Below are 71,925 nucleotides of genomic sequence, written 5' to 3'. Positions count from 1 at the left end.
GCCTCCAGTAACACTGTGAGGAACCTTGGAGTCATTTTTGACCAGGACATGTCCTTCAACGCACATATTAAACAAATATGTAAGACTGCTTACTTCCATTTGTGCAACATCTCTAAAATTAGAAATATCCTGTCTCAGAGTGACGCTGAAAAACTAGTTCATGCATTTATTGACTTATGACTTCCGCAGGCACAAACATCCTCCACTGCAACCACTGAACATCCAAGGTATGGACATTGAGGCTGTGGACAGCTACAGGTATCTTGGTGTTCATCTGAACAGCAAACTGGACTGGACTCATAATTCAGACGCCCTCTACAGGAAAGGGCAGAGCAGGCTGTACCTGCTGCGGAGACTCAGGTCGTTTGGAGTGGAGGGCCCATTCCTGAAGACCTTCTATGACTCTGTGGTGGCCTCAGCCATCTTCTATGGTGTGGTCTGCTGGGGCGGCAGCATCTCTGCTGGAGACAGGAAGAGACTGAACAGGCTGATTAGAAGGGCCAGCTCTGTTCTAGGATGCCCTCTGGACCCAGTGGAGGTGGTGAGTGACAGGAGAATGGTGGCTAAGCTGTCATCCCTGTTGGACAACATCTCCCACCCCATGCAGGAGACTCTGACAGCACTGAGCAGCTCCTTCAGTGGCTGCGGCACCCACGGTGTGGGACGGAGAGATTTCACAGGTCTTTCCTCCCCACTGCTGTCAGACTCCACAACAAAGACTTTAACTGATCAAACACACACATCCACACAGGTGCAATAAGACTGCTATATGTGCAATTCTTCTTCTGACGAAGTTGTATTTTTGTATTTTCCTACTCAGTTTTATATAGTATTTGTACTTCTATTTTATTCTATTGTATTTTATTGCATTCCAGTGTTTTCTAATTTCTGTTACATAACTTTGCACTTTTGCTCTAACAAAACAAATTTCCCACCTGTGGGACTAATAAAGGTCATTTTATCTTATTACTTCCAGGCTGGACTACTGTAATTCTTTATTATCAGGATGTCCTAAAAACTCCCTGAAAAGCCTTCAGCTGATCCAAAATGCTGCAGCAAGAGTCCTGACAGGGACTAGAAAGAGAGAGCAGATTTCTCTTGTTTTGGCTTCCCTTCATTGGCTTCCTGTTAGATCCAGAATTCAAAATCCTGTTCCTCACATACAAGGTCTTAAATAATCAGGCCCCATCTTATCTTAATGACCTTGTAGTACCATATCACCCTATTAGAGCACTTCGCTCTCACACTGCAGGCCTACTTGCTGTTCCTAGAGTATTTAAAAGTAGAATGGGAGGCAGAGCCTTCAGTTTTCAGGCCCCTCTTCTGTGGAACCAGCTTCCAGTTTGGATTCGGGAGACAGACACTATCTCTACTTTTAAGATTAGGCTTCAAACTTTCCTTTTTGCTAAAGCATATAGTTAGGGGTGGACCAGGTGACCCTGAATCCTCCCTTAGTTATGCTGCAATAGACGTAGGCTGCCGGGGATTCCCATGATGCAGACCTCTCTGCACTGAATCATCCTTGTTATTAACCTCTGTCTCTCTTCCACAGCATGTCTTTATCCTGTCTTCCTTCTCTCACCCCAACTGGTCGCAGCAGATGGCTCCGCCCCTCCCTGAGCCTGGTTCTGCCGGAGGTTTCTTCGTGTTAAAAGGGAGTTTTTCCTTCCCACTGTCGCCAAAGTGCTTGCTCATAGGGGGTCATATGATTGTTGGGGTTTTTTTCTGTACCTATAAAGCGCCTTGAGGCAACTTTTGTTGTGATTTGGCGCTATATAAATAAAATTGAATTGAATTGAATTGAATCAAAGCAAAGCGTTAATAAACACATTCAGTAGGTAATTGTTTTTAAGAAAAAATTCAGAAAAAATATATAGCAAAAGTGATTAAATCAACTGATACTGTGGAACACCCCATGAAGTAAAAAAACAAACAAAAAATCAGAAAGATAATTCCAAGATAAATGGAAGGTGCTTCACAGGAACTTTCATAATGAATCATCTGATTGAGGCTGTCATCAAAAGGAGAACTACTGCAGGGCATGGCAGAAAGGACAGCTGAAATTCTTTTCTAGTAGAATACAAATATTAAGGGTCAGCAGGGCACGGGGAAAGGAAAGACACCAGCTAAGCCTCTATAGGTAAACGAACACAGGTGAACAGCCCTGGAACGATGTCCATGACAAACTGTAAAACGAAGAAGTAACTGTGGGAAAAAAAACATATGAACAAACAGTCATCTTTTAAAAAAAGTAAAAACTACATTTACATGTGTATGAATATTGAATATTATTAATGACACCATTTCTGAGAAAAATGAGAACACAACTCATGTAATCAATAAAACTGGATGGTCTGGTGGTAAGAGTTGCATGTTTTATTTATTTTACAGTTTTATAGTTTCACTTGTTCTGGTGAAGAAAACTGATCAACAAGTGTTATTTGGAAAATACTTTTGTGTTTTTTTTTACTGGAAAATGTCAAAGTCAGTTACAAGCAGATGAACTGAAGAGACACAAAGAAGCTGAGATATATAGTCTATAAGGAGGGGCATTACAGCTGTACAGGTTCACTTTGTTGCCTGTTCGGTTCCTGTAATTGTTCCCTTTGTGCCCTGACCTTCCAAGATTTTTGTCATTAATGATTCATGTCAGAAAATACAATGATGATGATAACATTTTAGGACAATTAACTTTAAACAAATTGACATCAAAACATCTGCTGTTTCATGTCATGATTTTCAAAGGAGAGGATATAACAGGATTCTTCATGAATTTCATTTAACATGATTTTACAAATGCTAACATAAGAAGGACAAGCCAGTAACCAAAAAAATCTACTTCAAACAATGACAGCATAGATGGTACATGAGGACAGGTCTGATGGTCTGATCTCTTAGCCCATAGACAAGAGAAGTCAGAAATCTGGGTAATACAACCAAACACACATAAAAAACATTCTGGATCCATGAGAATGCTGTCATTGTTACTGTTGTTGAAAGTGCTGTGAGCAATGGGCGATAAATGGTTGCGCAGAGACTGAGGCACAGCTGCACCAGATTCAGCAGCAGTGTGTTACGGGCTTTACGAGCTAGACCCTTGTCTGCAGAGGCCGACCTGGCTGCTGCTACAACCCCAATGTAAGAGAAAATGATTGCCAGAGCAGCTGATACAAAAATAACACAAGTGAAGGCTTTGTCATAATAATCAGTGTTTAAGCCAAGCAGTATATCAATTTTATAACAATGGTCTTTCACATTTACATTTTCCAACTTTAGTAAAACTTTCACCACCAAAAGGCCTCGAATGAGGATGTTTACTGAGCTGACAGCCCAAGTCACAATGACACCCACCACTGTGTTTCTGATGGTGATGATGGTCGGATGCCTCAGTGGGTAGCACACAGCTACATATCTCTCCAGAGGCATCACCACCAGCGTGAGAGGGGAGATCACAGTTGTGAGACTTGTGAAAAAAAGGAGAAATCCACAAACAGGATAAAACAATTTTACTTGACTAACAGAGAGCAGGAAAAGAACCTGAGTCTGTGCCAGCTGCACCGTTTCAGCAAAAAGAAGGTTATAAAGAAGAATATAACGTGGGGTCTCATGAAACACAGGCTTACTCCTCAGTGTGAACAGCATGGTCCCATTAATGAAGAGAAAAATAAAAGATGGAAATGTAGTTAATGTGGAAATAATCATTATCCTCAGGAAGTCCGGATACTGGAATACATCAGTGATGTTAGATCGAGATACAGTCAACATTGAGGAAAAAAGATAATAGTACAGGATCAGTTTAAATTTGTCATTTCATTTCTGACAAACATAAACACAGTGTATTCAGTAAGCAATATAGCAATATAATATATATGATGAAATATTCTGTGCCGATAGGAAAAATTCTGAATCATACTGAGTACACAACCTTTAGAGACAGTTTCAGATTAGATTTGGTGCTTGTCTTCATGTGGGCAGAGCTCGTCTGCGGGGTTTGCTTGGTCTCGCATGTGATATATGAGCACTGTGTTCACGTGAGACACCACATCATTGTAGTTACCAGATTTCTAACTAATAACACAACCTCACTCTCATTCGGTGTCTGTTAATCAGAATATTAGCTTGTATTTAACAATTAATTGGCTGTGGCATCTGCAAGGAATTCTGGCATTTTAGTACTTTTAGAGCTCAGGGCTGCCTTTGGTAATGTGGATTGTTGTATCCTTATCTGTTGGTTAGAGGACCTTATTGTAATTAAAGCAGTTTCTCTGGTTGGTCTCTGGTTGCAGCAGATGGCCCCGCCCCTCCCTGAGCCTGGTTCTGCCGGAGGTTTCTTCCTGTTAAAATCGAGTTTTTCCTTCCCACTGTTGCCAAAGTGCTTGCTCATAGGGGGTCATTTGATTGTTGGGTTTTTCTCTGTATGTATTATTGTAGGGTCTACCTTAAAATATAAAGCGCCTTTAGGCAACTGTTGTTGTGATTTGGCGCTATATAAATAAAATTGAATTGAATTGGTTACTATCCCCTTACTGTCCATATGATTGTGCTATGCTGCATTCCAGTCACCCTGCTCGCTATGCTCATCTCTGAAGTTTTTACTGCCAGGTCATAAATATATTTGAGACGACTGTGTCGCCTCAAATAGGGATAACACCACACTGAAATTCACGGACGAGACTGCAGTGATTGGTCACATCACTGGAGGGACGCAGCTTCATATACGAGATAGGTCTGGTGTCATGGTGTGAGGACAACAACCTCACCCTCAACACTGATAAGACAAAAGAGATGATAGTGGACACGAGGAAGAAGAGGAGACCTCACCAGCCGCTGTTTATCCAGGGGCTTGAAGTGGAGAGGGTGAGCAGCTTTAGAAAGGTCCTCAGTGATGGGCAGTGATGGGCATCTACATCACTGAGGACCTCACCTGGACACTAAACACCACACAGCTGGTCAAGAAGGCTCAGCAGCGGTATTTCCTGAGGAGGCTGAGGAAATTTGGTTTGTCTGCCAAGATCCTCAGCAGCTTCTAGCAGAGCAGCACTACTGCTGTGGATTGGCAGAGACGGCAGCGGGGCCTTGATAATCTTCTCCGCAGTTGTTATAACCCTCTGCAGGTCTTTGCAAAGGTTGAGGTTGCCAAATGCCATTGACCTTTTATGTTCCGCTATCAGGACATCGCTGACAATGTGGACTCAGCTTAAATCCATCCCAGTGCAAGCATGGAGAATCACAAATTACGACTGACAATAGGGTTTTGGGTGGAAGGGGTGGACCAGCCATCTTAAACCCTGTAGGCTGAACACTTCGATTTCACTGAGGTTCTCTTTTTGAGCAGGTTCAAATGCTATTGGCCTGACTATTATTGACCAGCTGTCTTCCACTGAGTCTCAGGTTGAGGTTGACAAGTTAAGCCTTCTATTATTTATTTGAAGTTACTAAGGTCCATGAGGACTTACATGTTCTACATTTCCTAGCTTAAACCCAAATCCTCAATTCAGGTCTTGCTCACTGATTCCTCTCCAGCTACTCTCCATCTCTTTTTAGACTCATCATTTTTACATGTAATAAACTGTTAACTTGATTCCCAGTGCTTTGTCCTATATTCGAGTTGTCCAATCTTTTCTAATGATAATAATTCCTAATTATCCTACTTTTTTATTAAAGAAAATTCTGCCTCAGAAAGAGAATAGCTCCAATAAATAATTGAAAGTCTGATATGGCCTTCATAGTCACATCCATGATGACTGCATATTAATTGTAACTTTTCACCACAACTGTACTTTTTAGTGTCAGTACTGTACTTCCTAGTGATCTGCCTGTGAAGGTGCTCAGTCATCCAGGTCATCGTAGTCTAAGGAGCTTAGAAAGAAAAGCGTCTGGACTTCTTTAAGTTGCTGAAAGACGTTTCACCTCTCATTCGAGAAGCTTCTTCAGTTCTAGGGTCAAATGGTGGAGAGTCCCACATTTAAGCCCTGTGGGAGTATCCCCCCAAGAGGGATAAATGATCCCCTACATCACTGGGTAGAAAATGTTCCCTCTAAGCCTGAAGGGAAAAAAGAAGGAACACACACATGTAAAGGAAGCACTTAAAACATGCGGTTATCCTAATTGGGCTTTCATCAAGTCAGCAAAGATGCACAGAAAAGAAAATCAGACACCAGCTAGGGAGGATAAGAAAGACAAATGCAAAAGCATCGTCATCCCCTATCTAGCCAGTGTATCAGAGAAACTCAGGAGAGTTTTCTCCAAGCACGACGTCTCAGTGTATTTCAGGGGGTTCAGGCCTATGCAGAACAGCAGTGGGGACAGAGCACCTCCTTGGTAGATCCCGCACTTGATGGTGACTTGAGCTATGGGCTTGGAGTTGGCCTCTAGTATTGTCAATCACATCCCCATTGAGTTCCTGATGAAGGCTCTTAGGGTCCTGTTGATCTTGTATAGTTCTAGGCATTCCAGGATCCAGGTGTGGGGCATTGAGTCATAGGCTTTCTATCAATCCAGGCAGTGCACAGGTTGGTCAGCCTAGTCTTGCAGTCTCAGCTGACTGCTCGGTCTACCAGTAGCTGGTGTTTTGCGCCTCTGGTATTCTTGCCCCACTCATGTATTGACCAATGTGCCTGTTCATCTTAGCCGCTATGATGCGTGACAGGAGCTTCCACATGGTGCTGATGCAGGTTATTGGTCGGTGAAGGGGACCGGTCCCTTCTGAGGGTCCTTGAGGATCAGGACTGTCTGGCCTTCGGTTAGCCATTCAGGGTGTCTCTCGTCATCTAGCAGCTGGTTCATTTGTGCTGCCAGGTGCCCGTAGAGTGCAGTCAGCTTCTTTAGCCAGTAGGCGTGAACCATGTCAGGGCCTGGTGCTGTCCAACTCTTCATACTGGAGACCCTTTCTTGGATGTCTGCCACTGTGATGGTTACTGGACCCTGTTCAGGGAGGTTGCTGTGGTCTGCCCTCAGATCCACTAGCCACTGAGCATTGCCGTTATGGGTTGCGTCCTTCTCCCATATGCTATATGGGAGAAGGACGCAATATATGTCAGCATCTGGTGGTGAGTTCGATCACGTGGTGGAGGAGGATGCTGGGCACATCTAGTTCACCTAAATATATAGTGAGGGTGCGCTGGGAATGCCTGGCAGAGGTAGAGGGAGCTGATAGGTACTAACAGGGCAAGCGGGTTGCAGCTTGGGCAGTGGCCGAAGCAAAAACACAAGTATGGGAAGAGTTCAGAGAGGCAATGGAAAAAGACTTTTGGACTGCCTCAAAGAGATTCTGGCAAACCTTCAGGCAACTCAAGAGGGGAAAGCAGTGCTCTACATGCATTGTGCATAGTGCAGGTGGACTGACTTCAAATGAGAACATTGTCGGGTGGTGGAAGGAATACTTCGAGGACCTCCTTAATTAGGGTCTTGTTCACGAGTGTTGGGAGAAGAAGAGAGTGACATTGACAGATAGATTTGGGGTGCGACTGCAGTGATGCAGAAACTGTACTTGTCCATCGTGGTGAAGAGAGAGCTGAGTGTAAAAGCAAAGCTCTCAATTTACATCCCTACATTCATACAGTTCTTTTAATGGCCAAGAGTGTCTCAGAGTGACTCTGAAAAACTAGTTCATGCATTTATTACTTCTAAGCTGGACTACTGTAAATCATTGTTCAAATCAAATCAAATCAAAATTTATTTATATAGCACATATTAAAAACAACAAAGTTGACCATAGTGCTTCACAGTCGGTAAAAGCATGAGACAATTAAGACAAAACAACAAAACAGGACAACAAACAATAGGTAACAACACAACAAGCTAGATAACAGCCGGCTAGTTAGAACCAAAAGCCAAAGTAAAAAGATAGGTTTTAAGATGTGATTTAAAAGACTGAATAGACTCGGCGGTATGAATATGAACAGGGAGGTTATTCCAGAGTCTAGGTGCCACGGTTGCAAAGGCCTGGTCACCTCTCGACTTCAGTCGAGACCTAGGTTGTGCTAGGAGCCTGTGATTGAACGATCTAAGTGCTCTATTGGGATTGTATAAGTGGAGGAGTTCGGAAAGATAGCTGGGCGCTAAATTATTTAGAATTTTAAAAGTGAACAAAAGAATTTTAAAATCTATACGATGTTTAACAGGGAGCCAATGTAATTTGGCTAAAATTGGAGTTATGGTAAAAGCTGTTTTTTACCCCAGTGGAGATCTGTTTCTCAATTTTAAAAGAGCCATCCAGGAACACTCTGAGGTTTCTTACAGTGAGCAAGAGATGGCTAGCAAGAGGGCCAAGGGCATCAGCTAACTGGTCTGGCGGAGTGTGACTACCAAAGACTACGATTTCGGTCTTATTCTCGTTCAGTGTAAGAAAATTATGTGATAACCAAATTTTAACTTCATGCAAACAGTTGAACAGAGGTTGCAAAGAAGCAGACACATCGGATTTCAAGGGTGAATAAATCTGGATATCATCGGCATAACAGTGAAAGGAGATGTTATATTTTTTAAAAATTAATCCCAACGGCAACATGTACAAAGAGAAAAAAGCAGGACCGAGCACGGACCCTTGAGGCACACCACAATAAATAGGGGCAGAAGCCGAGGAGTGTTGCCCCATAGCAACGAACAACCTCTCTGAGAGGTAGGATTTAAACCAAGTTAAATCCGTACCTTTGAGACCAACATGTTCTAATCTTGACAGAAGAATGTTGTGGTTAACCGTGTCAAAAGCAGCAGTCAAGTCAAGTAAAACTAAAACCATGGAATAGCCAGAGTCAACGGTTCAAAGAAGATCATTAAAAACTCTAAGTAAGGCTGTCTCTGTGCTGTGGCAAGGTTTCAAACCAGACTGAAACTTTTCATTAATACCATTTGCATCTAATAAGGCCTGAAGTTGTTTTAGAACTACCTTTTCCAATATTTTGGAAATAAAAGGGAGTTTGGAGATCGACCTGTAGTTAGTGAGAGCATTAGGGTCAAGATTTTTCTTTTTTATAATAGGTTGCACAACAGCATGCTTAAAGGCAGGCGATACACAACCTGATGACAATGATGCATTCAGCAGAAGTAAGATACAACGACCAATAATATGTAAAGCTTCCTTAAAGAAATGAGAAGGAAGAATATCGTGCAGGGAACCAGAGATTTTGAGATGATCAATTATGTCTTTTAAAGCAGAATAAGACACTGGCTCAAACTGTTGAAAGACAGTCAAGCATTCAGAGGCTGGAACTGTGTCTAAAACTGATGATGAATGAGATGGATGAGAAGCCCTTAGAACTGAGATTTTTTCAGAGAAATACTTTAAGAATTTATCACAAAGAGCAGGGGAGGCATCCCTATAAGTGGTAGTGCAAGGGTTTATCACAGAGTTAAAAGTATTAAAAAGGGCTCGGGGGTTGTGGCTATTAGTCATAATAATGCTAGACAAAAAGGCAGATTTGGCAGCTTTAACAGACTTTTGATACTTAGATAAACAATTATGAAGGGTGTCCAGAGAGACGTGGAGTTTGTCTTTCCTCCATTTTCTCTCAGCGCGACGACATTCACGCCTAAGGGTGCGAGTAGTATCATTTAGCCAGGGTTGTGAGGATTTGGCACATTTAATCCTCAGAGGTGCCACAGAGTTAAGAATGTCAGTGCATGTAGTATAAAAGAGGTTAGCAAGCTCAACGGCTGATAAGACCCCATTACAGTTAGCATCAGAGAGAGGAGAGTCAAGGAAAGCATCAGTGAAGTGGGCGATTGACTGGGAGTTAATCGTGCGCGTTTGCCGCACAGGACCATCAATGTTCAAATCCACATCGCTCAATACAGTATTAAACAAAACCGGGAAGTGATCAGAAATTCCAGAGTCCTTTATGTCCGAGATGCAAATGTCCAGACCATAAGACAGTACCAAATCAAGTATATGACCTTTAGTATGAGTTGGTTCACTTACCCACTGGGTGAGATTGAGGGTGTTAATAAGGGCGAGGAAATCCTTAGCTAGCGAACTGTCCTCATAGCAAACATGAATGTTAAAGTCACCAACAATTAGTATACAGTCATAGCGTAAAACAAGACTCCCCAGTAGATCAGCAAATTCTGGAAGAAAATCCTTGATAAGTTTTGGGGGGCGATACAGCACAGCGCAGAGGATGGAGGGGACTCAGTTCACTTCCAATAACTGCACCTCAAAACTGGGATACAGAACAGGGGGCAGCTGCCGACATCGAAGTTTGTTTTTAAAAACTGAAGCTAGCCCTCCACCTCTTCCAGTGGTCTGAGGTGAGCTAATAAAAGCGTAGTCAGGTGGGAGCAGTTCCAAGAAGGGAAAAAGCTCACCGGGGCAAAGCCAAGTTTCAGTCAGGAATAAGAAATCCAGCCCGGACGATAGAATAAGATTGTTTAAAACGAAAGTCTTATTCGCCAGTGACCTTGTATTTAGCAAGGCCATACAGAGAGTGGTCACACTGTTACTAGTAGGAGAACACCGCAGCAGGCGAAGGTTGCCGTGATTCACCCCTCCTCTGGAGGACCACACCCAGCACCGAGCCGGTGGAAGATCAGCTGGGAGGTCCAGGTAACCATAAGGTACAACAGAGCGAATCCAGCGATGACAGAACAGTCTGAAGTTAGCATGGTCCCGGAGGGCAGGAATAGATGATAAGACGTTTGTAGAATAGCGATCATTTGTCACAACATGGGACTTTAAAAAGGCCTTGATACAAACATGGATGCCGCCACGTTTACCCCGTCTCCGTGAAAGTTTCCATTGAGGGAAGGTAGAACGTAAGCGGCGGAGGTAATAAGGAAAGTCCTTGGAGAGCGGAGGAGGATTCTCAGATCTCCATTTAAAATCTTGTGTCTGGTAGTCCAAGGGCCAGAGAGTTCAAAAGAGTTTGGCGATCATATGCAAGTAACGTGAAGACATCAGGGCAGCACATAGAGAGAAGGACGACAAACAACAAACAACAGCAGAGGAGACAGCTTGCCGCGAACACTGGCGCCATCTTGGAAAGCAGCAAGCAAAAACTAAGAGTCCAATTGTTATCAGGAAGTCCTAAAAACTCCCTGAAAAACCTTCAAATAATCCAAAATGCTGCAGCAAGAGTCCTGACAGGGACTAGAAAGAGAGAGCAGATTTCTCTTGTTTTGCTTCCCTTCATTGGCTTCCTGTTAAATCCAGAATTGAATTCAAAATCCTGCTCCTCACATAAAAAGTCTTAAATAATCAGGCCCCATCTTATCTTAATGACCTTGTAGTACCATATCACCCTATTAGAGCACTTCGCTCTCACACTGCAGGCCTATTTGTTGTTCCTAGAGTATTTAAAAGTAGAATGGGAGGCAGAGCCTTCAGTTTTCAGGCCCCTCTTCTGTGGAACCAGCTTCCAGTTTGGATTCAGGAGACAGACACTATCTCTACTTTCAAGATTAGGCTTCAAACTTTCCTTTTTGCTAAAGCATATAGCTAGGGCTGGACCAGGTGACCCTGAATCCTCCCTTAGTTATGCTGCAATAGACGTAGGCTGCCAGGGATTCCCATGATGCATTGAGTTTTTCCTTTCCAGTCACCTTTCTCACTCACTATGTGTTAATAGACCTCTCTGCATCGAATCATATCTGTTATTAATCTCTGTCTCTCTTCCACAGCATGTCTTTATCCTGTCTTTCTTCTCTCACCCCAACCGGTCGCAGCAGATGGCCCCGCCCCTCCCTGATCCTTCTTCCTGTTAAAAGGGAGTTTTTCCTTCCCACTGTCACCAAAGTGCTTGCTCATAAGGGGTCATTTGGTTGCTGGGTTTTTCTCCGTTTGTGTTATTGTAGGGTCTACCTTACAATATAAAGCACCTTGAGGCGACTGATGTTGTGATTTGGTGCTGTATAAATAAAATTGAATTGAACAGAATTGAAAGACATGAACAATGTGCCTTGGTGAGTCAGTATTTCTTTCAGAATGCCATTGTGGGAGAAGACCTGAAACTGTACCTGCCGAACTCTCTTTCCTAAGTGGTGCACAGCAGCGCTCGTGATATAATTCACCAGAACTAATACAAATGGATATCCAAGTGCACTCTGGTGAAATGGTCCGATGAGGTCTATGCTAATGCTCTCAAACTGGACCTCCAATAATGCTACGGGGCACAAAGGCGCTTTTGGAATGGCTGGCTGGTTAACCAGCTGACACTCCAGGGAGGACACGCACCATCGGCGCACATCTGCCTCGATGCCCAGCTAATATAATTGAGCCATTATTCACTCCAGAGTTTTATCATATCCCATATGCCTTGCCATGGGGTTATAATGAGCTGCCTGGAAAATCAATTCCTGGGGCTCTTAGGCACCAACAGCTGGGTGTGTTCTTCATGTGTGCTAGTGTCACGACTCGCTCGATAAAGCCTATCTTTGCGCAATATCAAATGCGGGTAGGTCCACGCTCCTTCAGGGTGCACCATCTGACCATCAAATTTTTATGACTTCGTCAAAGGCTCAACATCACAAGAGTACTCTAGTAGGTAATTGCTGGAGTGAGCAGAGCCTTACGAAAAGGCCCTGCCTTTTCTCCTCCCCGGAGTCAGTGCCGGATGACCCTGCGGCACCTCTGAGTCCAACGCAGACACTATACATCAATACAGGTTTTGAACACATCCCGGCACACTGCCCCAAGCGGTTATTTTACCGGGGCAAATCTCTCCCCAGAATTAAGGAATGCGTCAGGCGCAAGCTAGCCGCAGCCTTCACACTATGATTCTTGCCCTTATATTTGATTTCCAGTAACACTAGTAAATATATAAGTACATTGCAATGCACGCACCTAACTTTCATCCACTCTGCCTCCAGAGAAGCCTGGACCAAAACAGGGTTTTGCGGACCAGGGTCTTCATACTGCCAGAGTCCCCTATAGCTTGGCGTGTACCCTTTTAGAACTTTAGCAGTATGCTGTATGTCCATATCAGAATGAGGGTGCTGGAGGGCAGACATCAACAAACGCCTGTCCCACCTCTATATGTGAGCACTACCAGGGGACATGTCACACCAGGTCCACCATTTGTGTGGCTCCTGGTGAGTGGGGTGCAGGAACTGTAGTCACTGGGACCCGCAGAGAGAAAGTAGAGGAAATAGTCACTGTTGGTGGGTGGCAACGGCCTGTGGTGGTGGTGCGGGGGATCCAACCCAGGCCCCTTTTAACCTGACTCCCAGTGTGATGTCCTGCATTAAAGTACTCCACTCTTGGTTAAACATTAAGAATTCTGACATTTTTACATTTAAAATACATGTTCCACAATAATTCTGCCTTAGTTAAAGATGGAGATATGACCTTCACATTCACATCTACAGTTGGTGTATGTACATAACATTTTGAATGCAACACTGAGCTTCTTAGAGAAGTGCATTCTCTACATTCAACCCATCCTAAGTATCAGGAGCAGCAAGCAGCCACTGTGTGGCACTGAGGGCCCTGTTCACATGTGGAGAGACTGTGTGAACCAATCAGTCGGCGAAATAAATGTTTGTTGCCAGTAAGAATGTTCAGTAATAATGAAATCAGATTACATCATCTGTTTCTGGCCTGCTAACCATGCTGACAAATAACTGTGTCACATGAGCTCTGTGCTGTAAAAGAAATGATATATGACACACAGATGCAGGCAAACCTGGCAGACCAGCCCTTCATAGGACCAAGCACAGACTCAAGCCTGATAATTACCTGTACAGGTAAACAACTGGAGTTTTAAACCAGAATATAAAAATAATAGAAACTTATTGCATTCTTCTTGTCTAATGATATCAATGGGTTAATATCTAATTTCTTATATGGTTTATTTTTTGATATGCCTGATATATCTCAGTCTCAGACCAACATCTCTGTTGGACTGCATGACCTAGAAAGGGTTTGCTCTCCTCCCTGACTACATTACCATGCTGTGTTTTCTTCTGCATTAATGTGATCATGTTATTCACCTTGAGGAGCAAATCAGTGTTTCGTGAAACCTGCCGTTACATTCTCCTGTATAACCTCATTCTTGCAGACACTCTACAGATGGCAGTGAGCCAGATACTATACATGATGTCTATTTGTAGAATAACGTTACCTTATCCTGTCTGTGGTATTCTTGTCATGTTTGCTAATCTCACCAATGAAATCTCTCCTCTCACTCTGGTGCTGATGTCTCTGGAGCGATATGTAGCTGTGTGTTACCCACTGAGGCATGCTACTATCATCACCATCAGAAACACAGAGGTGGCCATCATTATGATTTGGATCTTTTGTTCACTCAATATTCTCATTCGAGTTCTGCTGCTGTTAGAGTTTCCATTTGAAGAGCTGCAGAGTCTGCAGATGAAAGACTTCTGTAGTACATTTCTCATGTTTCTCACACCTGTATCTCATGAGTATGACAAAGCTTACAGTTGCTTTCTGTTTGTGTCGGCTTTTGTTGGAGTCACTTGCTCCTATATAGGTGTTATGTTGGCAGCCAGATTGGCCTCCACAGACAAAGCTTCAGCCCTGAAGGCTCGTAACACCCTGCTGCTGCATCTGGTGCAGCTTGGCTTCAGCCTCTCTTCAACTGTGAACAATGCATTACTTTTAGTCATCTCAAAAACTGTTTCAAGAAGGGTGCTTGTGGTTGTGCAAAATGTTTTTTATGTGTTTCTTATTATTCTCCCCAGATGTTTGAGTGCACTTATTTATGGTCTCAGAGACCAGACCATCAGACCCATCCTCGTTTATAATCTATGTTGTCAACTGAAACTCACAGTTGTGACACGGAAGGCTAAGGTCTCCCCTTAGCAAACATGGAAAGCATTAATCAGTCTGTCTTTGTGTTTGCTAGGCTCTGTCATACTGTAATCTGTTTTTTAAAAATCAGCAACAGAACCGAAAGATTAATTTTCTGAAGTTAAATGGTCATTGTTGGTGTTTTTTTTCCTTTTGAGAAAAATCATGTTCGGCTGTAACTGTTTTTCAGTATTCATTAAGATCCTGGCATACAAATGTCTGTCATTTGAAAGGTCCTTAAACAAGCCATTATTCATTAGTTGTACCAACACTATAAGTTTCCTTCATATCACTCTGAAGAAAATATGTTTGGAGTTATTGCAACAACTTAAATAAATTTTATTCTTGAGCATTTTCCTCAGTTCTTTCAAATCTTTCAAGGGTGACAGGGAAAAGCACACACAATAAATGTGTTATTTATTGACGAAAAGTTATAGTCGCATTATTACATATCACATCGACACAGTGAGCTGTGTGTATGTTTGTTTGTTTTTGTTTTTTTTTAAAAACAAGGTGGCTTTCACACAAAATTAATTCAAATCACATTTATCTTGTTCCTTTTTTAAAGATTTGCTTTTTGACTTGAACAATAACACAAAACCAAAAATGTCTCCACATGAGAAGAGGCAGCACGGACACAGTTCAGGGGTCCGGCTGTGTAGGAAAGCTTTGTCTGGAGGATGGCCACGTGGAGGATGGTGGCAGCGAGGCAGGCAAAGCAGGTCCAAAGACCAGCCACGCAAAAAGTGGTGGAGGTGCAGGTCTGGGCACCGGCCACGTGGAAGTTCCATGGTCAGTGGCCTGGAAAGTGGTCAGTGTTGGTCTGATTTAGTAGGTGAATCTGGAGCCCTCAGCGGAGACAGGCGCAGAGCCAGCATGTGCAGAGACCTCTGGCTGAGGCAACGCAGACTGGAGATGCACAGTGTACCCAGCTAGCTCAGGATGCCTCTCGGGCTGTGGCAAAAACAAAGTCCATTGCAAGCTGGGTCGGCTGGGTCATCAACATGATTTTCATCAACTTAATCACATAGGAATACTTTTTCTCAACTTTTCTCTCTAACTCTGTGTTTTTCCATCACAGCATATAACATTAATTCTTTTTTTAGATTAGTGGCTCCTCAGTGTCTCACTGACTTCCTATCCTATCCTTCTCACATATAGCTTCCAAGGCCATTTCCTAACAGATTCTAAGTGAGGGGCCTGTTATTAGAATCATTATTATATTTCCTTATTTGTTATATTGCTTCAACATTCAAGAGCTTGTCAATACAAGAGTATACACAGTATATAGTGTACTGAAATTCTGTTTCTCGGAAAGGAGTAACAGAATTGGTGCATTTACAAGTATATAAAAGATATATCTCCAAGAGATATCAAACTAGAAATTACAAATAAATAACGTGCGAAATTTCAGTAAAATTAAGGGATAAAAAGTACTAATTACTAACTATACAATACTATAATGATAACTATACAATACTAACTGTACGATAAACAAAGACAGGACAGAGACAATACAAAGTGGAATGTGCAGTGGTATTGAATACCAGGTTCAAGTTATTGTCAGGATATTATTGACGAGACATGACAAAGACATGTGACAATGTGACTGAGTGTGCAAATAAGCATCTTGTTCCCAGGTGGATTTGTGTAAGTTTTTGTTGTTTTTGAGTCTTTTGATGAGTATTGTAGGTGTTTGTTAAGGTGTATGTGTATATCAGTTCTTTGGTGGTAGTGAGTTGAGGGCTCTGACTGCTTGGGGGAAGAAGCTCTTGCAGTGTCTGGTTGTTATGGTTTTAATGCTGCGAAACCGTCTGCCAGATGGAAGAAGGGAGAACAGTGCATGTGAGGGGTGGAAAGTGTCCTTCACTTTGCTGTTCGCACATCGGATGATGTGTCTGTCATAGAGTTGAGAGATGGGTGGGAGAGTGCCTCCAATGATTGTCTCTGTTGTCCTCACTATCCGCTGCAGAGACTTCTTTTCAGCAAGGGTGCAGTTCCCGTACCAGATAGTGATGTAGCAGCAGAGGTCGCTCTCAATGGTTCCCCGGTAAAATGATGTGAGGATAGGAGGAGGGAGACTGGCCTTCTTCTGTTTCCTAAGAAAGTCAAGATGTTGTTGGGCTTTCTTCATGGTGGTGGTGTTCAGGTTCCAGGAGAGGTTCCAGGTCTCCTGGACCCCAGTCCGTCTTCATAGGAAATAAAACCTACTCAGTCCTCAGACTGAGTACAGGATCGCCATAGGGCTGTGTGCTTAGCCCACTACTCTTCACCCTGCTAACACATGACTGTACTGCACAGTACAGCTCAAATAACATTATCAAGTTTGCAGATGACACAACAGTGGTGGGTCTCATCACCAACAACGATGAGTCTGAATACAGAGAGGAGGTGTCACGGCCTGGAGGTTCTGCTGGTCGCTGATCAGCTGTCTCTCTCTCTCTCTCTCTCTCTCTCTCTCGCCAGGGCTGAACTCATTATGGGTTCACGCCCTTGGCCCACGCCCTTGGAGGAAGAAACACCTGTGCCTCATCAGTGTGGAGGATATTTAAGCCAGGAAGCAACGGCTGTTCTTCGCTGGATCGTTGTGAGAATCGCGTCAGTGAAAGTCAAGCGTCTGAGCAAGTATCTTCCCCTGTGTGTGTGTTTGGAATCTAACGAGTGTCTCTTTATGTACAGACTCCCTGGACTGTTTCCCTGGTGTTCGAGTGGATTTGTGTTTGGACTGTGTGGAGAGAGACGAGCGTGTTCCCCTGGATTTTCCCCCGGAGCCCTGCCCCCCTCACCTTTTGTATATAGCACTGCCCCGCACCTTTGTAGATAGCACTGCCCCGCATCTGTGTATATACACTCACTGGACTTTGTTCTTCAATAAATTCTCTTGTGTGCATCATCCCGGAGTCCTGCGCGTGAGTCCACCTTATACTCCGTGACAATAACGATCCAGCCAAATCATGGACTCAGCGGACTCAGCCCCCTCCCAGCAGCCGGTCATCTCCACGGAAGCTATCTTGGACCGCCACGAACAAATGTTAATGCACATTAATCAGCAGCTGACAGCACTAACTCAAGTCATCGCTCAACGGATACCGCTGGTAAGCCCGCCCACTCCTTCTCCATCTGTCGCTCCACAGTTACCGGCCCATGAGCCTTCTGTGCCCGGTCCCTCCGCTCCTCCGCCGCCGGCCCATGCGGAGCCTCCGGAACGGTCGCTGCCGGTACCGGAGCCATTCTCGGGTGAGTTCCGTAAGACTGCGGGTTTTTTAACTCAAGTGACTTTACAGTTCAAACAGCTACGGAGGACTTATGAGACCAATGAAGCTAAGATCGCTTTTTTCGTTCAGTTGTTACGTGGTCAAGCATTAAATTGGGCGCAGGCTGTATTAAGAACGGACCCTGAAATAACCTATGCTGATTTTCTCGCTAAGTTTAAAGATGTCTTTGAGAGGGGCACCGGGGCCGAAGCAGCGGCCCACCGACTGCTTAATCTGAAGCAGGGAAGACGGAGCATGGCCGACTACTCGATTGAGTTTTGGACTCTGGCAGAGGAGACTGGGTGGGGGCAGTCGGCGCTAATAAGTACACTGCTGAATAATCTGTGTGACGAGCTAAAGAGGGAGCTAGTTATGAGGGAATTACCTGTGACACTTTCTGATGTTATGACCCTGTGTGTGAAGGTGGATGAAAACATGCGAGCACGGCGCGGCGCTAGGGACTACAACCCCCAGAAGCCTCTAGGACGGGAGGAGGGGGCCTCCGGCGGAGGTACGGCAAGTGGAATGGGAGGACGGGACAGGAACTATGAAGACGAGGGTGAGCAACCCATGCAGATAGGGCGCTCCAGATTAACGCCGGAAGAGCGACAACGGCGTTGGAGAGCCGGTGAGTGCTTCTACTGCGGCCGTAAGGGCCATATGGCCGTTTCCTGTCCTTACCAGCCAAAAGACCGCGCCCGCCAGTAGAGGGGAGAGTACGGGTGGGCGAGGTTTCCTGTTCACAATCTCCTCCTCGCTTGATGCTTGCGGCTAAGCTAACGGTTCGTTCGGTTTCTCATCCACTCCACGCACTAATTGATTCAGGCGCAGAACAGAATTTCATTGACGAGTCTCTTGCTCTAGAATTAAAGTTAAGCACTAAACCGCTGCCTCACTCACTCCAAGTTACTGCCCTCAGTGGGCAGCGTCTCCCGGATATCACCCATATTACGGAGCCTATATCATTAACCCTCTCTGGTAATCATTCTGAAATGTTGCAGTTGTTTGTGTTTAAGGCTCCTCTTACACCACTAGTCTTAGGGTTCCCCTGGTTACGTCTACACAACCCAGTCCTGGATTGGAGGAAGGAAAGCATTCTGGGGTGGGGAGAGGAATGTCATATGTCTTGTCTAAAAGCCGCAACTCCACCCGCAAACCCTCTGAGTAACCCCCCACCCTCTGAGTCAACCGATCTCTCGTCTGTTCCCTCAGTCTATCACGATCTTAAGCAGGTTTTTTGTAAAGATAGAGCACGTTCTCTTCCCCCTCACCGGCCGTACGACTGCGGAATTGATCTCCTCCCAGGCGCCCCACTTCCTACCAGCCGCTTATACAGTCTCTCACAGCCTGAACGGGACAGCATGGAGAAGTACATTAATGAGTCGCTCGCCGCAGGTCTGATTCGCCCGTCATCATCCCCTGTTGCGGCAGGGTTCTTTTTTGTTGCTAAGAAGGACAAGAGTTTACGGCCGTGCATTGATTATCGAGGTCTCAACAATATCACCATCAAAAATAAATACCCACTACCACTACTAACGTCAGCTTATGAACTGCTCCAAGGGGCCACAGTTTTCACTAAGCTGGATCTGCGTAACGCGTACCACCTAGTTAGGATACGGGAAGGGGACGAATGGAAGACTGCCTTTAACACACCCTTAGGCCATTTCGAATACCTCGTTATGCCGTTTGGTCTAACAAATGCCCCAGCCGTGTTCCAGGCCTTTGTCAACGACGTGCTCCGAGACTTCCTTAACCATTTTGTGTTCGTCTACCTTGACGACATTCTCATCTTTTCACGCTCCGCCTCTGAACACGAACGCCACGTCCGGCTGGTTTTGCAACGCGTCTTCTCGAGAACCGTCTCTTCGTGAAGGGTGAGAAGTGTGAATTTCATGTGACCACCGTTTCTTTTTTGGGCTTCGTCATTGAACAGGGTGACCTCAAGCCTGACCCAGCTAAGGTCCAAGCGGTCATCGATTGGCCCGTCCCGACAAACCGTAAGCAACTCCAAAGTTTCCTGGGCTTTGCTAATTTCTACAGACGTTTCATCCGTGACTACAGTAAGCTTGCTCTCCCACTAACTCGTCTCACATCTCCTAAGGTTCCCTTTTTCTGGGAGGAGTCAGCGCAAAGGCTTTCAGTCTCCTGAAGGAGCGGTTCTCCTCCGCACCCATCCTGGTTCAACCTGACCTCGGCCTGCAGTTTGTTGTGGAGGTGGATGCCTCGGACACAGGGGTGGGGCCATTCTATCCCAGGAACAGAAGGGCAAGCTCCATCCCTGTGCCTTCTTCTCCCGCCGTCTCTCATCTGCTGAACAAAATTATGACGTTGGGGACAGGGAACTGTTAGCTATTAAGCTCGCCCTAGAAGAATGGCGTCACTGGCTGGGGGCGCTGCCCAGCCGTTTGTAGTTTGGACAGACCATAAAAATTTAGAATATATCCGGTCAGCAAAGCGGCTTAATGCCCGCCAGGCTAGGTGGGCCCTGTTTTCACAAGGTTTCAGTTTACCATAACCTACAGGCCAGGTTCCCGCAACACCAAACCCGACGCCTCTCTCGTCAGTTCACTGCCTCCGAGGAGACTGCTCGAGACTCTCCCATCATTCCCCCCTCGTGTGTCATTGGGGTCCTGACGTGGGAGGTTGAATCAGCGATCAGGGAGGCCCAACGAACAGAACCAGACCCAGGAACGGGTCCTCCTGGACTACTCTTTGTGCCCTACTCTGTCCGGTCACAGGTGATACATTGGGCACACACAGCAAAGTTCACCTGCCACCCGGGGGTCCACCGCACTGTCTCACTCCTTCAGCGCTTCGCTTGGTGGCCCTCCCTCATCAAGGATGTCCGTGAGTACATAGCAGCGTGTCCAGTCTGTGCTCAGAATAAAGGTGTTAATCAGCCATCCTCTGGTCTCCTTCAGCCCCTGCCTACGCCTAGCCGCCCCTGGTCCCACATTGCTGTCGATTTCGTCACGGGCTTGCCACGCTGGAGACATTTTCCTTGGCTGAACAATGACGCAGCCATAATATACCTTATGCATCTCTCTTTTTTATTTGATATATTTTGTGTGAATTATCTGGTTTTACGCATCCTATTCATTCAGCTTGGTTGTCTTCCCAATTTTGTTTCATTGTTAATACCAGTTTACAGGTTGTTAACCTTCCTATTATCTCCTATTATCACGCTTGTCACCAGATAAGCTCTGCTTTAATTTAAGTTAACCCTAATTGCAGTTAATCCTAATTTATTCCATTTCATTCCTCTTTCCATGCTTTAAAATATTACAACTCTTGTGTACGCTTTGTTTTCTTTTTAGCTTCCTTTTCAGTATTTATTTCTGCTTGGAGGGTTTCTTATAATTTAGTTAATGCATTTTCCCTCCCACGTGGGACATTTAGGTTTTCTTTGGATTTCTCCATCTATATGCACTAATTTGTCCGGCACCTGGACATTTCTTTTCTAACCACTGCTCGTCAGCAGTGAGTTTTGAAGCTTCATTACCCATTTTAATCCTTTTAATTTTAATACTTTACAGCTACACAACTGCGGCACCTTCTCTGGCACGAGAATCGAGAGAGGTAGTTGACACGGCCTTCTACTTTCAAGCTATTCTTGAAAGCGGTGTCAACACGACCTGTTTCTCTCTTTTCACCAGTACTTGGGTGGCCAACAGCAAACAAAACAGTGGAATAGTTCAGCCTCCTTATTGTGCTGTAAAATCAACTTATTCCACCAACAAAAATAAAACAACACAAAACAAAACAGTACTTTTATACGCGCGCTACCTTTACCCACTACGGGGGAGCTGCCAGTCCCAGACGAGCTCTATTTTATTTTAAAACGTTTTACGCGAGGTGTCTCAGAGTGTTAATATTCACCTGGTTGCTGCCGGTCTCTCAGGTCTACCTCATCGACCCCCACCGCCGTGGACCACTTATAAGAACGCTGGCCAGAACCCGAATATCACGTCTCTGGACTTTATATCCTCTACCTAGAGAGGAGCTGTCGACAGACTTCAGCGTGGGCTTCTCATGACGTCAGGACTCGATGAGGTTTTCCTGTGGGGTCACACAAAAATGCTGTGTCTCATCCGGCTCGAAGGACCAAGAAATGTCAGGAGTTTTCCTGTATTGCAACTCAGGTCGGAATAAAAACACTCAGACAGGTTTACGTGTACACGGGTGAGACTCAGGGAGACTCGCCCCCCTGCAGTAAAAAGAAAGAGTCTTTATTCAGAGAGCACATACAGGAAGAAAGAAAATAGAACTGCAGGCTTCCTGTGTAACTTCCCCATTTAGGAATCGAGCAGAACAGAGATGGAAAAAGGATAAACTGCATGTATAATTTTAAATTCTCAAAGACTGCTGGCATCGCTACCAGAACACTGTTAAATAGGCAAAAAGGCAATATGTTGCAAATATTATCTCTTCAAACTGTCATAACCCACGTGTGCTATTTAGGACCACTGACACTGTTCTTAATACGCCACTGAATGTCTGTTTGGAAGTTTCTCCTGAGATTTGAAATAATTTTCTGAACTTTTTTATTGAAAAGGTTGTCACCACCAGGGCTCTTATCACAGCTCCCGACTCTGACCCCTCTGTCTCTGTCCCTTGCACTGCTGTTTTTACTCAGTTTGATTTTGTGACCCTCTCCACTTTAGAGGATGTGGTCCGCCATATAAGGCCCACAGGTTCCCCTCGGGATCCTTTCCCTCCACAATTCTTTAAAGAAATGTTTCCTAGTATAGGACAGTATGTCCTTGACATTATTAACAGGAGTCTGTCTTCTGGTGTGGTTCCTGCAAATTTCAAACATGCAGTAGTGCAGCCACTGCTTAAGAAACCTGGCCTTGATCACACAGTTTTAGCTAATTATAGGTCTATTTTCGAGCTGCCTTTACTTTCCAAGGTTTAAGAGAAAATTGTTTTCAGGGACGAGATCCTGCCCCAAGTGGAGGAGTTTAAGTATCTCGGGGTCTTATTCACGAGTGATGGGAGAAGGGAGAAGGAGAACTACAGACAGATTGGTGCAGCGGCTGCAGTGATGCGGACGCTGCACCAGTCTGTTGTGGTGAAGAGAGAGCTGAGTGTAAAAGGGAAGCTCTCAATTTACCGGTCGATCTACGCCCCTACCCTCATCTATGGTCACAAGCTGTGGGTAGTGACCGAAAGAACGAGATCGCGAATACAAGCAGCGGAAATGGGCTTCCTCCGAAGGGTGCCCGGCCTCTCCCTTAGAGATAGGGTGAGAAGGGGCTCAGAGTAGAGCCGCTGCTCCTCCACATCGAAAGGAGCCAGTTGAGGTGGTTCGGGCATCTGACAAGGATGCCTCCTGGGCGCCTCCAGGGTGAGGTGTTCCGGGCATGTCCCACCGGGAGGAGGCCTCAGGGCAGACCCAGGATATGCTGGAGAGACTATATCTCTCGGCTGGGCTGGGAAAGCCTTGGTGTTCCCCCAGACAAGCTAGAGGAGGTGGCTGGGGAGAGGGAGGTCTGGGCTTCTCTGCTTGGGCTGCTGCCCCCGCGACCAAGCCCAGGATAAGCGGAAGAAAATGGATGGATGGATGTTTTTAGTCAACTGAAATATTTTCTAGATGATAATGGCATCCTTGAGGTTTTTCAATCAGGTTTTAAAACCCTTCATAGCACAGAATCTGCATTATTAAGGGTTTTTAATGACATTCTTCTGGCATGTGATTCTGGTAACCATGTTGTTCTTGTCTTGCTTGACCTCACTTCTGCCTTTAACACAGTAGACCACAATATTCTAATGTCTTGATTAAATGATGTAGAGGGTATTGGTGGCACTGCACTTAATTGGTTTAGGTCTTATTTGTCAGATAGAACTTTCTCTGTCAGCCTTCTCGGTTCCGAATCATCTTCTGCTCCTCTGTCTTGCGACGTCCCACAAGGCTCAATTTTAGGGCCACTGCTCTTTTTACTGTATTTATTGCCTTATCCTTAGAAGGCATGGGATCTCATTTCATTGTTATGCCGATGACTGCCAAATTTATTTTCCACTAAAGCAGAAGGATGGCATCTCCATTAAACCTCTCTTGACATGTCTCGATGACATTAAAGCTTGGTTGGCTCTAAACATTTTAAATTTTAATGAAAACAGAAGTGTTGGTGTTTGGACCTAGTGGTCCCTGTGAGTCCTCCTCTGTTGATTTGGGATCCCTGAAAGTCTATTTTAAACCTGTTGTTACTGTGTTACGCCCCTAGTCTAGGCGTGTGGGGACGCACATACAGGTTGGAGGAGAGAGAGACAGATACCCGCCCTGGTTCCCAAGCCAAACATCCAAAACCAGTTGTGAGTAAAAAAAAGGTGATTTTATTAAAGGTAATGAAGCATAGCTCCAGGGTGAACCCAGGCCAAAATAATAAACAAAACCAACTAAGTCCCACCAGAGAAAACTAACTAAACCCTAGGAAAGAAACAAAACAAACAAATGACAATACTAACCCTCGCTCCCTAACCCGGAAAACAGGAGAAAACTGTTCCAAAGAAAAAGGCGGCTCACCCCTTCCGCTTCAGCCTATGGGTGCCTAAGCACTAAGTTAATACACTAGGAGCTGCTCTCACGGAACACGCTCACACAAACACACAGCAAAGGTATAGGCTGGAAACCAGGGCCAGGACCGCGTCGGCTGTCAAACTGCTTGCTCGCTTGCTTCTCTCTCTCTCTCTCGGGAGCTGTCAGAGGGGCTTTATGAACGTGGGCACGTGTTCCACGGACCAATCATCTGCTCGCTACTCTTCATTAGGGGATGGACCTGCAAAGAGTCTTAAGCACAGTAGAGAGACAGAACAAGACAGCACACAGTGTTCATATGGCCGCAGCCGTAACAACTGACCTTGGTTTTAAGTTGGACAGTGATTTTAAATTGGACAACCAAATCAGAGCAGTGGTGAAGTCCAGTTTTTATCATTTAAGGCGACTGACAAGAATAAAATCTTTTCTTTCGAGGCAGCACTTTGAAACAGTGATCCATGCTTTTATTTCTTCCCGCCTGGACTACTGTAACTCACTTTATACGGGGGTCAGTCAGTCATTGCTCTCACGTCTGCAGCTGGTTCAAAATAGAATAGAATAGAATAGAATTCAACTTTATTGTCATTGCACATGTCACAGGTACAAGGCAACGAAATGCAGTTTGCATCCATCCAGAAGTGCTTTAGCCATGATATAGATATATTACAATATATATTAGCAATAATATAGATATGTAAGTATATTACAGAAATGGGTCTATTATGGTATGTTATAATGTACACGGTATGAAGTATGTTATGAATATTCTATAACTATAAGTATGTACAGGCTATGAACAGGATATAAATATGAAATTTAAAAAAAAAACTATACAGAAATATGAGATATACAGCTATACAGAAATGTGAACTATGCAAGTTATAAACAGTTGTAGGATTAAAAATTATCGTATGTACAGAATTATTATTTACACAGAACTATACAGTAGTGCAGTTAAGATAAGTGAGATATGTGGATAAAGTGCTAGTGGTTGTGAGTGGTGGTTCAGTCCATGTTATTATTGTGTGTTTGAGGGTACGGTTATCCATTGTGTGTGTGTGTAGGTGCTTGTGGGTGTGTGTATGTTCAGTCCATGAGTTTAACGTGGGTCAGATGTCAGGAGGCAGAGTTCAGGAGTCTGACAGTTGTAGGAAAGAAGCTGTTCCGGTACCTGGTGGTCTTAGTCCGGAGGCTCCTGTAGCGCCTCCCAGAGGGCAGGAGGGTGAAGAGTCCATGTGATGGGTGACTGGGGTCTTTGATGATTTTCCCAGCCCTTTTCAGACACCGCTTCCTGTAGATGTCCTTTATGGCAGGAAGTGGTGCTCCGGCGATGCGCTGGGCAGTTTTCACGACCCTCTGCAACGCCTTCCGGTCCGAGGCAGAGCAGTTCCCGTACCAGACTGTTATACAGTTGGTCAGGATGCTCTCGATGGTGCAGCGGTAGAAGTTCACCAGGATGTCTGAGGACAGGTGGTTCTTCCTCAGAGTCCTCAAGAAGAAGAGGCGCTGGTGAGCCTTCTTGACCAGCTTGGAGCAGTTGGTCATCCAGATGAGATCCTCAGAGATGTGGACACCCAGGAACTTGAAGCTGCTCACACGCTCCACAGCCGTCCCCTTAATGTGGATGGGTGGATGTGGGTCAGCATTCCTCCTGTAGTCTACAATGAGCTCCTTGGTCTTCTCAGTGTTAAGCAGCAGGTTGTTTCTGTTGCACCACTCAGCCAGACGATCCACCTCCTCCCTGTAGGCAGTCTCATCGTTGTCACTGATGAGGCCAATCACCGTGGTGTCATCTGCAAACTTAATGATGGTGTTGGAACCATCAGCAGGTCTGCAGTCATGGGTGAAGAGGGAGCAGAGGAAAGGGCTCATCACACAGCCTTGTGGTACACCGGTGTTCATTGTGATTGTTGATGAGCAGCGGTTATCCAGCCGGACATGCTGGGGGCGGTTGGTCAGGAAGTCCAGTAACCATTTGCAGATGAGGGAACTGATGCCCAGGTCTGTCAGTTTCCTGATGAGTTGTGAGGGGTGGATTGTATTGAACGCTGAACTGAAGTCTATAAACAGCATTCTGGCGTAGGTGTTGTTGTTGTTCAGGTGTGAGAGGACAGAGTTCAGTGCGATGGAGACTGCATCCTCTGTGCTCCTGTTCTGGCGGTATGCAAATTGGTGGGGATCCAGGGTGGGGGGAGACAGGATTTGAAGTGTGCTAAGACCAGCTGCTCTAAGCACTTAGTGATGATGGGGGTGAGTGCTACTGGGTGGTAGTCATTGAGGCTAGATGGGTTGGAGTTTTTGGGTATCGGGACGATGGAGGTGGATTTGAAGCAGGCTGGTACCACAGCGTGGGCCAAGGACAGGTTGAATATGTCTGTCAGGACTCCTGCAAGCTCCCCAGAACACGCTCTGAGAACACGCCCGGGGATGCCATCAGGACCTGCAGCCTTGTGGACATTGATCCTGCTCAGCACCGCTCCTACATCGGTGGGGGAGAGAGTCAGAGGTTGGTGGTCTGGCGTCATGTCTGGTTTGGTTGTGGTTGTGGGGTTCCCTCGCTCAAAACGAGCATAAAAGTTGTTGAGCTCGTTGAGGAAGGAGACATCAGAGGATGCGGGGGAGGGTTTGGTGGTCCTGTAGTCTGTAATGGTCTGGAGTCCTTGCCACATGCGTTGGGGGTTGGAGTTGGAGAAGTGTTCTTCTACCTTCTTTTTGTAATGGTGTTTGGCTTTTTTGATGCCCTTCTTTAGATTAGCCCTGGCTGTACTGTAGGCGTGTGCATCTCCTGACCTAAAGGCAGTGTTGCGGGCCTTCAGGAGGAGACGAACATCCCGGTTCATCCAAGGCTTCTGGTTGGGGTACATGGTGATCCGTTTCTGGGTGGTGACACTGTCTGTGGTTTCGGAGATGTAATCCAGTACAGATGAGGCGTACTGGTCCAGGTCTGTGTGGGTGAACATATTCCAGGCTGTGTTTTTAAATCTGTCCTGGAGCACTGCGTCTGTCCCCTCTGGCCACACTTTAATTGTCCTCACAGCAGGTTTCACATTTTCACAAAATGCGGCTGCACAACTCCTAACAGGAACTCGTAAAAGAGACCACATAACCCCTGTGCTGGCCTCACTGCACTGGCTGCCTGTGTCTTTTAGAGTTCATTTTAAAATTTTCATGTTTGTTTTTAAATGCCTTCACAGTCTTGCCCCGCCTTACCTCTCTGAGCTTCTTCATCATCACACACCCTGTTGGTCTCTCAGGTCAGCTGACCAGCTGCTCCTCGAGGTACCGAGATCCAGGAGGAAGCTCAGAGGGGACAGGACCTTGTCTATCGTGGCTCCTAAGTGATGGAATAATCTACCCTTGCACGTTAGAGAGGCCCCATCACTGTCCACTTTTAAATCACATCTTAAAACCCATTTTCATTCTTTGGCTTTTAACCTCAGTGAGACTTAGTTTCTCTTTTAATTGAAGTAGTTATTATGTGTGCCTATGCCAAGAGGCACACATATTACTATTCGTCGGATTTATTATTCTTCTTCTTATTATTATTATTATTATTATTCTCCATCTTCCGCCTAAATTTCGGCACGTATCACGCCCCGCAGTTTTGAGAAAAGCTTCTTATTATGTGTGCCTATGCCAAGAGGCACACATATTACTATTCGTCGGATTTATTATTATGTGTGCCTATGCCAAGAGGCACACATATTACTATTCGTCGGATTTATTATGTGTGCCTATGCCAAGAGGCACACATATTACTATTCGTCGGATTTATTATTCTTATTATTATTATGTGTGCCTATGCCAAGAGGCACACATATTACTATTCGTCGGATTTATTATTATGTGTGCCTATGCCAAGAGGCACACATATTACTATTCGTCGGATTTATTATTCTTATTATTATTATTATGTGTGCCTATGCCAAGAGGCACACATATTACTATTCGTCGGATTTATTCTTCTTCTTCTTATTATTATTATTATTATTATTATTATTATGTGTGCCTATGCCAAGAGGCACACATATTACTATTCGTCGGATTTATTATTCTTATTATTATTATTATTATGTGTGCCTATGACAAGAGGCACACATATTACTATTCGTCGGATTTATTATTATGTGTGCCTATGCCAAGAGGCACACATATTACTATTCGTCGGATTTATTATTCTTATTATTATTATTCTCCATCTTCCGCCTAAATTTCGGCACGTATCACGCCCGCAGTTTTGAGACAAGCTTCATATATGTTACCTCATTTTGTGCGGCGGATCTGGAATGGTGTGCTATGACTTTTGGTGTTTATGAATTTTATAGTTTTTAAATATTAATATTTTAGTGAAAATTTTCCAGCTCCTCTGCCAAACAGTTTTGACATTAGGATTACATATGTTAGATCATTTTGTGCGGCTGGAGCTGGACTATTATGTTGTGACTTTTGGTGTTTATGACTTTTATAGTTTTTAATATTAATATTTTGGTACAAATTTAGGCCAATTCATCTTTTGGCGCCAAATAAACAGACTTCATTTGTGGTGTCTTGGCTCTCTCTAGTGGTATACCGGGAGTAGTACAGCCGAAAAGATTTATCCTTGTGTTGAAAACTCCATATCCCACAATTCATAGCACGCCTCTACAGAGTGAACAATGGCGGCCACCACTTCGCTTTATATATGTCTTTTATTCGTGTTTCTAGGTCACAAAATAAACTTTTAAGATATTTTCAGGCGAGAATGTAGGTGTGTAAACTTCAAATATCTGCTTGTTTTATCAAGACATCCCATATTTAGCGACAGTGCTCTGACGACGTTGGTCCTGCCTGACAGCTAGCCGGCTACCTAGCTAGCTGCCGCGCTTGGCTGCAAATGGATAGCGAGGACTCTCTCTGTCGTTTCACCTCCCGGTCTCTCGCAAATGCTGGCACAGAATCGGAGTTACAGCTGGATGTGGAAAAAATAACTGAGTTGTTTGGTGGTGCTATAACGCGGAGCTACAACAGTGGGCAGCTATCCACCAGTGTGTGACAGAAAGGACATGCCGCGAACGAGACATAAAAGGCGGTGAGGCTACCGCCGATCGACCGGTGTTTGCTAACGCGGAGGTCAATCGTGGATCAGGGAAAGCGAAGGCAGGAGCGTGAGGTGAACTGAATTTCAGGTAAGAAGTTATGACCTGCACTCTATTTGGGTCAGATATAAACCGAGTTTAGGTGTAGTTTATTTAGCAGCAGTTCTCTTATGTGTTGCTGATAGCCGGCTAGCTAGCTAGCGCGCCGCTAAGCATAGTTAGCTAGCACCGCTAGCGACCCTTCGTGAAAAAGCACCCAGGCTTGGCTTATATTGAGGCGGGTGAAACTCGTGTCCGCACCCGGTCGCTCGCCGACAGTATGTGTTTTAGCTGGACTTATTTTTCGCTTATATGGACCGATGATTTATTTATTTATTCATTTTAGTAACGGTATAAACAGTGAAAGGTGGTGGATTGGCCAGATGTAAACTTCAAATATCTGCTCGTGTTACCAAGACATCCCATATTAGCTCTGATGTTTTCGGTGCCTGCAAAGAGCTAGACAGGTAGCTAGCTAACCCGAGCTGGCTGTCTTTTGACTCAGGGTCATAGCTGGACTTATTTTTCGTTTTTATGAGCCGATGAGGGTTTTTTTTAGTAACGGTACAAACAGTGAAAGGCGTGGGATTGTCCAGATGCTGGTCGATGTGGAAAAAATAACTGAGTTGTTTGGTAGTCGCTGACGCGGAGCTACAACCGAGGGCAGCTATCCACCGGTGTGTGTCAGAAAGAACATGCGGGGAACGAGGCGGCGAGGCGATCGCCAATCGACCGTGGTAGATCGTGGATCAGGGAAACCGAAGGCAGGAGAAGCAGGCGGCTGCCGGTCGGAGCGTGAGGTGAACTGAATTTCAGGTAAGTTATGACCTGCACTCTATTTGGGTCAGATATAAACCGAGTTTAGGTGTAGTTTATTTTCGTTGTGCTGACTTTTTACAATCAGTTATAATAACTCGTACTGCGTGGTAGCTAGCACGATGGAGTTTCTATACAGCTGTGTGCGCGCTAAGTTACTGATGTTGAACTTTATGACAGCCTCCCTGTCATTCTCTCGCCTGTTCAAACTTCAGTCATGAAACTGATCAATGATCGGCTTTTCTCTCTTGTTTGTTTATCGCGCTAAACAACAGCAGCACGCTTAAGCTTGATCAGCTGTTGTTAGAATTCATTTGATTTTAATTTCTAGTATCAGCTGATGTTTGCTGGAGCCACAGCTGTAGAAGCGGCTGGCGAAACCAGGAGATGACCTTACTGAATCATCAGAGCTGAACTGGTGATGGAGAAACAGGTTTACCTTTTTTAGGTGACATGAATGAGTTGAAGGAAGTTATGAACTGTTTCTGAGAGAAATAAACACCAAGCTCCTTTTTTATTTAGCTGACAGCTGGTAACTGTGCAGGGGCGGATCTAGCAAAGCTTTTGCCAGGGGCCAGGTAGGGCATTAACAGAGAAAGGTGGACACAAAGATATACTTTTCTTTCTTACTCTCATACAGGGAGTGCAGAATTATTAGGCAAGTTGTATTTTTGAGGAATAATTTTATTATTGAACAACAACCATGTTCTCAATGAACCCAAAAACATTAATATCAAAGCTGAATGTTTTCGGAAGTAGTTTTTAGTTTGTGTTTAGTTTTAGCTATTTTAGGGGATATCTGTGTGTGCAGGTGACTATTACTGTGCATAATTATTAGGCAACTTAACAAAAACAAATATATACCCATTTCAATTATTTATTTTACCAGTGAAACCAATATAACATCTCCACATTCACAAATATACATTTCTGACATTCAAAAACAAAACAAAAACAAATCAGCGACCAATATAGCCACCTTTCTTTGCAAGGACACTCAAAAGCCTGCCATCCATGGATTCTGTCAGTGTTTTGATCTGTTCACCATCAACATTGCGTGCAGCAGCAACCACAGCCTCCCAGACACTGTTCAGAGAGGTGTACTGTTTTCCTCCTTGTAAATCTCACATTTGATGATGGACCACAGGTTCTCAATGGGGTTCAGATCAGGTGAACAAGGAGGCCATGTCATTAGTTTTTCTTCTTTTATACCCTTTCTTGCCAGCCACGCTGTGGAGTACTTGGGCCGCGTGTGATGGAGCATTGTCCTGCATGAAAATCATGTTTTTCTTGAAGGATGCAGACTTCTTCCTGTACCACTGCTTGAAGAAGGTGTCTTCCAGAAACTTGCAGTAGGACTGGGAGTTGAGCTTGACGCCATCCTCAACCCGAAAAGGCCCCACAAGCTCACCTTTGATGATACCAGCCCAAACCAGTACTCCACCTCCACCTTGCTGGCGTCTGAGTGGGACTGGAGCTCTCTGCCCTTTACCAATCCAGCCACGGGCCCATCCATCTGGCCCATCAAGACTCACTCTCATTTCATCAGTCCATAAAACCTTAGAAAAATCAGTCTTGAGATATTTCTTGGCCCAGTCTTGACGTTTCAGCTTGTGTGTCTTGTTCAGTGGTGGTCGTCTTTCAGCCTTTCTTACCTTGGCCATGTCTCTGAGTATTGCACACCTTGTGCTTTTGGGCACTCCAGTGATGTTGCAGCTCTGAAATATGGCCAAACTGGTGGCAAAGTGGCATCTTGGCAGCTGCACGCTTGACTTTTCTCAGTTCATGGGCAGTTATTTTGCGCCTTGGTTTTTCCACACGCTTCTTGCGACCCTGTTGACTATTTTGAATGAAACGCTTGATTGTTCGATGATCACGCTTCAGAAGCTTTGCAATTTTAAGACTGCTGCATGCCTCTGCAAGATATCTCACTATTTTTGACTTTTCTGAGCCTGTCAAGTCCTTCTTTTGACCCATTTTGCCAAAGGAAAGGAAGTTGCCTAATAATTATGCACACCTGATATAGGGTGTTGATGTCATTAGACCACACCCCTTCTCATTACAGAGATGCACATCACCTAATATGCTTAATTGGTAGTAGGCTTTCGAGCCTATACAGCTTGGAGTAAGACAACATGCATGAAGGGGATGATGTGGACAAAATACTCATTTGCCTAATAATTCTGCACTCCTGTATAAAATATTTAGCTTTTATTAAATAGTTATCTGAATCTTACAACCAAAGTTTGTATAATAATACACAAGATTGGCTGTAGACCATTGTTCATCATTCAGAACACTGTGTAAAAATAACAAAAACAAAAAGTGAATGCAAAAGTGCATAAATATTTATTTTACGTGTTTGATATGTGTGGCGGGCGTGGTCTGCAGTGCCGCTGCAGGGAGGTGGACCCACCTGAGGGGCATCTGCAATCACACCTCTCGGGCGTAGTCTGTGCTCTCTCGGCTGTTTTTGGGTGTGTGTCGGGCTGTGAGTTGAAAAGCTACAGCTGGCTGGGAGGGTACACCAACCATGTGTGAAAAGTGGTCCATAACGTACTGGTTCAAAGTGTGTTCGTGCAAACATTGTCGGGGTCTGCCGTGGTACAGAGGGACTTCTGCTTATGAACCTGTGTGCACAGCGTCTGCAAATCGGGGCTGTACAAAGTGACCTCATCTTTACCCAAAACTGTAAGCTGTCATCTGTGAGGCGCGAGCGGTGTTTGTTTTTACCATAATTCATGGTGGAGAATGGCTGCTCTTCTGAGTTTTGCTGTCTGTAGCCGTATGAATGGAAAACTACACAGATTAGCAGCGGCATAGGCACACATAAAATTTCTTCTGAAATTTTCGCTTTCTAGTTCTTCTTATTATTATTATTATTATTCTCCATCTTCCGCCTAAATTTCGGCACGTATCACGCCCCGCAGTTTTGAGACAAGCTTCATATATGTTACCTCATTTTGTGCGGCGGATCTGGAATGGTGTGCTATGACTTTTGGTGTTTATGAATTTTATAGTTTTTAAAATATTAATATTTTAGTGAAAATTTTCCCGCGCTCCTCTGCCAAACAGTTTTGACATTAGGATTACATATGTTAGATCATTTTGTGCGGCTGGAGCTGGACTATTATGTCATGACTTTTGGTGTTTATGACTTTTATAGTTTTTTAAATATTAATATTTTAGTGCAAATTTAGGCCAATTCATCTTTTGGCGCCAAATAAACAGACTTCATTTGTGGTGTGTTGGCGCCATCTTTTGGTCCCATTGAAACAAATTTCAAACTTCATTTGTGGTGTGTTGGCTCTCTCTAGTGGTATGCCGGGAGTGGTACAGCCTGTCGACCCTTATTTGGATACCGTAATGATGACAATATCAATGGCGCGCACAGCCTCGCTGCTTTCAGGAACCATTGGAGGTTTTAAGGTTGCGCGAACCATTGAATAGTTACGGTAAACACAATGGCTTCTATGCTTGGTGGAAAACTCCATATCCCACAATTCATAGCACACCTCTGCCGAGTTAAACAATGGCGGCCACCACTTCGTTTTATATGTCTTTTATTAGTGTTTCTAGGTCACAAAATCAACTTTTAAGATATTTTCAGGCGAGAATGTAGGTGTGTAAACTTCAAATATCTGCTTGTTTTATCATATTAGCGACAGTGCTCTGACGACCTCGGTCCTGCCTGACAGCTAGCCGGCTACCTAGCTAGCTGCCGCACTTGGCTGCAAATGCACAGCGAGGGGACTCTCTCTCTCCTTTCACCTCCCGGTCTCTCGCAAATGCTCGCACAGAATCGGAGTTACAGCTGGATGTGGAAAAAATAACTGAGTTGTTTGGTGGTGCTATAATGCGGAGCTACAACAGTGGGCAGCTATCCACGGTGTATGACAGAAAGGACATGCCGCGACCGCCCGATCGACCGGTGTTTGCTAACGCGGAGGTCAATCGTGGATCAGGAAAGCGAAGGCAGGAGCGTGAGGTGAACTGAATTTCAGGTAAGTTATGAACTGCACTCTATTTGGGTCAGATATAAACCGAGTTTAGGTGTAGTTTGTTTTCATTGTGCTGACTTTTTACAATCGTACTGCGTGCTAGCTAGCACGACGGGAGTTTGTATACAGCTGTGTCTTGCGCTAAGTTACTGACGTTGGACTTTATTTTATTCATAAGGGTTCGTTCGTAGAGTTGCCGTACAAACGGAATCGTGCCACATTCAGAGAAAATATTACGATTTATTCTGTCGTTACGAAGCCTCCCCTGTCATTCTCTGCCTGTTGCAACTTCAATCATGAAACTGATCAATGATCGGCTTTTCGCTCTTGTTTGTTTATCGCCTAAACAACAGCTGCACGTTTAAGCTTGATCAGCTGTTGTTAGAATTCATTTGCTTCTAATTTCTAGTATCAGCTGATGTCGATGTGGAAAAAATAACTGAGTTGTTTGGTGGTGGAGCTACAACAGAGGGCAGCTATCCACCGTGTGTGACAGAAAGGACATGCCGCGAACGAGACATACAAGGCGGTGAGGCTACCGCCGATCGACCGGTGTTTGCTAACGCGGAGGTCAATCGTGGATCAGGGAAAGCGAAGGCAGGGCGTGAGGTGAACTGAATTTCAGGTAAGAAGTTATGACCTGCACTCTATTTGGGTCAGATATAAACCGAGTTTAGGTGTAGTTTATTTTCGTTGTGCTGACTTTTTCAATCACTTACAATAACTTGTACTGCGTGCTAGCTAGCACGAGGGAGTTTGTATACAGCTGTGTGCGCGCTAAGTTACCGATGTTACCGATGTTGAACTTTATGACAGCCTCCCCTGTCATTCTCTCGCCTGTTGAAACTTCAGTCATGAAACTGATCAATGATCGGCTTTTCTCTCTTGTTTGTTTATCGCTAAACAACAGCAGCATGTTTAAGCTTGATCAGCTGTTGTTAGAATTCATTTGCTTTTAATTTCTAGTATCAGCTGATGTTTGCTGCAGCCACAGCTGTAAAAACGGCTGTTCCAAACCAGATGTCCTTACTGAATCATCAGAGCTGAACAGGTGATGGAGAAACAGGTTTACCCTTAGGTGACATGAATGAGTTGAAGGAAGTTATGAACTGTTTCTGAGAGACAAATATACACCAAGCTCCTTTTTTGTGTAGCTGACAGCTGGTAACTGTGCAGGGGCGGATCTAGCAAAGCTTTTGCCAGGGGGGCCAGGTAGGGCATTAACAGAGAAAGGTGGACACAAAGATATACTTTTCTTTCTTACTCTCATATAAAATATTTAGCTTTTATTAAATAGTTATCTGAATCTTACAACCAAAGTTTGTATAATAATACACAAGATTGGCTGTAGACCATTGTTCATCATTCAGAACACTGTGTAAAAATAACAAAAACAAAAAGTGAATGCAAAAGTGCATAAATATTTATTTTACGTGTTTGATGTGTGTGGCGGGCGTGGTCTGCAGTGCCGCTGCAGGGAGGTGGACCCACCTGAGCGGCACCTGCAATCACGCCTCTCGGGCGTAGTCTGTGCTCTCTCGGCTGTTTTTTGGGTGTGTGTCGGGCTGTGAGTTGAAAAGCTACAGCCGGCTGTTTGGGCACACCAACCATGTGTGAAAAGTGGTCCATAACGTAATGCTTCAAAGCGTGTTCATGCAAACATTGTCGGATCTGCCGTGGTACAATGGGACTTCTGCTCATGAACCTGTGTGCACAGCGTCTGCAAATCGGCGCTGTACTGAAGTCACTTCATCTTTACCCAAAACTGTAAGCTGTCATCTGTGAGGCGCGAGCGGTGTTTGTTTTACCATAGTTCATGGTGGAGAATGGCTGCTCTGCTGAGTTTTGCTCTCTGTAGCTGTATGAATGGCAAACTACACTGATTACCAGCGGCATAGGCACACATAAAATTTCTTCTGAAATTTTCCCTTTCTAGTTATTCTTATTATTATTATTATGTGTGCCTATGCCAAGAGGCACACATATTACTATTCGTCGGATTTATTATTCTTATTATTATTATTATTATTATTCTCCATCTTCCGCCTAAATTTACGCACGTATCACGCCCGCAGTTTTGAGAAAAGCTTCATATATGTTACCTCATTTTGTGCGGCCGGATCTGGAATGGTGTGCTATGACTTTTGGTGTTTATGAATTTTATAGTTTTTAAATATTAATATTTTAGTGAAAATTTTCCAGCGCTCCTCTGCCGAACAGTTTTGACATTAGGGTTACATATGTTAGATCATTTTGTGCGGCTGGAGCTGGACTATTATGTCATGACTTTTGGTATTTATGACTTTTATAGTTTTTAAATATTAATATTTTAGTGCAAATTTAGGCCAAATCATCTTTTGGCGCCAAATAAACAGACTTCATTTGTGGTGTGTTGGCGCCATCTTTTGGTCCCATTGAAACAAATTTCAAACTTCATTTGTGGTGTGTTGGCTCTCTCTAGTGGTATGCCGGGAGTGGTACAGCCTGTCTACCCTTATTTGGATACCGTAATGACGACAATATCAATGGCGCGCACAGCCTCGCTGCTTTCAGGAACCATTGGAGGTTTTAAGGTTGCGCGAACCATTGAATAGTTACGGTAAACACAATGGCTTCTATGCTTGGTGGAAAACTCCATATCCCACAATTCATAGCACACCTCTGCCGAGTTAAACAATGGCGGCCACCACTTCGTTTTATATGTCTTTTATTAGTGTTTCTAGGTCACAAAATAAACTTTTAAGATATTTTCAGGCGAGAATGTAGGTATGTAAACTTCAAATATCTGCTTGTTTTATCAAGACATCCCATATTAGCGACAATGCTCTGACGACCTCGGTCCTGCCTGACAGCTAGCCGGCTACCTAGCTAGCTGCCGCGCACTTGGCTGCAAATGGACAGCGAGGGACTCTCTCTCCTTTCACCTCCCGGTCTCTCGCAAATGCTCGCACAGAATCGGAGTTACAGCTGGATGTGGAAAAAATAACTGAGTTGTTTGGTGGTGCTATAATGCGGAGCTACAACAGTGGGCAGCTATCCACGGTGTATGACAGAAAGGACATGCCGCGAACGAGACATGCGGGGGGCAGGCGACCGCCGATCGACCGGTGTTTGCTAACGCGGAGGTCAATCGTGGATCAGGGAAAGTGAAGGCAGGGCGTGAGGTGAACTGAATTTCAGGTAAAGTTATGACCTGCACTCTATTTGGGTCAGATATAAACCGAGTTTAGGTGTAGTTTATTTTCGTTGTGCTGACTTTTCAATCACTTACAATAACTCGTACTGCGTGCTAGCTAGCACGACGGAGTTTGTATACAGCTGTGTGTGTGGCGCTAAGTTACCGATGTTACCGATGTTGAACTTTATGACAGCCTCCCCTGTCATTCTCTCGCCTGTTGAAACTTCAGTCATGAAACTGATCAATGATCGGCTTTTCTCTCTTGTTTGTTTATCGCGCTAAACAACAGCAGCACGTTTAAGCTTGATCAGCTGTTGTTAGAATTCATTTGCTTTTAATTTCTAGTATCAGCTGATGTTTGCTGCAGCCACAGCTGTAAAACGGCTGTTCCAAACCAGATGTCCTTACTGAATCATCAGAGCTGAACTGGTGATGGAGAAACAGGTTTACCCTTAGGTGACATGAATGAGTTGAAGGGAAGTTATGAACTGTTTCTGAGAGACAAATATACACCAAGCTCCTTTTTTGTGTAGCTGACAGCTGGTAACTGTGCAGGGGCGGATCTAGCAAAGCTTTTGCCAGGGGCCAGGTAGGGCATTAACAGAGAAAGGTGGACACAAAGATATACTTTTCTTTCTTACTCTCATATAAAATATTTAGCTTTTATTAAATAGTTATCTGAATCTTACAACCAAAGTTTGTATAATAATACACAAGATTGGCTGTAGACCATTGTTCATCATTCAGAACACTGTGTAAAAATAACAAAAACAAAAAGTGAATGCAAAAGTGCATAAATATTTATTTTACGTGTTTGATGTGTGTGGCGGGCGTGGTCTGCAGTGCCGCTGCAGGGGAGGTGGACCCACCTGAGCGGCACCTGCAATCACGCCTCTCGGGCGTAGTCTGTGCTCTCGGCTGTTTTTTTGGGTGTGTCGGGCTGTGAGTTGAAAAGCTACAGCCGGCTGTTTGGGTACACCAACCATGTGTGAAAAGTGGTCCATAACGTAATGCTTCAAAGCGTGTTCATGCAAACATTGTCGGATCTGCCGTGGTACAATGGGACTTCTGCTCATGAACCTGTGTGCACAGCGTCTGCAAATCGGCGCTGTACGAAGTCACTTCATCTTTACACAAGACTGTAAGCTGTTATCTGTGAAGCGTGAGCGGTGTTTGTTTTTACCATAGTTCATGGTGGACAATGGCTGCTCTTCTGAGTTTTGCTCTCTGTAGCTGTATGAATGGCAAACTACACTGAATAGCAGCGGCATAGGCACACATAAAATTTCTTCTGAAATTTTCGCTTTCTAGTTTAATTAATTATTTTACTTTTCTCTTATTTGGTTTTTATTTATATCTCATGTAATTTTATTTTACAGTTCCAATGTACAGCACTTTGTGTCAGCTGTGGTTGTTTTAAAGTGCTTTATAAATAAAGGTGGTGATAATGATGATATATGTCATAAAAATCCACAACATTACTGTTTCTTCAAAAAGCTCTATAGTTGACAGTTATTGTATAGATTAATAATTACTTTCTTGAACTGTCTACTACAGGTTTGTGACAGAGTTTCTTGGAGGTGAGACATATGTCTCATGTTCAGTGATTTTACCTGCTTTCTGCCACCTGCATCACACCATGGAGGTTTCCGATGATGACTCAAACTACATGGTGAAATTTAAGACTGCCTTCACAAAGAACTTATCCCAACATGTAGCTCAACCATCAGTGGCTCGAGATAGCTACTGTCCTTGACCCACACTTTAAGGATTTAAAGTGCCTTGCTAGAGGAGAGTGAGAAGAGTTTTGGACCAGCCTTGAGGCCCTGCTACAGGAACAGTGTAAAGATGCCATCATGAGGGAGCCAGCAGAGACAAAGAGCCTCCTCCTCTCTTCATTGTCTTCAGACTCTGATTCAGATGAGGAAGCCCAGTGTAACAGGGCCCTGAGTTTGTACAGAGTAGAATCCAGATTGCAGGTCACATAGTAACAAAAAAGAGAGCTTCCCTTATCTCTGAAAATCTGAACAGCCTAGTTTGTCTAAGTAACTGGCTGAAAGAAATGGACAGTAAATAAGCATGGAGGTATTGTGTGTCCATTGGGTTTGTTATTTTTTACACTAAAATGTTCGATGATCACACTGTTTTAGCCTACAAAATAATTTTGGCTAAGGTTATTCAGAGTTTCAAGGTGAAGCTGGTCAAATAACCTTTTATGTTTCTTCCTTATTTTTTTAAGAAGAAATACTGCACTATGCCTCTATGATAAGCCTCACACTGAGTTTGTGTGAAGACAGCTTTGGAAGCTGTGTGTTTGTGTCTTTGAGGAAGGATAGTGAGTGAGTGAGTGAGAGCCACTGAGCAGCCTCTAATCTAAAGAATGCCTAACTTTAAAAATGTATGATTTAGTAAAAACAAAACAAAAAAACTAAAACAGACTTTTAAAGACAAAAAGTTTTTAAAAAGTATTCATAAATAGTGTGAAGAATAGAAATATTTTACTGCTATTATTTGCTGCTATTTTTATAATCATCATTGCCATTTCATTATTAATAGTGATGTTGCATTCAGTTGCATTCAGATGTTCAAATATATTGGTATTATATAAGTCTTTATTACGAGTCCAGAAGAACCACTTTAAATTGTTGAGTTGAATCTATAATTTTAAAGGCTTTTGAATGTTTTTATATTCTTATACTGAAGTCTTCAGTGGGTGAAGCACTCAAAGAGCAGGGACAGGAAACACGTCTGCAAGGCATGCTCCTGCAGAAGTGAAACTGAAAGCAGACTCTGAGTGCAAGTACTGTGAGTAGGTGAGGAAACTGTATTAAGCTTTTAGTAGAGGCTCTTGATTAAACATTTACTCAACATATTACATATATAGTTCCAGTTAGGGTATTACATGAAAGGATGAGCCTCTGTTCTGGTGACAGGTCAGAAGTGCAACGGGTGAGATGAGAGAGCATTTAAGGGCGAGACACCCATACACACACATACAGACACAGATAGTGAGAGAGGTCATGACACGTACGCAGTACACAGCACGCACGCGCCCCCGCACGTGCACGCATACACATATTAGATAGACTCATTTAGGTAAGAGTTTATAACTGCAAAGTTTGGGTGCGTACGTGTTAGTCTGTTCCAGGAAGTACACCAGATGTCCCAGAAGATAAGCGACAGTGAAGACGAGCTGGGGGAAGCACCTGGCTTCGACCCGAAGATGATGTTCTGTTTTAACTATGTTAAAAGTCATTGTGGTTTTGGAGTGACGTATGCTTTGTTTGAGTCTGCCTGGTAACAGGAAGACTGCCAACCCTATAAAGTCTTTGTTCTGACTATTGTAGTTAGTTCAATACTGAATCTGAACAGTATTGGCTCCGCATATGTGTATTCATTAAAATGTCGTCTAATTTGCACCCGGCTGGATCTGTGGTGATTTTTGGATTTCCCCTCAATATTCTGAACCTTAACAATAGATAGTGCTAAAATGGATGTTAATGTAAGAATGACCTCATGATAAATCTAGTGAATGAAACATGAAGTGAAGTATATTCATATGTGACTGAATATTTATTGTCACGTTCTGGGTGAGAGCCAGTGTTGACTCAGCTCATCATTGTGCCAGTGGATCCTTAATTTCCTCACAGACAGACCCCAATCAGTGAGGGTGGGAAAACATGTCTCCCCCTCCATCTCCCTCAGTACTGGAGCACCTCAGGGTTGTGTTTTAAGCCCCCTGCTGTACTCACTGTACACTCATGACTGTGTAGCCACATCAGACACCACCTCCATTGTCAAGTTTGCTAGCAACTAGTGTTGGTCAAGTTACTTGAAAAAAGTAATCAGTTACTAATTACTGATTACCTCCCCCAAAAAGTAATCCCGTTACTTTACTGATTACTTATTTTCAAAAGTAATTAATTACTTAGTTACTTAGTTACTTTTTAAAAGCACAATTTACAACCTGAATAGGTGATAAAGCGATAGATCTTTCAGCCCAATTCTACTTTTTCTGCATAATCCATCATACAAAATGTAATCAAATGGAAACGTCTCTTTTTAAAACTTTAAATCTTTTAACTTTATGCATCAAGCAAAAATTTAATTATATGCAACATTCTCTGACTGGAAGAAATTTGTTTAACATTTAAACCTATTTTCTGCACATTCCAGCACATAAAATAAAATATTTTTTTGTGTTTACACTCACTCTTTCAAATAGATGCAAGTAAAACACAGCAGAAAATAAATAAAATCAAAGACTCAGCGGCCCTGTTGCTCTATTTTCACCTGTAAAGCAGGACTGGGGTAGGCAGAGGTTTACCCTGGTGCAGGTGTGCCGCAGCGGTCAGTGGAAGAATCCGCGAGTTTCTCTGTGAATTTCCCGTTACAGTTGTAGCGCACTCGGTGCTTGCTTGGACGTTTAGGGGGTTTTTTCGCTGTAAAAAGAAGTTTTCTTCCCACGCACAATGGACAGTAATGTTTTTGTCACTTTTTATGGAATCAAACTCAAAATAAGGTCAGTACTTCCACGCTTTAAACGCTGCACGCTCATACTCTCTCCCTTTTCGATATATTATCCATTGTTGATCTGCACACAGCTGTTGTCACGAACGTCGCACTCGCTTACGTCACTGTCATGAGACATTCTCGCAAAAAATCACCGGTTTTAGTAATGCAGTAATGTAGCGTTCCTACGGAAAGTAACGGTAATCTAATTACCGTTTTTGCAATGGTAATCCCTTACATTACTCGTTACTTGAAAAAAGTAATCAGATTACAGTAACGCGTTACAAGTAACGCGTTACTGCCCATCTCTGCTAGCAACACTGTTGTGATGGGCCTGATCTCTCACAACACAGAGAAGGCCTACCTGGAGGAAATTACAAATCTGGAGAACTGGTGTCAGGAGAACTGCACCAGTTATTCTTGCTGCAACATCAGCAAAAATAAGGATATGATTGTGGACTTTGGTACAAAACAGGCGAGGAAACAAGCCCCTGATCATCAGTGGCATGCCAGTGGCTTCCGGTACCTGGGTGTATACATCACTCAGGACCTGTCATGGTCCTGTCACATAACACCCTGGTCAAGAAAGCCAGCATCTCTTCTTCCTCAGAAGACTTAGAGACTTCCATCTGCTGAGGGTTCTTAAGAACCCTCCGATCTTAAGATTCACTCCGATCTTCCTGGCCTGCTGTCTGTGTACACTTAGCGGTGCAAGACCAAAGCCAGGCAGATCATGATTTCCTCTCCCATCCCAACAATGGACTCTTCTCACTGTTGAGTTCTGGCAAACGCTTCTGCTCCCTGCATTGTCTCTGACCAAAACAGAGACAATGCAGAGGAGCTTCTTCCCCCAGGCCATTCGGGCCCTGAACTACGTCTAGGACTGGACTCTGGCTATGGCTAGTAGCCTTAAGTAGTCTCTCAAGGCTACTTAAGGGTGCATGGGAGTTTGCCCAACCAGTCTATGTGTGTTTTGTGGACTTGGAGAAGGTATTTGACTGTGTCCCTCGAAGTGTACTGTTGGAGGTGCTTCGGGAGTATGAGGTGTCTAGCCCATTTCTACGGGCCATTCGATCCTTATACAACCATTGCAAGAGCTTCGTCCACATAGCTGGCAATAAGTTGGGCACGTTCCCAGTGGGTGATGGACATTACCAGGGCTTCTCTTTGTCACAGATTCTCTTTGTAATTTTTATGGACAGAATTTCTAGGCGTAGCGAAGTGATGCAGGGCTTTCACTTAGGTTGTCACAGAATCTCATCTCTGCTTTTCGCAGATTATGTGGTTCTGTTGGCTTTGTTGGGTGATGGCCTCCAGCTCGCACTGGAACAGTTTTCAGCTGAGTCTGAAGTGCTGGGAATGAGAATCAGCACCTCCAAATCTGCGGACATGATCCTTAGCTGGAAAAGGGTGGAATTCCCACTATGGGTCAGGGACAAGTTCCTGCCCCAAGTAGAAGAGTTTAAGTATCTCGGGATCTTGTTCATGAGTCATGGGAGAAGGGAGTGAGAGATTGACAGATGGATTGATGCTGTGGCTGCAGTGGTGCGGTATTCCACTACAGATTACAGAATAATGGCCCAAACTGTAGTTTGTAATGTGTTCCATTAAGCTACTCGATGTGAGTAACGTATTCTGAATACTTTGGATTACTTGATATATTGTAAGCACTACCTGTTGCTCATTCTCCTAGGCTTACCTGTAACTATTTAACTCTGTGGCACAGAGCAGTTCGTTGCTGGAACATTGAACCCCCCGTGTTCATGCTCTCAGCTCATTCTAAGAAATCTGGCTCTGTGTACTCACCTGTTGGACAACCTGTGCTCTCTGTATATAGATTTCCCCAGACCTGGTTACGGACCCTTCCCCATGATCCCTGTGTGTGGCAGCGTGAGTGGTGATCAGGATGAGAGTGACTGAAGAGGAGTGAGTGTGTGCAGAGGAGGAGAGGCAGTGATTGTGCTGAAGAGGAGTGCATGTGTGGATTCCTCTCCCTCTTCCCCCTTCCCCATGTCAATTCTCTAAACTGGACCTCCATTAAAGGCATTTGGCTCAAAGGCACTTTTCAAATGGCTGGCTGGTTAACCAGCTGACACTCCAGGGAGGACACCATCTCAGAATGAGGGTGCAGGAAGGCAGGTCAACACAGAACACGTGTCCTTATATAGGCACTCCCAATGGACATATCACACCAGGTCCACCATTCGTGTTGCTCCTGGTGAGTGGGGTGCGGGGTCTGTAGTCACTGGGACCCACAGAGTGAAAGTAGAGGAAATAGTGGCCGCTGCAGTGGTGGTGGTGGCGAACCCGTGGTAGTGGTGCAGTGGATGTAACCCAGTCCCCTTTTAACCTGACTCCCAGTGTGATGTCCTGCATTAAAGTACTCCACTCTTGGTTAAACATTAAGAATTCTGACATTTTTACATTTAAAATACATGTTCCACAATAATTCTGCCTTAGTTAAAGATGGAGATATGACCTTCACATTCACATCTACAGTTGGTGTATGTACATAACATTTTGAATGCAACACTGAGCTTCTTAGAGAAGTGCATTCTCTACATTCAACCCATCCTAAGTATCAGGAGCAGCAAGCAGCCACTGTGTGGCACTGAGGGGCCCTGTTCACATGTGGAGAGACTGTGTGAACCAATCAGTCGGCGAAATAAATGTTTGTTGCCAGTAAGAATGTTCAGTAATAATGAAATCAGATTACATCATCTGTTTCTGGCCTGCTAACCATGCTGACAAATAACTGTGTCACATGAGCTCTGTGCTGTAAAAGAAATGATATATGACACACAGATGCAGGCAAACCTGGCAGACCAGCCCTTCATAGGACCAAGCACAGACTCAAGCCTGATAATTACCTGTACAGGTAAACAACTGGAGTTTTAAACCAGAATATAAAAATAATAGAAACTTATTGCATTCTTCTTGTCTAATGATATCAATGGGTTAATATCTAATTTCTTATATGGTTTATTTTTGATATGCCTGATATATCTCAGTCTCAGACCAACATCTCTGTTGGACTGCATGACCTAGAAAGGGGTTTGCTCTCCTCCCTGACTACATTACCATGCTGTGTTTTCTTCTGCATTAATGTGATCATGTTATTCACCTTGAGGAGCAAATCAGTGTTTCGTGAAACCTGCCGTTACATTCTCCTGTATAACCTCATTCTTGCAGACACTCTACAGATGGCAGTGAGCCAGATACTATACATGATGTCTATTTGTAGAATAACGTTACCTTATCCTGTCTGTGGTATTCTTGTCATGTTTGCTAATCTCACCAATGAAATCTCTCCTCTCACTCTGGTGCTGATGTCTCTGGAGCGATATGTAGCTGTGTGTTACCCACTGAGGCATGCTACTATCATCACCATCAGAAACACAGAGGTGGCCATCTTTATGATTTGGATCTTTTGTTCACTCAATATTCTCATTCGAGTTCTGCTGCTGTTAGAGTTTCCATTTGAAGAGCTGCAGAGTCTGCAGATGAAAAGATATGTTTGTAATACATTTCTCATGTTTCTCACACCTGTATCTCATGAGTATGACAAAGCTTACAGTTGCTTTCTGTTTGTGTCGGCTTTTGTTGGAGTCACTTGCTCCTATATAGGTGTTATGTTGGCAGCCAGATTGGCCTCCACAGACAAAGCTTCAGCCCTGAAGGCTCGTAACACCCTGCTGCTGCATCTGGTGCAGCTTGGCTTCAGCCTCTCTTCAACTGTGAACAATGCATTACTTTTAGTCATCTCAAAAACTGTTTCAAATAGAGTGTCTGTGCTCATACAGAATGTTCTTTATGTCCTTCTTTTTATTCTCCCCAGATGTTTGAGTGCACTTATTTATGGTCTCAGAGACCAGACCATCAGACCCATCCTCGTTTATAATCTATGTTGTCAACTGAAACGTTTAGCTGTCCCAGCGAAGGCTAAGATTTATCCTTAGAGTACATTTGAAAAGAAGCAATGAATGTTTCTGTACACTCATTAAACTCTGTCACACTGTCTACTAAGTGACTTTCATAAAATAACTGGAAGCTTCTCCTCCTGTTTTTTTTTCCTTTTAACATGTTTTTTTACACTAGTCTTTTAGAATCCAGCTATACAAACCCGTCCTTTTTATAATTTGAATAATCCTCCATTAGTTGCAGTCAGAATGGATGGATGGTGATCTATCTGTTTTTTTCCACTTATCCAGCTCAGGGTTGAGGGGCCCGAAACCTATCCCAGCTTTAGTAGGATATGAGGCAGGGTACACCCTCAACAGATCATCAGTTTATCCCAGGACTAAAAGAAACCTAACGTGTATGTCTTTGGACTGTGGGAAGAAGTGGGATTCAAACTGAGATCTTCTTGCTCTGAGGAAGCAGTGCTAACCCTGTCAGTCACAATAATTTGAAAAGTACAGGGAGTGCAGAATTATTAGGCAAATGAGTATTTTGTCCACATCATCCTCTTCATGCATGTTGTCTTACTCCAAGCTGTATAGGCTCCAATCCAATCCAATCCAATCCAACTTTATTTATATAGCACTTTTAAAAACAACAAAGTTGACCAAAGTGCTTTCCAATAATAAAACAGAGATAGCAGTTAAAAACCATACATTAAGCATACAATGAAATCAATAAACAAAATGAATATATAATTGAAAAAGAAGATAAAAATAAATCAGTGTATATATTAAATATCAAAACATGAGTAGAATAAACAATAAGATATACAATGAATAAGATTAACAAAGTAAAAAGATTAAGAATGACCAACAGCTGACTAAAAACTGACTACAAACTGACTCTGATAATACTCCTAGAAAGCCTTTGAAAAAAAGTGTGTTTTTAAAAGTGATTTAAACATTTCAAGTGTTGGGGCCAACCTAATATGGAGGGGCAGTTTGTTCCATAGTTTGGGGGCCACAACAGCGAAAACTCGGTCCCCTCGGTGTTTCAGTCTCGACATGGGGACAGCAAGGAGTGACTGGTCAGATGATCTGAGAGACCTGTGGAGTGTATTGGTGTAAAAGGTCTGACAGGTAAGAAGGAGCCAGGCCAATTAAGACTTTAAAAGCAAGCAATAAAATTTAAGGTTTTACTTTAGAGAGCTGCCTCAACTGAAAAAAGCTTTTTCTCACCACTGTATTTACTTGTTTGTCCATTTTAAGAGCTGTGTCAAATTTTACTCCAAGGTTGGTGACAATTGATTTGACACACGATGTAAGAGGACCCAAGTCAGATGGAGGGACACCAGGTCCATTCGGCCCAAATATAATGACTTCAGTCTTCTTTTCATTAAAGTTTAAAAAATTCAGAGCCAGCCATGCTCTGATATCCTTAAGACATTCTAAAATAGGCCTGAGAGGGTTAAGGTCATTGTGTTTCAGCGGTAGATAAATTTGACAATCATCTGCATAAAAATGAAATGAGACTTTATGTTTTTTAATAATATGGCCAAGGGGAAGTAAATAAATACTAAAAAGAAGGGGCCCAAGGATGGATCCTTGAGGTACACCACATGGGAGGGGGGAAAGATGAATGAAATTTACCAAGTGAGACAGAAAAACTTCTATCAGAGAGATCTGACTTAAACCACTCCAAGGCAGTGCCTCTAATTCCAACATGATGTTCTAGACGATAAATCAAAATATTGTGATCTACTGTATCAAAAGCTGCTGTGAGATCCAAAAGCACAAGTAAGACAGACTTCCCAGAGTCAGCAGTTAGTAAGATATCATTAAAAACTCAAAGTGCAGTCTCTGTGCTGTGAAGTGCTTTAAAACCAGATTGAAATACCTCAAAAATGTTTTGACTCTCTAAAAAAAGTCTGCAGCTGTGAGCACACTTCTTTTTCTAAAATTTCAGAACCAAAAGGAAGCTTTGAAATAGGTCTGAAATTACACAACAAAGAGGCATCCAAGCCAGGGCGTCTCAGCAGAGGCTGGACCACTGCCTGTTTAAAAATTACAGGTACATGGCCTAAAGTCAGGCTGCTGTTTATAAGCCTTTGAATATAAGGTCCAATAGTGCCCCAAACTTCTTTAAAAAAGCAAGGGGGAAGAACATCACTGGGACAGCCAGACTTGATTTGGGTGACAATTTTACCCAGTTTAGATAGAGACACAGGTTCAAAATGGCTAAAAATTGCTAAAGGCGTAAAAATAACAGAAGGGTCATAAGAAGGGGGTAAAATATGTGCTCTAATAGATAAAATCTTCTCCACAAAGAAATTTAAAAAAGCTTCACAAGTTTCAGCAGAAGCTTCTGTACAGTTGGATTGGGGAGGGTTAAGAACAGAGCTTAAAATACTAAATAAAACACGGGGCTTATGGCTGTTGTCATTAATAACACCTGCAAAATAGGCGGATTTCTGGTTCTTGACAATTTTCTGATATTTATGCCAGCTATCTCTTAAGATATCATAAGACACTTGTAGCTTGTCTTTTTCCCATTTGCGTTCTGCTTTTCTGCACTCTCTTCGAGCAGCCCGAGTGATGTCGTTCAGCCATGGCTCAGACTTCAATTTAGGCCGCCTGACCTTCAGAGGAGCAACAGTATCCAGAATGATTTGACAAGTAGATAAGAATTTTGCAGTCAGCACCTCAGTGTCGGCACAGACTGAGAGCTCTGAGTCAACATTAAAGACCTTATTAAAGGCGGTAGAAAACTGGACGGCACTTGATGGTTTAAACATGCGAGAAGCAGTAGGAAGGCCACAGGTAGTGATATTACAGGGAAGAGAAGTTTCAAACAATACAGGCATATGATCAGAAAAGACGACATCATAAATTTGAAGATTATAAACAGGTAAACCATAAGACATAGGCTCGAAAGCCTACTACCAATTAAGCATATTAGGTGATGTGCATCTCTGTAATGAGAAGGGGTGTGGTCTAATGACATCAACACCCTATATCAGGTGTGCATAATTATTAGGCAACTTCCTTTCCTTTGGCAAAATGGGTCAAAAGAAGGACTTGACAGGCTCAGAAAAGTCAAAAATAGTGAGATATCTTGCAGAGGGATGCAGCAGTCTTAAAATTGCAAAGCTTCTGAAGCGTGATCATCGAACAATCAAGCGTTTCATTCAAAATAGTCAACAGGGTCGCATAGAAGCGTGTGGAAAAAAACCAAGGCGCAAAATAACTGCCCATGAACTGAGAAAAGTCAAGCGTGCAGCTGCCAAGATGCCACTTGCCACCAGTTTGGCCATATTTCAGAGCTGCAACATCACTGGAGTGCCCAAAAGCACAAGGTGTGCAATACTCAGAGACATGGCCAAGGTAAGAAAGGCTGAAAGACGACCACCACTGAACAAGACACACAAGCTGAAACATCAAGACTGGGCCAAGAAATATCTCAAGACTGATTTTTCTAAGGTTTATGGACTGATGAAATGAGAGTGAGTCTTGATGGGCCAGATGGATGGGCCCGTGGCTGGATTGGTAAAGGGCAGAGAGCTCCAGTCCGACTCATACGCCAGCAAGGTGGAGGTGGAGTACTGGTTTGGGCTGGTATCATCAAAGATGAGCTTGTGGGGCCTTTTCGGGTTGAGGATGGAGTCAAGCTCAACTCCCAGTCCTACTGCCAGTTTCTGGAAGACACCTTCTTCAAGCAGTGGTACAGGAAGAAGTCTGCATCCTTCAAGAAAAACATGATTTTCATGCAGGACAATGCTCCATCACACGCGTCCAAGTACTCCACAGCGTGGCTGGCAAGAAAGGGTATAAAAGAAGAAAAACTAATGACATGGCCTCCTTGTTCACCTGATCTGAACCCCATTGAGAACCTGTGGTCCATCATCAAATGTGAGATTTACAAGGAGGGAAAACAGTACACCTCTCTGAACAGTGTCTGGGAGGCTGTGGTTGCTGCTGCACGCAATGTTGATGGTGAACAGATCAAAACACTGACAGGATCCATGGATGGCAGGCTTTTGAGTGTCCTTGCAAAGAAAGGTGGCTATATTGGTCGCTGATTTGTTTTGTTTTGTTTTGAATGTCAGAAATGTATATTTGTGAATGTGGAGATGTTATATTGGTTTCACTGGTAAAAATAAATCATTGAAATGGGTATATATTTGTTTTTGTTAAGTTGCCTAATAATTATGCACAGTAATAGTCACCTGCACACACAGATATCCCCCTAAAATAGCTAAAACTAAAACAAACTAAAACTACTTCCAAAAACATTCAGCTTTGATATTAATGAGTTTTTTTGGGTTCATTGAGAACATGGTTGTTGTTCAATAATAAAATTATTCCTCAAAAATACAACTTGCCTAATAATTCTGCACTCCCTGTATGTAAAAACATCAACAAAATAAGGCACAACAATTCTAATTTCCAGATTTCAGTTTTTCACAACATAAAGCTTTTTTCACCAATACCTACAGTAAATAATATAAATATATAAACAGTGCAAACAATTTCCAGTGACAAGATATGCTGTAAACTTTATATTCATGTTTGCTCCAAATGGCACAGCAGCCTCAGAGAAAACATTAGAACGAGGCATCTTCAACATAAGTACATACAAGGCAGCTCAGTTTACCATAAGTTGTATGGGTGTGCATCTATTTTTGCATAATTAGCAAAAATGTGCCATTTCTTCACTCAGTGAGGTGATGGTTAAGCTTTAGCAGCAGTTTGCTCTCAAGGTTCTTGCTGTGAAGCTGTAACTGTTTAGCAGTAACCAGGAGTCCTGCATGACTAAGAAGTCCTTCACAAGCTCCAGATGCAGGAAGAGCTGTATTGATTTTGATCGACAGCTTCTTTATGTGAGGAAAGCCATGCAATATATCCACACCTCCAGTGAATGGACATGAAAGGTACCTCTCCAGCTCCCCTGCTTCTGGCTTTCCTGACCCCATGGATCCATCATCTTCGTCGAATAGGCTGCTGTTTGTCCTCACCTCATCCAGCTCTGAGTCTAGGTTATGTCTGATGAAGTGGAGACCTGTGGAAAGACGTAGGGTTTTCAAAAGAATTAGGTCTGGTCATTATAGTGCTGTATGCACTGCCAAGCTGCGGATGTTTGTTTGGAGCTAGCCTCCAAAAGCTGGCCATACATTGTGCAATTTTTGGCCCATTTTGAGACGATTTTTCAATCGCGCAACCGTTTTGGGGTTCGGCCCGGTTTTGCCTTAATCGTGTGTGCATCGTGTAGTATACATGGGGTAACGAAAAGCAGTTAACACCTCACAACCAGCTCCCAATCATCAATCGTATGGTCGCATGATAATCAAACCTGTTTGAAGTCCTGTTGCCTCTCACACTGCGCACGCACAAACACAGAAATGAAAGAGAAAAGGTGGAGCAGCACGGCAGTGCAGCGTGTGATCTGGACACAAGAGATGGAGGCACAACTTGCAGGATGAGGCAAGCTCATCCGAGTACGTAAGCGTAGAGCCGCCACCCAGGCAACATCGTGACCTATGAACGTCTAACCTCTGCGATTTAATTGTACAGTTTGAGCAGGAGCTGAATAACGCGACTGAAAAAAAACTCGCACAGTGTTTGCCCAGCTTAATGCAGACTGTTTAAACTAAACAAGCTGCTGTTTCACATAATAAACCCTGTCAGCCGCAGTATTGCCTTCTGTTTTTTAACAGTTAAAGCAGTAGAGACGAGCTGTTTACATGTGCGTTGAACTCTAGTTTGTTTAACCAGGCTAGCTGTTAGCTTATAGCTCACGCTAGCTAACCAGCGAGCAGTTAAAAAGACAGCTGAAGGCGCACAAAACACCCACAAACTTATCTCACTACAACGTAGCGCCGAAAATATGACTCGCAGCTCGAGCTCGACACAGCTGCTGTAACATAAGACTGACATCCAGCTAACCACAGCTAAAAAGATATTTAGAGAAAACTCACCCTTTCCTCAGGTTACACGAGTTGAGTTTTTTCACGCTGAAAAGTTGGTTTGTTTTGGCTCTGACTGAAGACACGGACACTGAACACATAGCTGTTCTTTTGTGCTGCTTTTAAGTGAAACATTCTTTGTATGTGAGGAAAATACTGTTCATCCTCTTCAGCTCTAGTGTAGACTCTGCCATGTTTTCATGTTTTTTCTTTCCGTGTGTCGCTACTTTGAAACGCTTGGGCTGCTCTGCCCGCCACAGTTTCAAACTGGTCATGTGACTGCATGGCCACATCTCATTGGTAAAAAAGTAACCGGAAACTCCACTGACGGCATGTTATCTAATGTGTTAAACTAATTATTTTTTTTTAAAGTAACGAGTCGAATTTTGCAAATGTAGCGGAGTAAAAGTACTGTTTCTTCTTCATAAATGTACTCAAGTAAAAGTAAAAAGTATCGTGCAAAAAAGGTACTTTAAAAGTACATTTTTTTTCAAAAGCTTACTCAAGCAAATGTAACGGAGTAAATGTAGCTCGTTACTACCCACCTCTGGTTGTTACATACTGGACAGACATGACTGGGGGAAAGGAAAGGGAGAAAGAAAGAGAGGAAGGGAAAGAAAAACAGCAGGGAAGAGGAACGGTGATAAAGGGCACAAAACAAAAAAGAGGTGGGTGGACAAAAAATACACATATATAACAATCACCTGGATCACCTGTTGAGAGAGAAAAAAAGAAGAAAAACAAGCAAAAAAGAGAGCAATATAATAAACAACATCATCATGATAATCTTTCTATATAACAGTAAATACTAAATATTGAATATTATTGTGCAGCACGTAAGATCGACAGCACACAATGTGCTCTGAGGTAGCAGCCAAACAGGGTGTAGTTTGTATCTCTGAGCACCCGTGTGTACACCTGTGAGCATGAGCGCGCTTGTATTCAAAAAGTTCCTTCATGTAATGAGCCATAGCCCCGTCCTCCAGGGCATGAAGCAGGTATGGAGGAGATCCAGGCTCCAGACATCCAGAGACCCTCAGAGAACAAGAGACCAAGGAAGACCAACAGAGGGGCAGCCGTGCCACTATCCCAGAAAGAGCTGAGGAGAGCCCCAGATGAGGGGTCACTCAGCAGCCACGGAGCAGAAGCCAGAGGGGGTTGCAGTGACGTGCCCATGAGCTCCGCCGGCAGCCAGCTGTGCCAGAGTGGACCGAGCCCCAGGCCCAGAGGCTGATGGCACCCCACCCCCTGAAGGGGCCCAACCGAGCCAAAGGTGCCAGGCCCTGACAAGCAGCCACCAGGAGTGAGCCGATGCATACCTGAGCGCATAGCCCCGGACACCAAGAACCACCAACGCACAGATGTCTGAGGGCGTCAGCCACCGGCAGGGAGAGTGGTGAGGGGAGATAGGCCTCCATACCTTGGAGGGCCTTAGATGTTCCCAGAGAGGTGGCGTCTAATACCCGACCTGACATATAGACACAGACAAACGGGCACACACAGATACGAACATCCACCCCCACCCACCCCCCCTCCTACATAAGTAGTTTGTACAGTGTCTACAGGGTGGGCCATTTATATGGATACACCGTAATAAAATGGGAATGGTTGGTGATATTAAAGTCCTGTTTGTGGCACATTAGTATATGTGAGGGGGCAAACTCCCCAAGATGGGTGGTGACCATGGTGGCCATTTAGAAGTCGGCCATCTTGGATAAACTTTTGTTTTTTCAATAGGAAGAGGGCCATGTGACACATCAAACTTATTGGTAATGTCACAAGAAAAACAATGGTGTGCTTGGTTTCAACCTAACCTAACTTTATTCTTTCATGAGTTATTTACAAGTTTCTCTTTGTTCACAGCCATTGACATGTCGAAGAGGTTAACACATGAGGAGCGAATCGAAATTGTGTTGATATCTGCTGAACGCAGTAACCGGGTCATTGCAGCAGATTTCAATGCAAGACACCCTACGAGACCACCCATCTCCCATGCTACAGTTAGCAAACTGCTTGCTAAGTTTCGTGAAACTGGTTCAGTGTTGGATTTGCCAAAATGCCTCCCCTTGCACACTGGTGACACATCTGCACCCCAAGGCCCTGTGTGTGTTAGTGATTGTGGTGGAGTGGGAAGAGGGAGGCAGCTGGAGATGGGGAGGGAAGGAAGGGAGAGGCAAGAGGCCCCTCCCTGGGGCCAGCTCCCCCCACTGACCCCAGTAGGCACCCCAACACTCTGGAACCCACCAGGGCAAGGGGGCCCAGGCCCATCCGGACCGGGGCCCACAGCGGCAGCACCACCTGGCCCCACAGAGTCCGGGGCAGCCCACCGGACCTCAGTACAGAGAAAACTGCACCCACCCCAACATTCCCTCATCTCCCAGACTAAACAAGACAATAGACACCCAGGTTGAGTTCTTCCTCCACCTCTCCTATAATCTCTCCCTGACCTGCAGAGTGAACTCCTTGAGACCAGAGAACTTCTGCAATGATGTAACAGCCTCCCCACCAGTTGAACAGCCCCCAGTTGGCTCGATCCACCAGAGGACCCCCGCGCCAAGGCTGAGCCCCCATGCACCCACCCGCCCACAACCTCGGCGACACATCAACCAGGCCCAAAGCCCCCAAGGCCCAGCGAGGGCCCCAGCCCAGAGATGGAGCACCCCCAGAACCCCACGCCCGCCCCAAACCCACCCAGGGGCAGCCAGGCTACCAGGTCAGTAACCCAGCACAGACCCTCCCCCATCCCCGCTGCACGCAGCCACAAGGAAACCATCATCTAAGAGCCACCCATAACAGGTCATGACCACAACCCCGGGTTGAGCCTCCCAAGGAAGACGCTCCTAGGTAATCCCCCGACGCCCCAGGCCTGTCCCTGCCCCCACACCAACCACAACAGCAAAGGTGGGACCAAACTACGACACCCCACCCCCACTAGGTAATGGAGCTGATCAAAGGAGCCCAGAGCAATTGATTTGATGTGGTGGCAGAGTCTGTATCAAGACTAATATGATCTATTAGATAATTTCTATATTGGTTATAATTGTGTGGATGCTGGAGGCATCCACACTATTGAGTTCCTGTTTCTCTTTATTCTTTACACTTTATACTTTATTCTTCAAGTTGCTTCCGTACGTTTTTTGGACCTTATCTACTTCCACAATTTTCAGCCGATTTTTGCCGTTCAAATTTTAAACTATTCTGCTATTTCTGCTAATTCCGGCTATGACTTTTGGTATTTTTTGCTATTATACTTTTTAAAATATTAAGCTTTTTATGCAATTTTTTGTCCCATTGAAATGAATGGAAAACTTCCAAAATTCTGCTAAAACTTGCCTGTTTTTGAAACTTAACTACTTCCTCATACTTTCACCTAGAACAACCATTCAAACTTTAAAATGTTCACAAATTATTGGGCTATTCATGTATGATTCAGCTTTTTCATATCTGTTACCGTTTTCATCTTATCCCTCTTTAAGTTTTGAGTTGCAAAATTGTGATTTTTTAGAAAATACATGCGTTGTTATGGTTGCTATGCACTTGGCTTTCAGTGTGCCACTGTAAGTTTCGCAGTCTTCTCTTCATGTCTGAACAACTTCTTGCTACTTGCTCAATTTTCACTCGACTTCCACAAATTATACATCAAAACGTAGGTATTTTTGCTGGCTTTCAGAAAATGTAACTATCATTGTTGTGGGATTTATAGAATTTTGGCAAATCTCCTCAGAGCAACACAAAGTCTCAAAAATCCCCATAGAAAGTCAATGGAGAGTTCGTTTAAAATCACCGCTTGATTTCTGTAATGAGAGGCATTTTCGAATCGTCATATCTCCCAAACGAAGCGAAGTTAAGACATGAGGCTTGTGCCAATATATCTTCAGACACTCCTGACGCTCACAATTCAAGAATTTTTTTCTCATCTATTACCATTTCGCCATGAATTGGGTTTGTTTGAGGGTAGGAAATTTGTCCCTCGCTCAGATTTCTTCAGATTTCAAACTCTGGAAATGAGGCACTTTTTTCTCTCGTCATATCTTTTTGATAGATTTCCACAGAGACCTGAAAATTTCCATGACTGTTAACCAAAGCCTGCTGTCTCATACGGTGAAAGAATTATATCTATACTCCAAATAGATTTAGAGTTAGAAAGCGTTGTTTGAGGGCAAGTCAAGGCAGTTTTCGCTTTGCCTCTACTCAGTTATGGTGCATTAGAAGTCAAATATCTTTAATAATTCATATTTTAATGATAAATTGTCAATACTTTAAGATTCCCCCATCTCTTCTGAACAAAATGGTGTAAGAATGACTGTTCTAGCCCCTACGGTTAGGAAATTATAGCCATTTGTTTGAGGGGAATCCTGACTATGAAAAATAGACAGCACAAATCCTGTCTCTGTGCTGCATGTGTGTAAAAAGAGGTGCACCTGTTTTGGCGGGAAAAACTACACAGCCTCTCTGATTGGTGGATTCAAATTTAGCAGCTCACAGGCTGCTTGACTGATCTAGAAACAGGCTGTTAACAACCCCTGTTCACTTGTTGATGCTGCTGCTGTTGCTGCTGGTGTGTGTGTGTGTGTGTGTGTGTGTGTGTGTGTGTGTGTGTGTGTGTGTGTGTGTGTGTGTGTGTGTGTGTGTGTGTGATTTAAATTCAATATATTTAGACTGGTTGACTGAATTTGATCCTGTGTGTGTCTCTGTGCATGTGTGTTACCATATGTGTACATATTTGTGATTGTCTGACTGTTATACTTTTTTTGCTGTTTTTTTTTTTCATTTAACAATTACATTTGAGGGACCCTTAGTATGTTCAGGATTTTTTCAGCTGTCCATTTTGCTTTTCCAATTTTTCTATTTAGGTTATTACTATTGTGCTAAGTCATAGCATTTCTGCTGCTTTTCAGTATTTGTGCTAAATACAGCATTTCTGCTAAATCATACTATTTCTGCTATTTTATGAGATTTGTGCTAAATACAGCATTTCTGCTAAATCATACTATTTCTGCTATTTTATGAGATTTGTGCTAAATACAGCATTTGTGCTAAATCATACTATTTCTGCTATTTTATAGGATTTGTACTTAATATAATATTTTTGCTTAATTATAGTATTTCTGCCATTTTATAGTATTTGTGCTAAAACATAGTATTTCTACTAAATGCAGTATTTCTGGGTAATCATTGTATTTCTATATATTTCTGCCAGGTCCCCAGGGAGTCAGTCCTCTGTAAGGACTGTAATATTCAAATTTACATATCAGGACCTGGACGGCTTCCCAGCCAGCCAATCATATCTGAGGCCTGGCACATTCAAATTTGCATATTGGGGCCTTCATGGCTTCTAAGCCAACCAATCATCTATGTCATATATCTTTATTATTTCATATTTGTCTTTTAAATGGTCAACATTTCAAGATTCCCCCATCTCTTCTGAACAAAACGGTCTAAGAATGACTGTTTTAGCCCCTACGGTTAGGAATTTATGGCTGTTTGTTTGAGGGGAGTCCTCACTATGAGAAATACACTGCAAAAATCCTGTCTCTCTCTGTGCTGTAAAAGCCTGCACTTGGTGCACCAGTTTTGGCAGGAAAAAGCACACAGCCTCTCTGATTGGTGGATTCAAATTGAGAAGCTCACAGCTGTTTGACTGACCTAGAAACATGCTGTTAACAGCCCCTGTTCACTTGCTGCTGCTGTGTGTGTGTGTGTGTGTGTGTGTGTGTGTGTGTGTGTGTGTGTGTGTGTGTGTGTGAGAGAGAGAGAGAGAGAGAGAGAGAGAAAGAAAGACACACACACACACAAAGACCTTTTTTAGGGCAGCATCTCATTGGTGGATAAAAATATAATATATTCAGACTGGTTGACTGGCATAGACCCTGTGTGTTTGTCTCTCTCTGTACATTTGTGTATCCATATTTGATTTTCTGTGTATTTGGTGATTTGTGTATCCATATTTGATTTTGTGTATCTGTTGGCTGTTCTTATTTTTTTTTTCTAAATGTATTTTTATTTTATTTTTTCACAGGTGAACAAAAATTAGTTTTGAGTGAACTTAACCTTTCCAATATTTTCACTTAAGTTATTACTATTCTGCTCAATCATATTATCTGTTCTAAATCATTATTATTAAGCTATATTGTAGGATTTCTGCTAAATCATAGTATTTCTACTATATTATATTTTTCTTTCTAAATATAGCATTTCTGCTATAGAATAGTGTTTCTGCTATATTATAATATTTGTGCTAAACTGGAGTATTTTTGCTAAAACATAGTATTTATATAAAATTACAATGTTCATAGTATATTACAGTGTCTCTGGTAAATCACAGCATTTCTGCTATGTTGTACTGTTTTTCTAAATCATAGTATTTCTGTAATGTTTAAGAATGTTTGGCTAAATATATTCTTTCTGTTACCTTATACTATTTCTCCTAAATTCTTGTATTTTTGAGAAGTTATCATGTTTCTGGTAAGTTACAATATTTCTGCTAAGTTCTGCTATGCTATTGTATTTCTGCCAAGTATTATGTTTCCTCTAAGATATTACAGTTCTGCTAAGTTACTACATTTTAGCAAAGTTTCTTTGCTTCTGCAAAGTTTTTACAATTTCTGCAACTTTTCAGCTTTTTCAGCTATTTTCAGCAGACAGCTTCAGCTTTAAAGCATCCACACTGCATTTTCGCAGGAAATGCACATTTTTCTAGTTAAGATTATTTTTATTTTTCCAGTTCATGAGGACTGTTTTCGTGGCAATGCATAGGGCAGTGAAAACCATAGGGGCTATATTCTTTTCTGTAGTGCCATGATCTAAGTTGCCCAACAAGCACATTAAAGGGGAAGTTGGAATGTTACAATCTCCATTACTTTGACTGTCAAAGTTAATTCTTATCAACAGAGTTAGTCCTGATACTGACTGCAAAAAAGAAAAAGAAAACCAGTGACACTTCTCTGGAAGGATAAAATAAGTGGTCAGATCAATGAGATTTGTTATTAGCATTGGGCTAAAAACATTCATGAGTGATTTTACAGTCTATATAACCTATCTATGCTAACACTTTAAGAGAGTCCTTCTGTAAAACAGAGGCATGTACTCACCAGACATGAGCATCTCGTCAGACCGTGTTACTGGACTTGTACTGGTACTAGCTCTGCTGAACTGTTGGTTGCTTGGAGGACTGTGAAACACACCTTGATGGCCTAATAAATGACAGAGTACTGGAATTACGTCTTATATTTGTACACAGACATCACAAAGCTCAATCTGGGAATATCAATAGTTAAGATAATTATACACTCAGCTCCATTGATACACTTCGAAGGGTTCTTCTCCCACTGTAATGCCGCGCAGTACAACACAACTACCATCCACTATTGACTGTGTCAACAAGTGTGCCCACTAAGTTTATTTGACTATGCACATTTTTCTGACATGAAAGTTTTGTTAAATACAGAATTGAAATACATACTTGTCTTTTTAAGCTGTGAGAGAAGTTTTCTGACTTCAGCTGGCCGCAGGACAGGTAGGCGTTCACTTTCCTGCAGATAGCTCAGGTCCTCCAGTCCCTCAACTCCTAAATCTTGTAGAAGCTCAAGCAAAGGCTCAAGGTCTTTCAGTTTTGGTAGACTTGACTTGATGAAGGACAGAAGCGGACTTTCTGTATCCATGACTAGGAGGACTAGAAGGGATGAGAGACTGGTTTTTGAAGCATGAGTGTAAAATGTCAAAAACTCGATCTTTACTCTGAGTCAAGAATGCTATGCTTAAATGAAATTACTCTTGTCCCACACAGCTTGTACACAGGTAAAGGATAATAATCTAGTCTCAGCCCAGGTTTCCAGCACCTCATGCTCTGCCTTGCTTGTTTCACTTCATACAATACAAATTCTGGCATATAGGACACATCATGAAGTGTAACAATAAAATAAACATGCTGGTCCTGCTTCACCAAAATGAGCTCGATCTGTCCGAATTCAAGTGCCTCACCTTGGTTTAGACACAGAAAGAGTCCCTTTTTGTACTTTGTGCCTTTCCACTGCACCTCAGTAGTTGACAAAACATTGGGTTCTTTGACTAAAGTATGTCCGACTGCAAAGCGCACTGCTTCACTATACAATTCAGCATGGAAAGGAGTGGAGTTCTTAACCACCAATAAGGGTGCAAAAAAGGAGCCAGAATGTAGGTACGCCTGCAGTAGCTGATGGTTCTTTGCAAGTGTGTGACATACATTTTTTAAATTTTGTGTCCTTCTCACATATCTTTTGAAATATGAAAGCTTCCTCTCGAACCTCATCGTCCACAGTCGAATGAGTGGGCCAAACTTTAGTATTAAAGCAGGGTAATGAGTGAGGTAATGATGCTTTGGTTTTAGTTTTTGTGAAGGAAACATTTCTTTCCTTACCTCCAGACAATCACCAATTAGAACATTTAGCAAAGCAACCTGATATAGTTGGGGCACAAATCTGTTCCACTAGTTCTTTCAACTGGACAGTCAGTTGCCAAACAGGATTCTCTGTGTCTGTGATCTTTTCACCAATGATAATGGGGAGGAGCCTCAGCAAACACCAGTTTTCTGTTGCCTGGCCACCTAATTTTTTTACACCCTTTCCTGAAACTTCAGCTGGTTTAGAGCTACCATCAGATCCTTGGTAACTAAACTGTCTGATCCTACGATTAAGCTGTGAATATGTGAAGAATTTCTTCACTTTGACAAAATACAGTAGTTCAGGTAAATGGATAGGTCAGATGCCACTACACCCTCAAACAGATCAGGACCAATACAGGGTGGGAGGCCTGGCTGGCAAACATGAAAAAATGCCAGTGAATTAAAGACAGAGTTAAATTTCAAACCTCTGACTATACTTGCATCACCATTTTGCAGTTCTTGAACAGTGTCATTGTACTCTTGTACTGTATGGATTGGAGCATGGTGTTTAAAATTTTCTAGCTCACTTCTGGTTATGAGACAATAACGGCAGAAATAGTGAAAGGTACTAAAATTTTCTGTGAATCTACCGACATTATGTGACCCCAAATTGTCACCAGCAATACAAAAGACAGTTGCCTTAGCAAAGTTTCCATGAACATTCAGTCCATTTATCTCCAGCTCTCTAAGATCTGCTACCAACTGAGAAAAAACTTTCTCATGGCCAAAACGTACGAAATCAGCTTCCCGGCACAAAAGCAAAAGCTGCAAGTTGTCAACAGTGGATCGATGAAAAGCATCAAAATTTGCTAAAGTGAAATAGACACCCAGCATTTTGTGTTTTTTCTTTGCTGATCCAAGGGGATTAACCACCTCGAAAGCATCTTGATACAGTATCACTTTTAAAGTGAGACCTGACTCAGAAAAAAGAAGATTTAAATACAGATCCATCGCACACATCATTTAAAATATGAGGTGCACTTTCATTCCTTGATGTAGAACCCTGGTCCAGCCATATCAGCATCTTTTAGCAGAGCTTTCAATGTATGTTTTATGGGTACATATTGAGCATAATGCTCCTTTCTGTTTTGGTCAAACCCCAAAAATATGGGCTGTGGATGTACATACGGGAAATTATCCTCAAAATACTGTTTTCTTTTGTACTCTGTGGAAAGGGCCGAGCTGCAGGATGCATGGATATCTATCTCATCTAGGGTCTTGAACACATCTTTCATTTCTGTCTCAGATAGTTCGGTTTTTGTTTGTAACAATGTTTTAAGTTGATTCTTTGTGAATTGCAGGCACATTCCATTAAGACTATTCATTTCTTCTACAATCAGCTGTATTGTAGAGGAAGGGATAAAGGGTTTTGCCTGCAATTTCATGTAAAACATGCACAGATTCTTCATGTACAAACTTTTCATTTGTGCAATGTCTAGTACATCCTCCTCAGGGACATCATCCTGTGACCCTTCATCTGACTTTCTTTCAGCAACAGGGGACTGAACCTCACTAGGAACTGAAGGAAAACAGTATGAACCAGAGACATGGACAGCTGTAGAGTGTTTGTGCTTTCTAGATAAGTGGGCTGTGAAAGACGACACCACCTAAAAAGTTTTATCACAGTTTTTAAATGGGCAACGCACTTCCTCTCTTCTTGAAATGTGAGATTTTAGATGACAGAATAGGTCTTTCAGATCAATCAACTGTTTCTGACAATGAGGTTGCTCACATATAAAGGGTGCTTGCAAAGTCGGACACTGTGACACAGCAGATGACCGTTGATAATGGCGGTAAACATGACATTTAAAAACATTATTTTTTTATTTTTTTTTATTAGTCCTTTATTTATTCAGGTAAAAATCTCATTGAGATTTAAAATCTCATTTCCAAGAGAGACCTGGCAATTATAATTTCTGAACTGAAACTTGCAATCTTCTATACAACACACAAACTGATAATGTGGCTCATTTTTATGAAGCCCTTGATGCTGAACATACCCTTTTAGGGTTCTCATTAAAGCACCACAACTGCGACAGGTGTAATCTTTTGACATCCTTAAATGCAGCACAATACTCACCTTTACAGCTTCCTGAATAAATTTGAGAACTCACGCCACTAATCTGCAGAGAAAGAAAAAAACCTTATGAATCATGAAACCTGCCAAAATCCAAATACATGTAAATGGTAAAAAATGGCCTGTATTTGTATAGCGCTTTACTTAGTCCCTAAGGACCCCAAAGCGCTTTACACTACATTCAGTCATTCACACACTGTATGCTGTATGTATGCAATGTACGTTTATATGTAGTCTAATAATTCGCCTCAGGTGCTTTAGCCTACTTCCTCTCCACAAAATAAAAGGAAATACTTGGCTTATCCTTTACATGTCCATTACATTTTACAGGGCAAAGCTAGCACAGTGAGCTACTTCTATTTCCTATTTCTCTCACTTCATCACGCAGCACATCTTGGCGCGCGCGAGCTCTCTACAGGAGTGCAGGTGTGTTGCTGGAGTGGAACAGCTCGCCTATTAGCTCTTATGTTGCATACTTAATTTCACATTGAGACAAATGCATCAGTGGCAGCTGTCGTCGCGGGCTGCCTAACGCGTATTAGCGGTGTAGTAACTATCCGTGTAGCAACTGCTGTGTTTACACGGTCACAGAAAGCGGGCAGCTAACAAATTAGCAAACAACAACTCTGCTTGCCAGCAAGATAGTATACAGCTAGACCAGCCGCTAACTGCACCTTAAACTGACAGACAACGTGCTTTGCCTTCATAGCTAGGGATTCCATGCCTTTTACTGTCTCAGGAAACTACGAGCCATAGTGGTCAAGCAATACCAAGTTAATTCTACTAAGCTGAGTTTGATATACTTGCCTTGCAGCACTGCGTGGATGATCTTTCACCAACCTCTCTCTTCCACTGCGCTTTCCACAGCCATACTCGCGACGTTGTGGTTGTCAGTTCAAATTCATTGGCCGATGTTTATTGTCATGTCGTTATGTGTCCCAACATCCAATGGCATGTCACATTGTTTACTTGACTGCGCCCTCACCCCAGGTGCAGAGTCCTATTTCTGTTCAGGAATGTTGTGAATACTTTGAGATTTATATTAATTGCAATTCCTACCTCTACATTTTTTTTAAAATATATAATTAGCACAGCGTGGCCGTGCAATGTTTTATATGTTTTTTTATTCCTATTAATTATATTTTCAGTTTTTACCTCTGAATTATTGAAACAGACCTAGATGACATAAAGTTTTCAGCAAAATTATAATTCAAATACTCCTTTAATTATTCATTGTTCTCATTAATTTTAGATTATTTTATATATCTTTCCATAGTATTACATTTGAATTTAACAGTTCAATTTCTCAAATAACAGTCAAATATTTGTGAAATTATGATACATTTGTGAATGTATTTTAACAATCTAAATATGCATATGTACAAAAGAATATATTTAAAAAAAACAAGAAAATTGTGTTTTATTACATTTACAGTGATGTTATTTATTTTACATTTGACATGTAAAATCACAGTCTATTTATGTAAATTTAATGATGTTCTAGAAAAACAGTTAAAAACTGTGAAATACACAGTAAAATACTTTTATATTGCAATTTTCTTTTACAGTGTAGCAACCATGACACGAAAATTTTTTCGATCAGTTGTTTGTTTTTATATGAACTTTGTTTGATGTGATAAGTATCTGAGGCTGAGACCACGGGACTGTAAAACACGATTGTTGGGCTTCATTTCTGTACTGCACAGTCATTTCACGATTAGTTAGTGAATAACAATTAGCTAATGTTGTTCATGAGACTAAAGTCATCTCACTTTGGTAATGTAAATATAATATGGACAATATTAAAGTTATTATTATATTAATCATTATTAGTTATTACAGCAATGAACTTAAACTCTGTGTCAAATACTGAGCTTCAGTAAAGATTCAAGTTGCAGTTATTTATATTTCCTATCACCTTAAATCTTCAGTCAAAGACAAGTATCTCTGACAGTGTATATACAGATGTATTATATATAAGAGACAAACATTGTTCGTTTAATATGTTGGCATTACTAAATTTGGCTCAATGCTTACATATATGTGTAAAAAGAAAATGTACGAGCTGTGATAACGGTTTCTGATAGAATGCAGATCAGACTGATATATGAAATATTCCTTTATTGGGTGAGAAAATCAGACCATGTCATAACTGCTTTAAGTCATACAGAATAGATATCAGATAAATATATAAAGCATATAAACAACTAGAAAGTGCATTTTCTGAAGAAACTGCAGTGTGAATGCTTGAATCTGAATGTATGCACTGAAATGAATTAATTGCTGAATTTTAAGTTAAAAATAAAAATGTTGAATGAGCCTGAAAATACAGAGTTTTTAACCTGAAAACAAAAGTACAGAACTTTTGAAAGCTGATGTTCACACAGAAGAAGTTGGAAAATAGCTGAAAAGTTCTTAAATGTAAATTAGAAAAACCTAAGTAATGAGAAAAGAAAATTTAGAGTCAAAAAACCTCTGAATGAATATTAAAAGTTCATATTCTTTGAATCACTGAATGACTAAAATGTGATCCCTCCACTTGGATCCCCACAGTTTAAAAAGTTTGTATCTATGAGCTTTGAAAGACATGGTGTTGGAAAGAGAAGAACGATGGCGACGTTTTGAGGGTAAAATGATGGCTGTAGAGCAAACACTGTGGACACAGCAGCAGTTGAAAGAGAAGTGTTTAAGATGAATCTTGGCACAGTGAGAGACAGAGCTCGTTAGGCAGGCAGGTGTGAGCCTGGTTGCTATAGTGACTGCACCCAATGGCTCCATACACACGCACACAGACATGCACCTCACTTTTGCTGCTTAAAATGAACAGAAAAGTCAGGTCGAAACAAATCGCTCCCAAATGAAAAGTACAGGTCCTATTGACAAAATTCTTTCACCGTGAGCGACAGCAATGACCAGTCTACCTAATTCTCAGTTTTCATGCCTGTGGAGTTTATTATATGGACGTGGTGACAGTGTAAAGACAGCCTGTACTTCTGGTTTTCAAACGAACCTTCTGTGCCATTTTAACATTGGAGTCTATGGAGGAGTTGGAGGGAGGAGGCTGTGCATTGGTGACATTTATGAAAGAACCATAACACCTAGTACAATAGTAAACACATTGGATGAAAGAGGACAGCGATGGCTACATTTTGAGGGTAAAATCATACCTGTAGAGCAAACACCGTGGACACAGCAGCAGTTTTAAAAATTATTTTCAGATTAATTTTTTTGCTCCTCTCACTCTAGCAGTTGAGCTGTCTCACTCTAGCCCCAACATTCCGTCCCATACACACCCATTATAAACTCTGAAACGGCTGAAAAAACATCATGAAACTTAAACTGGAACTAAAGAAAAAGTATAATAGATATTGAAAAGATAAATACAAGTTGAATAGTTGAATGTCTTGTCTCCGTTTTAAAGTTTGAATGGTGGATCTATGTCAATGTATGTGGAAGTGGATACAGTTTAAAGAGGAGTGAGTTGAATGAGAATTTGAAGGGTCTCTCCATTGAAATACATGGGAAATTTTTGTTGGAAAAAGTTGAATAATTTTAAAAATATAAATGTTAAAAATGAGAAAAATACAAGCACACTTGTCCAAAAGAAGAGGAATCTAATGGTGTTTGAATGGTTTTTCTAAGTTGAACGGTTTTGAAGGAGATAGATGCCAAAAAACGTACGGAATATGAAATAATAATAAAGAAACAGAAGAACAATACTGTGAATGCTTTTACAAGCATTCACACTAACTAGAAAGTGCATTTTCTGAAGAAACTGCAGTGTGAATGCTTGACTCTGAATGTATGCACTGAAATGAATTAATTGCTGAATTTTAAGTTAAAAATGTTGAATGATATGAAAAATACAGAAATTTTCACCTGAAAACAAAAGTGCTGAACTGCTAAAAGCTGACATCCACACAGAAGAAGTTGGAAAAGAGCTGAAAGTGTTTTAAATGTAAATTAGAAAAACCTAAGTAATGAGAAAAGAAAATTTAGAGTCAGAAAACATCTGAATGAATATTAAAAGTTCATATTCTTTGAATCACTGAATGACTAGAATGTGATCCCTCCACTTGGATCCACACAGTTTAAAAAGTTTAAATCTCTGAGCTTTGAAAGACACTGTGTTGTAAAGAGAACAACGATGGCTTCGTTTTGAGAGTAAAATGATAGCTGTAGAGCAAACACTGTGGACACAGCAGCAGTTGAAAGAGAAGTGTTTAAGATTAATCTTGGCACAGTGAGAGACAGAGCTCGTTAGGCAGGCAGGTGTGAGCCTGGTTGCTATAGTGACTGCACCCAATGGCTCCATACACACGCACACAGACATGCGCCTCACTTTTGCTGCTTAAAATGAACAGAAAAGTCAGCCCGAAACAAATCGCTCCCAAATGAAAAGTACAAGTCGTATTGACAAAATTCTTTCACAGTGAGCGGCAGCAATGTCTAGTCTACTGAATTCTCAATTTTCATGCCTGTGGAGATTATTATATGGATGTGGTGACAGTGTAAAAACAGCCTGTACTTCTGATTTTCAGACAAACCTTCTGAGCCATTTTAACATTGGAGTCTATGGAAGAGTTGGAGGGAGGAGGCTGTGCATTGGTGACATTTATGAAAGAACCATAACACCTATTACAATAATAAACACATTGGATGAAAGAGGACAGCGATGGCTACGTCTTGAGGGTAAAATGATGGCTGTAGAGCGAACATTGTGGACACAGCAGCAGTTTTAAGAAAAGATTTTAAGATTAATTCCCCCTCTCCTCTCACTCTAGCAGTTGAGCTGTCTCACTCTAGCCCCAACATTCCGTCCCATACACACCCATTATAAACTCTGAAACGGATGAAAACATCATGAAACTTAAACTGGAACTGAAGAAAAGTATAATAAATATTGAAAAGATAAATACAAGTTGAATAGTTGAACGTCTTGGCTTCGTTTTAAAGTTTGAATGGTGGCTCTATGTCAACGTATGTGGAAGTAGATACAGTTGAAAGAGGAGTAAGTTGAAGGAGAATTTGAAGGATCTCCCCATTGAAATACATGGGAAATTTTTGTTGAATAAATTTAAAAATATAAATGTTAAAAATGAGAAAATACAAGCACACATGTCCAAAAGAAGAGGAATCTAATGGTGTTTGAATGGTTTTTCTAAGTTGAACGGTTTTGAAGGAGATAGAGTCCAAAAAACGTACGGAAAAATAATAATAAAGATTCGAAGAACAATACTGTGAATGCTCAAGCATTCACACTAATAACTAGAAAGTGCATTTTCTGAAGAAACTGCAGTGTGAATGCTTGAATCTCAATGTATGCACTGAAATGAATTAATTACGAAATATTAAGCTAAAAATGTTGAATGAGCTGGAAAATACAGAGTTTTTAACCTGAAAACAAAAGTGCTGAACTACTAAAAGCTGACAATCACACAGAATAAGTTGGAAAATAGCTGAAAAGTTTTTCAATAAAAATTAGAAAAACCTAAGAAATGAGAAAAGAAAATTTAGAGTCAAAAAACCTCTGAATGAATATTAAAAGTTCATATTCGTTGAATAACTGAATGACTAAAATGTGAACCCTCCACTTCGATCCACACAGTTTAAAAAGTTTGTATCTATGAGCTTTGAAAGACACGGTGTTGGAAAGAGAAGAACGATGGCGACGTTTTGAGGGTAAAATGATGGCTGTAGAGCAAACACTGTGGACACAGCAGCAGTTGAACTATAAGTGTTTAAGATGAATCTTGGCACAGTGAGAGACAGAGCTCGTTAGGCAGGCAGGTGTGAGCCTGGTTGCTATAGTGACTGCACCCAATGGCTCAGTACACACGCACACAGACATGCACCTCACTTTTGCTGCTTAAAATGAACAGAAAAGTCAGGTCGAAACAAATCGCTCCCAAATGAAAAGTACAGGTCCTATTGACAAAATTCTTTCACCGTGAGCGACAGCAATGTCCAGTCTACCTAATTCTCAGTTTTCATGCCTGTGGAGTTTATTATATGGACGTGGTGACAGTGTAAAGACAGCCTGTACTTCTGGTTTTCAAACGAACCTTCTGAGCCATTTTAACATTAGAGTCTATGGAGGAGTTGGAGGGAGGAGGCTGTGCATTGGTGACATTTATGAAAGAACCATAACACCTAGTACAATAGTAAACACATTGGATGAAAGAGGACAGCGATGGCTACATTTTGAGGGTAAAATCATACCTGTAGAGCAAACACCGTGGACACAGCAGCAGTTTTAAAAAATATTTTCAGATTAATTTTTTTGCTCCTCTCACTCTAGCAGTTCAGCTGTCTCACTCTAGCCCCAACATTCCGTCCCATACACACCCATTATAAACTCTGAAACGGCTGAAAAAACATCATGAAACTTAAACTGGAACTAAAGAAAAAGTATAATAGATATTGAAAAGATAAATACAAGTTGAATAGTTGAATGTCTTGTCTTCGTTTTAAAGTTTGAATGGTGGATCTATGTCAATGTATGTGGAAGTGGATACAGTTTAAAGAGGAGTGAGTTGAATGAGAATTTGAAGGGTCTCTCCATTGAAATACATGGGAAATTTTTGTTGGAAAAAGTTGAATAATTTTAAAAATATAAATGTTAAAAATGAGAAAAATACAAGCACACTTGTCCAAAAGAAGAGGAATCTAATGGTGTTTGAATGGTTTTTCTAAGTTGAACGGTTTTGAAGGAGATAGATGCCAAAAAACGCACGGAATATGAAATAATAACTAGAAAAATTTGCATTTCCTGCGAAAATGCAGTGTGGATGCTTTAAAGCTGAAGCTGTCTGCTGAAACTAGCTGAAAAAGCTGAAAAGTTGCAGAAATTGTAAAAACTTTGCAGAAGCAAAGGAACTTTGCTAAAATGTAGTAACTTAGCAGAACTGTAATATCTTAGAGGAAACATAATACTTGGCAGAAATACAATAGCATAGCAGAACTTAGCAGAAATATTGTAACTTACCAAAACACAATAACTTCTCAAAATACAAGAATTTAGGAGAAATAGTATAAGATAACAGAAAGAATATATTTAGCCAAACATTCTTGAACATTACAGAAATACTATGATTTAGAAAAACAGTACAACATAGAAGAAATGCTGTGATTTACCAGAGACACTGTAATATACTATGAATTTTGTAATTTTATATAAATACTATGTTTTAGCAAAAATACTCCAGTTTAGCACAAATATTATAACATAGCAGAAATAGTATTCTATAGCAGAAATGCTATATTTAGAAAGAAAAATATAATATAGTAGAAATACTATGATTTAGCAGAAATCCTACAATATAGCTTAATAACAATGATTTAGAACAGATACTATGATTGAGCAGAATAGTAATAACTTAAGTGAAAATATTGGGAAGGTAAAATGACAAGCTGAACAAAAAGGAACATGGTTAAGTTTGCTCAAAACTCATTTTTGTTTACCTCTGAAAAAATAAAATAAAAATACATTTAGGAAAAAAACAAATAAGAACAGCCAACAGATACATGCAAAATCAAATATGGATATACAAATCAACAGATACACACAAAATCAAATATGGATACAAAAATGTACAGAGAGAGACACAGAATGGGTCTATGCCAGTCAACCAGTCTGAATATATTATATTTTTATCCAACAATGAGATGCTGCCCTAAAAGGGTCTTTGTGTGTGTGTGTGTGTGTGTGAGAGAGACACACACACACACACACACACACTGGTCATTCTTACACCGTTTTGTTCAGAAGACATGGGGAATCTTGAAATGTTGACCATTTAAAATAAAAATATGAAATATTATAGATATATGACATAGATGATTGGTTGGCTTAGAAGCCACGAAGGCCCCAATATGCAAATTGAATGTGCCAGCCCTCAGATATGATTGGCTGGCTGGGAAGCCATGAAGGCAACAATATGCAAATTTGAATGTGCCAGCCCTCAGATATGATTGGTTGTCTTAGAAGCCATGAATGCCCCAATATGCAAATTTGAATGTGCCAGCCCTCAGATATGATTGGTTGTCTTAGAAGCCATGAATGCCCCAATATGCAAATTTGAATGTGCCAGCCCTCAGATATGATTGGCTGGCTGGGAAGCCATGAAGGTAAAAATATGCCAATTTGAATGTGCAAGCCCTCAGATATGATTGGTTGTCTTAGAAGCCATATAAAAAGCAGTAAAACTATACTATGACTTGGTAGAAAAACTATAATTAATCAAAAATACTATATTTGGCAGAAATACTTTTTTTTTTTTTAGCAGAAACACTATATTTAGCACAAATCTTATGAAATACCAGAAATAGTATTATTCAGGAGAAATGCTGTATTTAGCACAAATACTGAAAAGCAGCAGAAATGCTATGACTTAGCACAATAGTAATAACTTAAATAGAAAAATTGGAAAGCAAAATGAACACCTGAAAAATGCTGAACATGCTAAGGGTCCCTCAAATGTAATTGTTAAATGAAAAGAAATCGGCAAAAAAAAAGTACAACAGTCACACAATCACAAATATGGACACATATGGAAACACACAAGCACAGAGAGACACACACAGGATCAAATTCAGTCAACCAGTCTAAATATATTGAATTTAAATCATACAATAAGATGCTCCCATAAAAACTCTCTCTCGCCCTCCCTTTCTCTCTCTCTCTGTCACACACACACACACACACACACACACACACACACACACACACACACACACACACACAGGGAGAGACAAGCAAGTTTCTAGGTCAGCCAAACAGCCTGGGAGCTGCTGAATTTGAATCCACCAATCAGAGAGGCTGTGTACTTTTTCCCGCCAAAACAGGTGCACCTGTTTTTACACACATGCAGCACAGAGACAGGATTTGTGCTGTCTATTTTTCATAGTGAGGATTCCCCTCAAACAAATGGCTATAATTTCCTAACCGTAGGGGCTAGAACAGTCATTCTTACACCATTTTGTTCAGAAGAGATGGGGAATCTTAAGGTGTTGACAATTTATCTTGAAAAATGAATTATTGAAGATATTTGACTTCTAATGCACCATAACTGAGTAGAGGCAAAGCGAAAACTGTCTTGACTTGCCCTCAAATAATGCTTTCTAACTCTAAATCTATTTGAGTATCGATATCATTCTTTCACCGTAAGAGACAGCAGGCTTTGGTGAACAGTCATGGAAATTTTCAGGTCTGTGTGGAAATCCATCAAAAGATATGACGAGAGAAAAAAAGTGGTTCATTTCCAGAGTTTGAAAGCTGAAGAAATCTGAGCGAGGACGAATTTCCTACCCTCAAACAAACCCAATTCATGGCCAAATGGTAATAGGTGAGAAAGAAATTCTTGAATTGTGAGTGTCAGGAGTGTCTGAAGATATATTGGCACA

The 71,925-nt window shown here is 42.3% G+C and overlaps 4 protein-coding genes across 5 annotated transcripts; 2 read left to right on the top strand and 2 right to left on the bottom strand.

The window, feature by feature from the left end:
- Positions 1 to 2,835: 2,835 nt before the first annotated feature.
- On the bottom strand, positions 2,836 to 3,702 carry LOC116323212 (odorant receptor 131-2-like). Its single transcript, XM_031743487.2, has one exon. It carries the CDS (start codon positions 3,700 to 3,702, stop codon positions 2,836 to 2,838), a length of 867 nt encoding a protein of 288 aa, XP_031599347.2.
- Positions 3,703 to 13,864: 10,162 nt separating this feature from the next.
- Positions 13,865 to 14,758, top strand: LOC116330500 (odorant receptor 131-2-like). Its single transcript, XM_031752849.2, has one exon. It carries the CDS (start codon positions 13,916 to 13,918, stop codon positions 14,756 to 14,758), a length of 843 nt encoding a protein of 280 aa, XP_031608709.2. The 5' UTR covers positions 13,865 to 13,915.
- A 27,729-nt stretch (positions 14,759 to 42,487) lies between these two features.
- LOC116330524 (odorant receptor 131-2-like) lies at positions 42,488 to 46,118 on the top strand. The gene is made up of 3 exons (XM_039618191.1): positions 42,488 to 42,623; positions 43,997 to 44,049; positions 45,171 to 46,118. Exons 1-3 carry the CDS (start codon positions 42,488 to 42,490, stop codon positions 46,116 to 46,118), a joined length of 1,137 nt encoding a protein of 378 aa, XP_039474125.1.
- A 4,326-nt stretch (positions 46,119 to 50,444) lies between these two features.
- On the bottom strand, positions 50,445 to 60,337 carry LOC120442204. 2 transcript variants are annotated; one of them, XM_039618110.1, is made up of 4 exons: positions 59,487 to 60,337; positions 59,116 to 59,217; positions 52,729 to 52,737; positions 50,445 to 51,120 (listed from the first exon to the last, which is right to left on the bottom strand). In XM_039618110.1, the coding sequence occupies exons 1-4, from the start codon at positions 59,683 to 59,685 to the stop codon at positions 50,774 to 50,776; spliced, it is 657 nt and encodes a 218-aa protein (XP_039474044.1). In that variant the 5' UTR covers positions 59,686 to 60,337; the 3' UTR covers positions 50,445 to 50,773. The 2 variants fall into 2 exon arrangements, with proteins under 2 accessions (XP_039474044.1, XP_039474045.1); XM_039618111.1 differs by lacking the exon at positions 52,729 to 52,737.
- Positions 60,338 to 71,925: the final 11,588 nt, after the last annotated feature.

Source organism: Oreochromis aureus, linkage group 10, assembly GCF_013358895.1.
Source record: "Oreochromis aureus strain Israel breed Guangdong linkage group 10, ZZ_aureus, whole genome shotgun sequence".
NCBI lineage: Eukaryota > Metazoa > Chordata > Actinopteri > Cichliformes > Cichlidae > Oreochromis > Oreochromis aureus.
This window is presented reverse-complemented; position numbering and strand designations above follow the sequence as displayed.

What these genes read in the sequence shown, in the direction of transcription:
- LOC116323212 (XM_031743487.2), bottom strand. Translation starts at nt 3,702, where the DNA reads ATGATTATTTCCACATTAACTACATTTCCATCTTTTATTTTTCTCTTC.
- LOC116330500 (XM_031752849.2), top strand. Translation starts at nt 13,916, where the DNA reads ATGTTATTCACCTTGAGGAGCAAATCAGTGTTTCGTGAAACCTGCCGT.
- LOC116330524 (XM_039618191.1), top strand. Translation starts at nt 42,488, where the DNA reads ATGGGCCTGATCTCTCACAACACAGAGAAGGCCTACCTGGAGGAAATT. An exon ending in GGATATGATTGTGGACTTTG is followed by an intron (nt 42,624 to 43,996) that starts GTACAAAACAGG and finishes CTCTGTATATAG; the next exon opens with ATTTCCCCAGACCTGGTTAC. An exon ending in TGATCCCTGTGTGTGGCAGC is followed by an intron (nt 44,050 to 45,170) that starts GTGAGTGGTGAT and finishes GATATATCTCAG; the next exon opens with TCTCAGACCAACATCTCTGT.
- LOC120442204 (XM_039618110.1), bottom strand. Translation starts at nt 59,685, where the DNA reads ATGGATACAGAAAGTCCGCTTCTGTCCTTCATCAAGTCAAGTCTACCA. An exon ending in CTCACAGCTTAAAAAGACAA is followed by an intron (nt 59,218 to 59,486) that starts GTATGTATTTCA and finishes GTCATTTATTAG; the next exon opens with GCCATCAAGGTGTGTTTCAC.